Source organism: Haliotis asinina, chromosome 1 (genome assembly GCF_037392515.1).
Source record: "Haliotis asinina isolate JCU_RB_2024 chromosome 1, JCU_Hal_asi_v2, whole genome shotgun sequence".
NCBI lineage: Eukaryota > Metazoa > Mollusca > Gastropoda > Lepetellida > Haliotidae > Haliotis > Haliotis asinina.
Window position 1 is genome coordinate 31,355,246 of NC_090280.1, and position 59,966 is coordinate 31,415,211.

General features: G+C 39.7%; 3 protein-coding genes across 3 annotated transcripts; all 3 read left to right on the forward strand.

The window, feature by feature from the left end:
- The first annotated feature begins 7,732 nt into the window (after positions 1–7,732).
- LOC137278483 (scavenger receptor cysteine-rich type 1 protein M130-like) lies at positions 7,733–42,018 on the forward strand. The gene is made up of 15 exons (XM_067810841.1): positions 7,733–7,854; positions 18,540–18,687; positions 23,158–23,333; positions 23,707–23,845; positions 24,137–24,303; positions 25,938–26,088; positions 26,303–26,472; positions 26,553–26,697; positions 26,932–27,101; positions 33,475–33,717; positions 36,133–36,288; positions 36,497–37,341; positions 37,903–37,921; positions 38,685–38,758; positions 40,035–42,018. Exons 1-12 carry the CDS (start codon positions 7,800–7,802, stop codon positions 36,517–36,519), a joined length of 1,743 nt encoding a protein of 580 aa, XP_067666942.1. The 5' UTR covers positions 7,733–7,799; the 3' UTR covers positions 36,520–37,341; positions 37,903–37,921; positions 38,685–38,758; positions 40,035–42,018.
- A 1,902-nt stretch (positions 42,019–43,920) lies between these two features.
- Positions 43,921–55,222, forward strand: LOC137278494 (beta-porphyranase A-like). The gene is made up of 2 exons (XM_067810852.1): positions 43,921–44,200; positions 53,671–55,222. The coding sequence occupies exon 2, from the start codon at positions 53,691–53,693 to the stop codon at positions 55,125–55,127; it is 1,437 nt and encodes a 478-aa protein (XP_067666953.1). The 5' UTR covers positions 43,921–44,200; positions 53,671–53,690; the 3' UTR covers positions 55,128–55,222.
- Positions 44,806–46,863, forward strand: LOC137271862 (E3 ubiquitin-protein ligase TRIM56-like). Its single transcript, XM_067804257.1, has one exon. It carries the CDS (start codon positions 44,806–44,808, stop codon positions 46,861–46,863), a length of 2,058 nt encoding a protein of 685 aa, XP_067660358.1.
- Positions 55,223–59,966: the final 4,744 nt, after the last annotated feature.

Genomic DNA, 59,966 nt, shown 5'->3' on the forward strand with positions numbered 1-59,966 from the left:
TTGCTTTTGCAGGCTCCAAAATTTAAAGTCGTTTTCAAGACACCATTTGTTTATTTTGTTTAAACATAATTGAAGTTGCCGTTCAATAGTGTGCATATTTTTACCACGACAGGAAATATTAAAATCATCCACAAAAAGTGATCCATCAATTGAATCATTTAAAGCCTTTGATAAACTGTTGATTTTAATACTAAATAAAGTGACAGACAAATTACATGTACTGCCTTGAGGGACACCCTGATCCTGATTGTCAGACAGGGTTGAACCCACTCGGACTTGAAATTGCCTGTCGTTTAAAATCTGTGATATAAGAAGAGGCAAACGGCCTCTCAACTCCAAATCATGTAAATCCTTCAAAATGCCATGCTTCCAGGTCGTATCATAAGCTTTCTCGAGATCAAAGAAAATCAATACAGCATGTTGTTTATTTACTATAGCATTTTTAATGAAGGATTCTAAACGTACCAAATGATCAATGGTACTACGATTTTTCCTGAAACAACACTGAATATTTGTGATCGGGTTATTTTTCAAGGTACCAAGTTAATTTGTTGTTCACCATACGTTCCATGGTTTTACAGACACAGTTAGTGAGAGATATCGACCTGTAATTGACGGATCTGTATGATCCCGGCCAGGTTTTGGTATTGGGAAATTAACAGATATCAGGGTGTCTTCCTACCAAATGCGTGGTGCACACAATATAGCCATCAATAACATGTATCTCGTTGTTTTCCCACCATCACTGTACATACCTTCATGTGTTTTCCTAACATTGTTTACATAAGAGGCTTTTATCCCATCATGTGATTTCTTATCATTGTTTTCAAAACTGGTTTCCCATCATCCTATCATGTTAATCCTATCCTTCTAGTTGTATAAACATTCGGTACATACATTGCCCACTCTGTGTATCAACACTTCAGTTACTCCTCTTGATCTCTGTACATCTCATTCGTAAATACTATTTCACTGGCTTCTTGTACATACTATATATTTTTGCTCATCGCCATACTATGTCATTCACCTGCTGAAGGGGCAAGAAGTAGCCCAGAAACGTCGTGTTGTAAGCATTAAAGAAGTTGTAAATCCAAACCATTTGTTGTCATGTCACCCACCAACTTCTAAATGCCAGTCAAGCAAGTACTTTCTGGAGCCTTTGTAATAATGATTTATTAATTCCAAAGAGAAGGCCATTGGCATAGTCTAGTCTGAAATAACAAGGGATTGGACCAATATTTTTGTGACTTCAGTGGTGAGAAATTGCCGGATCTGGCCTATGCATCTTAAGCGAACGTAGCATGACCAGCAGAGACTGTCTACCTGCTTCTCCATGGTAAACTGTGAGTCTGGAGAGACGACGAGACTCTTAACTTCGTCAGAGAAATGGATTTCAGCTTGTCCAATAATAACATAAGCGTCATCCTGTGACTGAAGTTGACGCTTAGACCCAATCAGCATAGCCTCCGTCTTGTCGTCATTGTGTTTGAGTTTCCTGCCGGTCATCCAACCCTTTATATCCGATGTACATGCTGTTGTACGATCCAGAGTTTGACTTATGTTGATTGGGCGAAAACTATCAATAAGCTGGGCATGGTGATCCGTGATATGAGCAAAATTGTTTGTATAAATGAGAAACAACACAGTAAGACCAACGGGATCCGATTGTCTTAAATCGATTTTGATAACATGTTGCCTTCCATTGAGGTACAACTGAAAGAACTGATTGGTAACAAAATGTCCAAATGTTCAAACAAGTGTTCTAAAATGCCTCTTAAAGACGGCTGATGACTATAGATGTGTAACCTAGGAGCGTTTTTTGTATATAGTATTCATCACTCGTACCCATACGAAATGAACATTGCCACTGTGGGTCTGTCCAACATATTTATCTCTTCCAAGAAAGTCAGTTGGCGATTATGGTTTTACGCAGCTATTAGCAACATTGCTGCAATATCACGGCTGGGGACCACCAGGAATAGGTGCCTATGCGGTGTTCTGCGATGTGGAATACTCTGTGTTCATATGCTTCACAAGACGATCATCAGACAAACTGATGTACACAAAAGTTTTCGAAAACAATCTCACATAAAGAGATTCACCTTTCATCAAACAAAGTCATCCCATTAAAATTTATGAATATAATAACGTCGAAAAAAGTAACTGGACATAGAAAAACGTCGAAAAAAACATTTGGGAGTTATTTGGAAAATAAACAGACATATGTAGCTTAGGACTCATGAAATTTGATGTCACGTATCGCACGTGGCAAGGGTACTCTGTGCACAACGCACTTACTCGCGTTTTGTTTTGCATATTTTTGACACTTGCTATTGTAAATTTAAGAACGGTAAATTGTTCACATGGGGACCGTGTACAGATGGAGAGGTGAATGGTATGTTGACGCGTGCGTTGTTCAACGTCGATAGTTTGGTTGAGGAAGCGTTATGGTATGGGGGGAGGGGGGGGGGGGGCATCACATGCCGTGGTCGGACCAGCATGTTGTTGTCAAGCTTGCATCAGCACCAATGCTGGACACTCGCAATGATGAATTTGTGAACTGACTTAACACCACACGTCATCGGGGAGTGCCACGATAACAAGTCATGCTATTATTAGCTTTTTTTCATTCAAAACTGAACTAAGATCAGCTTATACATATTATCACACCCAAACCAAATTATCGAGTAAGAGTATCTGATTCCATTAGTCTCACCAGCATGAGTTGCTGAAAATCATTTCAAAACCTGGTCATCATGGGGACAATGGTAAATGAAGAGAAACTATTGATTCTTTAGTATGAAAAGGTTAAACGAATTTTGATATATATTTGTTAATATAACAGTCGAATTGTCTTTTTGTTTATACAAGTTAATTGCAGACAATATATAATTTACGATTCGCTTGTAGGTGAAAGTTTAGTATCACAAAAAGGAAAGCAAGAAATGGTGTTCTTATAAAATGTTTCATATCCATCCTACATGAAACAGAATCATAGTGTGAACTGTTTGCCTTTATCCACAACAAGCATACCATAGCCCTGAGTATTTCTTGTGTGATTCCATAATGTTCGGTTCACCGTCATAGACCTACCAAGTTTTGTAGAGAAATTCGATTCAGTTTTCACGATTTACCGGGAATCAAACGTGACGTCGTTGTGAAGGGACACAAAATAACACCTATGACAAGTTTGTTTGTTTTTCTGTCCCGTCTAGGAATTGAGACTTCTCACGATCTGTCGAACTCGGTTTTCTATTTCAGGTATTTTCATGGATGTATATTTTATTCGTCTTCTAGCATATGTGAGTTAATGGTTTGTTTTCACAGAGCAGAATTTCTTCATTTCATCAGAATTGCGTGTATATGGAATAAAACATACTGCCTTATAAGTAATTGCCACAGTATTCAATCCATTCACAAACAGAAATCTCCAGAATAAACAGACTATCCAACACAGAAATGCCTAGACCAGAAATCTGTTGCGAAAATGTTGTGTTTTCAAACATGTATAACTCGGCCACAAATAGACTTTACGCATGAGTTACATATGTTGACGACTGTTTGAACACAATAGGTAATTAATACATTTTTTTTAAAAATACAAATCTCTATGCGTATCTTTTGTTGGATAGTATATATGCGCTCTCAAAACACTGCTTTTGGGACTACTTGTCCAAACTGTAGAGCTAAAAAGGGACGACAGACCACAATACACAATACGTCCATTTGGCTCGAAAATATGCGAGGATTTTTTGTCGTCCTGTCGCTGAATGCAAGATCTAACCATTGTCTTCTTACCTGACCTGCGAACTTGGATCTAACAACGACGTGATGACTGATGGAAAACAGATGTTCCATCTCACGGTGTCTATAAAATATCTAAGAGAGTGATTGTAAATTATGCGAGCACTCTCGACTTCAAAACAGCATGTCAAAAATGCAATGTCAAGGGGAAATTAAGTTATTTCAGTCTTTGTTCAACGTGGCCTCCATCTTCCTCCACATCTAAACGAATCCGCACGTTTCTTTCAAGCAGAAATGCTTTTACGTATTTTTCCCCGATATCTCCTCCCATGACATAATTATCCTGCCCTTTAACGCCCGCGAGGTCAATTTGTCTTTCCTTTAGAGAGTCCCATATGGCATTGCATTTTTGGACATGTTGTTTTGAATTTGACAATACTCGCATGATATGCAAGCAATCGCTTAGATATTTTGTATACTTGTATACTCACTCTCTATACTTCGGGGGATATGGTCAGTGGCTTGTTCTTGCGGAGCACATTTCAAAAACCACGAGACAAATTTCATCCAATCCTGGAACATGTATTACCCACGGGCTGGACTTGAGGTATTTGCTATTTTGAAATTTTACAAATATGATTTTATTTCCTGTTGCCATGCAACAGATGCTAGGTCTCTGACTGAGAGTGTGGGTCGAATCCCGGGTGGGACTCCCTAAAAGTACTACAATCCGTACTTTTTTAGGAAGTGTAGTCCCAAATGTAACGTTTATTACATCTGACCACGTTTTAAATGACACCATGTAAAAATATCTCATCTTTACTAGATAACGCTGACTGATATTTTTATGTTATCGAATCAACAACAAAAATATTTTAAAAATGCCAGATCAGATTTTCTTCCATTTGGCAGATCTGTCATAGGCATATGTTACCTAACATTAAATACACCCAAAAGACGGTATGGTTTATATAAATTCTGATCTTACAATGACAGCCACATAGTCGCATGCTCTCGTCAACTTGTGAATGCATACTTTGGAGCCAGGAACAAAGGTAGTGCAGCCATTAACTATGTTTTGCAAAGACCAGGATTGTTCACATTTTCCAAGAAGCATTGGGATGTCAGTAGGTCATGTGTGATTTTCGTAAGAATACCATGCACGCTGGCGGTGTGGTAGCCTAATGGTTAACGGTTTGATTCCCCACATTGGTTCACTGTGTGAAGTCTTCAGCCTGATATTGATGGAATATTGTTAAAATAACATAAAACTAACACATGTTATTCCGTGACATAATCTAATCATATAATATACGAAACTGTGATCGGACCAAACAATATGACACATGAACCCTTAAAGCAAAGGGGAAAACATGGCCTTTCTACTGAGAAAATGTGATGGGTCTTTTAAGGCGCTATGATCTACACGGTGATACATTTCGTACCTCGTAACTTTGACCGGCATATATACGTTAGTTCAGGAAATTGACAATAGCAGCAATGAGGATCGCGATTAAGAACAGTTACTAGAAAAAGACTTTCTATTTCATAAAGTAGATAAAGGATGCTGTTAAGTCTCTTAACACAAAAAATCCCCATCTCCCGACAAAATCACGAGCATATTATATATGCAGGTGATGCATTCATTTATTATGTATGTAAACTTTTGAATCATATAATTGAATTTCAATATGTTCCAAACGAAAATAGAATTTGGATGGTAATACAAAGGTGAAAAATGATAAAAACGACCCTAGAAAATAACATCTTGCCTTGGTAAACGATTTGAATAGCTTTTGCTCAAACAAATTGAAAGGCTACTGCGTAGATCGAATCCGGACTCTCCTGATAAGCTATAATTAGGATTTCGAAAAGAGTGTAAAGCCATTATGTCAGTGCTTACTCATATGGATAATATACACTACTTCAAACACAGAGATTGTCCACTCTTTACAGCTTTTCTCGAAAGAGACCTAGCATTTAGCACGATGGTATTACCTTCATGAACGTGGTATCAGAGGAAATACATGGAAACTGTTAAATCATTATTATACAAATAGCCAATCATCTGTTGCATACCATGACGAGAAATCAGAAATGTACATGGTCAAACAAGGTGTTGGACAAGGGAGGTTATATCCTTTCCTTTGTGTTTTGTTCGTTTGTTTTTCAGTTTGTGTGTTTTACTACACTCTCTTATTATACTCTCTAGCAACTGGCATATATACGACCTAACTGTGTCTAAATATCATCCAGAAGAAACATATCAAGAGAGTGTGCCCTTTGTAATAACATTTAACTATGATTTCCATGTGGTGCTCCAGTGTGAAAACGTAATACAACAAGGAAATGATTTCATTGCATACTTAATTGAAGATACATTTGATGTTGAAACTTACGAAATATTTGAAAAGCAAGATGAACAAGACGTGCCGTTATGTCTCTCTTGGAGCAGAAAACGACGTTTATAACGTTAAAGATTCATCACTATGGGAAACATTCCGTTGTGCATTTCTTTGTATGTTTAAGACCTGAAACCTCATCTTGTGAACTGTCATACTAAGTGCTTCTCCTCATGTCATTAACTTCTATACATATGTCTGTAAAATCCCCATTGTTAGTATTCATGTTCATGTTGTGATCATATGGTGTTTTTGTTTGTAATTTTCGGTAAGTACTCTCTCTCTCACTCCTTTATGCTCCAGTGTTTGTTTACAAACAATGGATACAAGGGAGAGAACCGTTGACTGAAAGTTCTAGGGGACGCCCGTGGTTCAGTTTGAAAAAGAAATACAAATTATACGGGCGGCTCATACATATTCGTGTGTATTCGTGTGTATATCATAGAGACGATGAGGAAATTGAAGATAAAACACACAACACGAAAGGCAACCAACAAGGCAGCAATATCCCAACTATATGGCCGTGGTCTGTAAAGACCAAACAATCCAGTGATCGACGGCATGAGCATTGATCTGACTGGATACAATGACATCTGTCAACAAAGTCAGTGAGCCTGACCACCGGATCCCGTTAGCCTCCTCTTACAACAAGCCTGGGTTACCGAAGATTAATTCTAAACCGGATCTTGAGCAAAAGCAAGGCCAACACTATGGATGTTATAGTAGGGAAGGCATGAAAACCGCGATGTTAACAGTTTTAGTGGCAGAAACAGGACCTTGTTAAATGTACTCTACACATTTACAGCTCATAACGTTGCACAAAACTATATATAACTTTCGGAAAGCTTCCTCTTCGGGAATAACAGATTTCTCTTTCAAGCCTGATGTATGCGGCTGACCAGGATACTAATACAATGGTCATGTATACGCTTGACCGACTACGCCCAACTGTCATACACGTTTACGCAAGTGGTAGTGGTGTCTGTTATTTAAGGGAATTTACCTTACCTAATAGCTAGCACACAAAGTCAGCCGCCTAACCCGCTCGGCCATAACGACTTCCACCACAGGTTATATTTGGGATTCTTCTTTGTTAGTAAAGTACGGATACTAGTACGTTTGTTGGCTTGAGTCCCATGAAAGAACTGAAAAAAGAGAACATTACTTTAACATCATGAAGTAAGTAGTAGTCAAGTTCCTGAAACATGCCCCAATATTTGGCACTCGGAAATACAACTTCATAATTAAACCAAAACATAGCACACAAAGCAAAATAAAAACAATCAAACAGAATAAGAAAACGATAAGAAATATTTAATACATGTGAAACTAGTTCAACTCCTTGAAACATCCTAGAAAGTATCAAAGTGAAAGATGAATCTAGAATTAAAATATAAAAACAAAAAGTACGTTACATGTAAATCATTTTACATTTTTATCGTGTAGCAAAGCATCCGTCCGGGTGTACACATATAGATTCATGAGGAGGAAATATCTTCTAGTCAAGTCAGCGTCCTCTGTACGGAAGTTTAACTACTATTCTCATAGTATATTGTCACCGGGAAGTTAAATACTTAAACATCGTCATCCAAGGAACATGTCGGGGTGATATAAACAAGTTGGAATTCTTATGTGTCCTGGTGTCACGCCATCATGGACGAGAGGGCGAAGATTCGTTTGATGTTCCTAGCCACGGTGACTGTCAGTGGTAGGTGTCTATTTTATTCATATGTTGTGACTTCCACTGTGTCTATAGCTCATTCCACTCACTGTCAGTGGTAGATGTCTATTTTATTCACATGTTGTGAGTTCCACTGTGTCTATAGTTCCTCCTGCTGACTGTCAGTGGTAGGTGTCTATTTCATTCAAGGGACATATGTTGTGAAGCCCACTGTGCCTGTAGTTTATTCCTCCCGTCATTGTAGACCGTTGTGTCTGAACATCGAGTATTTTCACTTGTAAATGATAGTTTTGTTTCCTTTATTGCTGACTTTCCTTGCCAAACACACACACTTTCGATTTCCCCAGTATTACTTGAAGTTTTCAGTTTTAATATACTTCAGCGTGGTAGGGTACCCTTGTGTTTAGAGCCTTCGCTGGTCACGCCGAAGTCCATTTCTCGTGTTCCCCGTCGTGATACTGATACTGAATGTGCCAAAATCGGGGTGAAATTAAACTCACTCACTCACTCGCATAATATAATTCTAGTAAGAAATCAAGGTGTTGGTCATATCTCCCATTTTAGGAGGCATATAATACTATGTTAGAATCGTTTGCACTGAATATTATGGAGTCCGAAAATTGCTATGGAGTGGTGTAAAGACCCCAAACACGACGTCTTGCTCGGCGTCGCTTTGTAAAATATTTTTTCGCTACAAAGAAAACGGTCGACGTCGTGAGCGACATCGCGGGTGACGTCTAAAAGGAAGAATCGTTAAACGAAACGGGATTTAAAACTTATCACTACTTCAGTCACTTCCGATAAACATTTCTGTCGACCCGAAAATGTTTTTTACATCTGTATGCAATCAAACAGCACCCAAGAAGGTCACTGTTCGTTGTATGTAAAACATGCCCATCTGCAAATGACACAATCTCTTCTCAACACTCTCAACATAATCACCGCCACTATTGATCGTTCCGTTAAAGCTCGGGCCGTCAACAGCAGATTAAAACTTGCACATGTATTATGTTTAACACACATATTAGTATTATTTATCTTACCTCACACATAGATGTCGCTGTCTGATTGGCAGCTGAGCACTCTTGTATTATTTTCAATGTACGCCGTGTACAAGCGAGGTAAATTGCAATACATCCCGTTACCAAATCAACTCATTGTTTACTTCGTGGTAATTACTTTTTTATCTCGAATAACATTAAATGACGCATGATGCACGGAAATTACCGATGTTTTGCGAATAGAAATCAAGATAACTCTAAATTTGTTCTTCTTGTGTTGTCGACCATATCTAGCGATGGCTACATAAACAAATTTCTCGCATTCCAATGAAAAGTTTGAGAAAACTTTTAAATGTAGTCCCTGTGAATGTTAAGAAGGGGAATTACATCTCGCTTTGTTAACTAAGACAATACCTGAGCGAAAAACAGCAAGATGCAAGATTTCAATCGATTGATCCACACAGGTTGGCTGAAGTGTACGATCCGACACCATGCTTCAAACAGTTCAATATCTATGGGTTGAGGCACGCTCGATATTTGTTTCTGTTCCAGTGAACAGCTCATAATCTACCTATATACAATGTATCACTTTTCTAACCCTTTTCTCTCTCCATGTTCAACATAGCCTCAATCAAAAGTGTTAAGTCTCTGTTGGCCCTACTTGGTCCGGGATGTAAAACGCAAGTTAAAACTCACATATGTATCATGAAATGTGTCCATATTTATAGATTAGCATTATATCTACCTACATGAATTTTGATTAAACCCATATATGAGTATCATATCTTTCTGAACGCCGCATTGTGATGCAACAAAATGACACATGTAAAGATAACGGGTCACAACTGAGACAACACAACACAGCTGTTGCCATTTATTGAAAGAAGGACAGGAAACAATTTTAATGCAAAGCAAACCGTAAATGAACGTTCTGCATTAAACCGGAGGCCAAACAATATGTTACACCATTAATATGCGAATTAAATGGACGCAAACCTCTTCACTAATAACTCATGTCTGAGTAAAATGCCACAAAACAGCACAGAAAATATATATCATAACAACCCTGTGGAAACGTAGTATATAGCATATTATGTGCACTCATCAGTCCTTTTGTCCAAATGAAATCTGAAAGTAAAATCAGCTCAAAAATAATATATCGTCTGACAGTGCTTTGGACTACACGTGACCTTAATTTGCAGCCGTTTGTTTACAATCAAATGTCAAATTTTGCTTCACAATTTATAATAGTGTGCACACAACTTGATACAAAATCGGTAATATTCAGAACTGGCCGGCTAGGGCAATTAAATCATAAAATACGTTTTACAACATGCCACATCCACTATAGGTATATTACCACCACGTGCGTGAAACAATCCTCACTCAATCTTTCCTCAACACTTACATAGTATGAAGATGTTTCCTACCTCAAACCACCCCATGTCCAAGGGGAGATTAGAAATGTCCAGCTTAGCTCCTGATAGGGTCCTTGTCACTATACCTTATAAGTTCTTTTTTGTGTGACATCAGACATGCTTGATTTAAACATATTTTATTCATGAAAACAGGCGTTATGAACGGATTCACCAACAGGCTCCGAGGCCTCTCCCGTTATAGTAATGAACATCGATTGTTTGTTTGTCAGTCAATATAAAAGTATTTCTTATCGGTCAGATTATGTAATCAGGAATAGATTTCAACAATTTGTCTAGATCACTGCCAGTGTGCGATGCACAGGCTTGTAATTTTGTGTTGATATTAAATCCCTTTAAATAGAATGAGGATTTTTGTCATAATTCCATGATTTATTGCATGTGAAGAAATAATGCACAGCGTTTTCCACTGGATGACAACATAAACACGAGGGACTGCCTATCATGTTTGTCAAACCTGTCGGCATCCAAACCAGGCCAACGGAGCTTGAAGCGAGAATGGATAATTTGGCATATACTTGATCAATAATTTAGGTTAAAAAAATGTTTTGTTATTAATTCTGCAAAAGGGAGCTTTTGGATAAAGTATCAGTATTTTGAATTTCTGGACTTTGGGAATTCCATAGTTTTACTGTATAAGGTAAAAGTGATCTCACATATGTCTACATTTAACTGTACGCGCTGACAGATGTCCAATGAGGTTATCATGAGTAGTATTAGGTATTGTAGATAAGAGATACTGAGGCGAAAGATTATTCTTCCTTTTAATTTTTTTATATATCATGATCTAGAGTGTTCCTCGAACTGCACCACTTTTGAGCACAATGCGTCTAGATTCATGTTTGCTAGTAAAATGGAGTGTTCCTGGGTACAGTAGTCCCCCAAGTGGATGTAATAATCAAAACTAAGTAACATGAAAGATTTATAGATAATTCCTCCACTTTAAAGGGACTGTCAGTATTTCAAATTTCTGAAGTAGCGTACAAATAATTGACGGCATTAATATATATATGTGTGTGTGTGTGTGTGTGTGTGTGTGTGTGTGTGTGTGTGTGTGTGTGTGTGTGTGTGTGTGTGTGTGTGTGTGTGTGTGTGTGTGTGTGTGTGTGTAGTTTGTGGAGGCCTGCCTGTCGAGGCTGGCCGTTGACTTGGCATAGAGAAAGGATTTTCGACATGCAATATGTGCATTTATTTTAGATACATATGCATTTGGATTCAGGAAAAGTTTCATATATAAACAGGAAGTGGAAATTCACTGGTTATAGCTGGCGACATACGCAGTTTGCATGTCGAAAATCCTTTCTCTATGCCATGTCAACGGCCAACCTCGACAGGCAGATCATGGTTATTTGTTCTACATTTCAGGAGACGATAATATATTTGTTTAGGCAGAAGGAGGTATTTATCAAATGTAGATTAGAAATATCTTTTAAGCATTTATTATAAAGCCTTTTGTGCTTCTCTCGACGTCAGATCTACAGTTTTGACAGAACTGATCATTTAGAGTCTGTTGGCTTGAAACACTTATTCAGGTATACATCAAATTTCCAGGTAATGCAATAGTTTTTAACGGAATCTGTGTTTTTGTCAGTTCAGTAGCAGAATCGGACAGTAGGACAAAGTCGTCCGCATAGAGATACGGATATATACCTGCACATTGTTTGTATCGCCACTTTTAACAACCGTGCATCCTTTCATTAGGAATGGTTGAAGATCATTGATGAAGAGACCAAAAACACAGGTGGATAAATTTCTCCTTTGCCGCATGCCTGAATAAAATACTGTGATACTGTGATAAAATACTGGTTTATATTCTGTCCTGAATACAGAAGTAAGTGCAGCTAAATCTTTGACTGCAAAACCGTAACAGTTCAATTTCTCCATGTAGAAACCTTCACTGACAAGTGCGCATGGTGTACATAATACAGTCTGAAGATCAAACGTTGCCACAAAAAATGGATTTGTCCATGAGAGCAAGGGCGTTGTCCTTTATTTTTTCTTCCCTGAACACCCTCTTGTAAAGTGACGATGATTCTCCTTTGGTAGTACCACTGGTGCATGTGTCATTGTACAGTTCGTATCTCGACGGGTGCAGTGAGCATCTGCTGTTGGGAATGATTGTGCTCTCGAACCATTTTTAGTGTACTAGTGGCAGTGTTGTTATGTGACTGGTGGTTCCCCCTCTTTTCAGTCCCAGCAAATATCCCTTGATTCATGTTTAGCAGAGCATGATTGATATATGATTCAGCAAACTCCAAAAACTTTTATGAAAAATGTTTACAGACACTGTGTGGTTTCCCTTTATGTTGAAAAGTGTAGGGTCGGCGAACTTGACGATTTTTTCTGTAATTTCCTTAACAACATTTACCTCTTGTCTAAGTATGTGCGAGTCCTCTTTTCTGTTGTGTTTGAGCAAACGAAGTCTTTCTGTCGTGTGCATGAGGCTATGTTCCAAATGGGTTTTTTTAAATGCTTTGGCGTGGTTCTTCAGAGTTCTAGTTCACATAATATTCTCTTCCTGGTTCATATATTCTTGCTCAGAGAGTCCCTTTATTTGTAATCCAGGTCTTAGGAGTTGCTTCACGTTTCCTGAATACGAGGAGTGTTGTTGACTTTCTTGGTGTTGCTGGTTTGGGAATGTTAAGAGTGGGCATTGGAATATTAGCATCGTTTGTGAAAGTACATTGTGATACAGCAAAAACATCGCTCTCAGAATTTCATGTAACGCGAATTGCAATGAAATCGTCAGGTATGACGAATGAATTGCCTTGGGACGTTCCTGAAGCAGACGTCAATGCAGCACTGTCGGGACTAATGTGTGGTGATGATGTAGGTGACACTGCCTGAGTATGGAATACTGGAGTCCTACATGGATGATTGATGTCGGGAAGTCCTCAACTCCGTGTTTGTGCCAAGGAAATTCTTTTGTTTTAGTCCCAATTCCTGGGGTTGTTTGTCTCTGAGAGGGATAGATGCATTGTTGCAAAATATTCGAACACACTGACCTGACCAGTTTGCCAGTGACAGCGGTAGGAGGTCTGCAACTCTGTTGGAGAAGTAGCCATCCACTCGCAGCTTTCTCTACTTCCAGGAAATAATATTTGCCATTTTTCTAGATTACTGTCCTCCTTCACGGGAAAAAAGTCAATGTATTCATTCATCCTTTCTTCTAAATGATCACAAAGTTTTATGAATTGAGTGGCAGTTCAACTTCCTGATAGATGGAGTGCTGACGGAGTAAAGAACCATATCGAGACACCTGTTTTATAGTGTATCCGTTAAACTGAGCAAGCTGAAACAATCTCCTTTCATGAATCTGGTGAATTTAAGCTGGGTTGCTTTTGGGTCTGTCAACTATTTGATGCAGCTGACAAAATTTGGGCATAGGCTTGTTTTGTCATGTGGTTTCCTTGTCTTCAATTTTAACCAGCTTCGCTCTTTGGTAAAATGGTGTAAAACTCTGAGCTTGAGTGTCGAGTGTAGTTGTATCTGGATCATATTCTTCACCTGATGATGATGGTGGGTCGTTGTCAGGGAGCAGACCTTGTCTACCCCTCAGGCACTGCCTCTTTGCTTCAGAGATGATGTTCCTCCCTGTCTATAACACTTTGCTAATGAGTCTGTAGCAACATTCGTCAGGACTGGTATATCTACAGGCGTATCATTCAGTTTTCGTATGTCCATTGGCGTATCAGTCTGTACTGTTATGCCTATAGGCGCATCATTCAGTGCCGGTATGTTTATGGCATCTGCGGAAGCGTATTAGGGCCATGGTGAGAAATATTTTTTGGTGTCACTATCTCCTACGTAGGACTTAATATCTCCTACGTAGGAGATAATGAGACTAATACGCCGCTTCAGTACCTCCGTACGTATCCGCCTGTTCGGAGTCAGACTGAAATAATTCATCTTCATCTGCGTCGGACTAAAATCCAGCCCTCGTGCAAACACCAAAAACTAGAGTACTCAACAAAGGCTCTGGGTAATATCACACACCCACACCCACACCCACACCCACACCCACACCCACACCCACACCCACACCCACAACCGGAACCAGAACCACTCCCAGATTCAGACCCAGACCCAGATCCAAACCCAGATTCACACCCACACCCACACCCACACCCAGACTCAGACTCACACCCACACCCACACCCACACCCACACCCACACCCACACCCAGACTCAGACCCACACCCACACCCACACCCACACCCACACCCACACCCACACCCACACCCAGACTCAGATTCACACCCACACCCACACCCACACCCACACCCACACCCACACCCACACCCACACCCACACCCAGACTCAGACCCACACCCACACCCACACCCACACCCACACCCACACCCACACCCACACCCACACCCACACCCACACCTAGACACTTTAGTTTGTAGATGATGGCCTGGGATGCCTGTAGTACAATTTACATAGGCAAATTGAACATAATAGGTTGTTATACAAGCACAAGGTTTGTAATGCGGATATGGAACATTTTAGTCACATACATTGCTAAATTATTTGAAATAAAGGCATCCTGACTGGCCAGTAATTGAATGAATGCTCTATTTGGATGGATACTTATGGTGGTGCATACGCATCTCTCAGCTGTATGTATACAGGGCATATTATTAAGGTATAGTTTTCATCTTCCAGGCCAACTCCACAAAACGGGCACACTGCATCAATTTTCGTCTGCGAAACGGACCGTCTATATGATGCAATTTGTAACTCGGAGGCTGAATGGCGAAATTTTGTAACATTAGGTGAAGTGATGTGATTTTAATATGGCTCCATTTGAAAGGTGGCGTTGAAGGTACAATATGATGTTAACATCGAAGCTTAGTGCACACAAGCAGACCAGTCCTGGATCCACACATCTTTAGTTCTTAGTGTAAATATGCTAATGAATTACTTGTTTGAGTGGCATTTTAGAAGTTGAGGTGTGCAAATAGGACAAATTGTATGGATAACAACTTCTTTATTGCGTGATAGCGACGTTTCGGTGCATGAATGACAACGGTACAAGAATCTGCACCGAAACGTCGCTATCACGCAATAAAGAAGTTGTTATCCATACAATTTGTCCTATATGCTAATGAATTGTTTCATGAACTGAATCACCGACATTCTGTGCTTGCTAAACGTATGATGCCCTATGTTTGCAGCCCTCACAATCAAACTTTTTAACATATAATAATAATGTTTGACCAAACGATTTTCTGGCAGTCTGACAATTCTTAGCCTGAATGTTAAAACACGTAGATAAATATTAACAAGAAATGTGGCGTTCGCCCGCTTTCGTCCAGTACTGCGACATTAGGAGATCTATAACATATTTTCATAACAAATCTACAAAACATGGTGTGAACTTTCTGTATTGGTTTGTTAGCAAAACCACCCCACAACTCTTACCCATAGAGGAGAATAGGCTGAATTTTACAATAAAAAATCCGGAAATAAGTATTAAGGCTAAGGCTTTATCAGCTTGGTTTACCATAGTGTAGCACGCTTTTGAAATATTGCTTCAGGGAAAGACAATTCCCAAGTATATACGTAATGAGAAACCGCTTCAATGGGTTCGCCATCTGATGATCACTTTTCATGTTTTGAAAACTTCCCTCCATTTCTGAAAACAGCTATTTCACTTTTTTTTCTGCATTTACAGTTAATCCCCATTTAACATTTTAATGAGATATCTGTGATCCTGTGTGTTATATTTAAGAGTTCTTGAACAAGTACTTATTTAATATTTACAGATATGGCTTACCTATGAATTTCCGTGCTGTAAACCACGCGCATACAAACTCGCACTTCGAAAATTAGCTCTTCACTCAAGGGTCTAAATACACTAACCAAACCCTGAAAACAGCTGGGACAGGCAGGCTTATATATGTCCACAACAGAACAAGAGAAGTTAAGACCATCTGACCCCGGTGAGAGGTCCATATCAGCTGTAAGTGTAAAGGGTTTTGCAATGTAAGTGTGACCTATGGGTGGGTGTAAAACAACTGTTAGGCTTGCAGGGGTATAACTCTGAGGTCGACTGCTTCCACACACACACACACACACAGAGAGAGAGAGAGAGAGAGAGAGAGAGAGAGACAGAGACAGAGAGACAGAGAGAGAGACAGAGAGAGACAGAAAGAGATAGCAATAAAAAAAACACAAGCAGTACAACTTCACACAATATTAGACATTGTCCAGGTACCCCATCGATGTCAGGTGGTCATCTGAGCCAGCCATAACTTCAAGGTGCCTAGTCTTTTCTCCAGGTCTCTGTCCTTGTTGGGGCAGTCTTCGATGGCATTGTACTGATGCACCTCTGCCTATTTCAGTCTTTGCTCATCTTCCAAGAACTTGGACATGTCGAGAAGGTGTTTTCCCACAGCCTTCTTGAGACAGCCATGACAACCCCCGATGTTGTGCGGGGACCGTCAGTGTTTTGGTAGAGTGGAAAAGATTCACCTTAACTTCGTTGTGTACTGGTCTGTGGTTGCGGTATCCGCGTATCCTCACTGTTGAGACTGATATACAGTCTTGCTGAACTCATCTTTACGAGATCCATTATCCCATTTTCTTTTTGTTTACAATAAACATATAACCATTCACATGCATGTATGTTCCACACGAAACGTAGGAGGGAACCCACTGTGCATTTGCAGATAGTGGAAATAATAATGAAAACTGTGAATTCTAACATCCTTATAATATGCAAATTAATTTATGCAAGAAAATGATACACTCACTCTAATGAATTGACTGAACTAATTCACTAAACCCGCTGGTTCAAACGTCAACCCCGTGGTACAAATGCCATATTTCGTCTCCTGCGGGGACAGATTAGGCGACGTCGATTTTGCATTGTTGCTGTAGACCATTCTTGTGTATTTCTGCACGACGTCGTTGTCGACGTAGTCTTTTCCATGGCAACGTCGTTTATGTTTTACGTGCCATGCGGTGGGAAGTATAGGACACCATAGCATATTCTAGAGTGCTTACAAATCAAACAGCTGAATGTTAACATCAAAGGGAGACCACTGACAATTTTATGAAAGCTTCATTTACTCTTTGTTATGGGAAAACTGATTATATTATAATTGTTAATGATATACATTGTGACTTATGAATTTGTGTGTATCTACAGTTGAATAAATAGTTTTAAAACATTTGCAGAGGCAAATCGTGTAATATAGACAAACCTAAGAAAGTTTAATCGTTTAAAAATGCGATGTCAGAATGTGTAGCACTTTCTTACTTCTCTTTCTTACTGCATGTGTACCAAGTTGAGAAACAAGTTTTTCTACCAAGTATTTGCATAAGCTATGACAGATAACAGAATATCAGAAGCTTTAGCATTTTATATCTTACATTGCACACAATTCAGCTTATCTGGGCAGCTAAGGGAGACACATGACAATTTTTAACAGTGCTTCATTTCATTCTGAGCCATTAGAAATGTTAATGGTATACATTGTGCCTTGACTATGCATACACTATATATATGCTACAGTCTGATTGTGAAATTAGTCATTTCGTGATATGACCAAAAAAATGAGAAATTTCGCGAAATGACTACGAGGGCCAGCCATTTCGCGCTATTTTGTATAACAACAATCAATATACTTCAGTCCTTTCATGAAATTTCAGTTAATACCTTAATCTACAAAAGTGTCACAATCTGACTGTAGCCTATATACAGGTACACTTGGTTGGAAGTCTTTGATACTGAATAAATAGTCTGGAATCAGAAATCTTGAAATCAAATCTTGCACACATTTAATGCTACCCGATTGCGATATACTGGAATGTACGACACAATCGCAGAATGATACGCTTGTATTTCAGGAGTGTTTGACGTTCTCTTTTATTAAAATGTGTTGTCAGTACGCAAGGTCTGTACTGTCAGTATGTGACATTAATTCGCTTAAAAAAGCGTTGTCTGACGCCTCAAAGCAGTACTCCAGCTGTTACAAATCTGTCAGTAACGTACATAGGTCTGTCATGGAACACGTGAGTCCAACACATTTCTTTTCGACGTTGATGTATGCCACTGAATTTATCCGCATTTCTGAAATATAGTTTTGAACAATGAACATGTTGTTCACACTCAGACAAGATCAAGTTGGAAATCTTCCATACCCAGCTTGGATATTTCACATGATAAGTATAACTGGAAAGTACTAAATATTCTCCTGTAGATGGATAAACGTGTTCAGAAACTGTTGTTTAATACTGACACACTATTATGTATTTTCAGCGTTTGGGCAGAATATCCGACTGGTTTCCCCAATTAACAACGGAGTTGGGAGACTTGAGGTTTACTATAACGGCAGATGGGGCACCGTGTGTGACGACAGCTTTGGTGCCAATGAAGCTAAAGTGGCCTGCAGGCAACTAGGGCGATAGTAAGACGCAGTGTTTCAAATATTACTAATGTTCAAACAGTATATAGGGTCAGAACAAGCAAGTGTAACGTAAATATGCTAGCCACAAAAAGAAACCGTGCACACAGGAAATACATATTTGACTTACACGTGTACACAGAGAAAAATGAGAACGCAGGGCAGGAAATAGTAAATTGGATGGAACATACTAGGTTGGGGGGGAGGGGGGAGGTTCATTTCTATTTTTCTTTAAGGCTTTCGATACCACTTTCGTAGAGGTCTTCAGGTTGCCCCATTAAACACGCTTCTGTGACAGCTTTGACACCGTCGTCATCCCAGTGGTGACTTCCACGTAGTGCAGATTTCAGGTTCCTGAACAGGAAGTAGTCGCTGGGGCTAGGTCTGGACTGTAGGCTGAGTCACGTAACGGTTCGAATCCACATTCATGTATTGCAGCCTGTGCAACTCGAGACTTGTGATCTGGGGCACAGATCTGGGTGATCTGATTGTCGTGCAAAAGCAGAACACCACGTAACAACATTCCACGACGTTTCTGTCGAATGGATTTTCGCAGTTCTTGCATTAAGTTTGCATAACATTGACCATTCATTGTAGTTTTGTGTGGCATGTAATCAATTAATAATGTGTCTTTGGCATCCCAGAATATAGTGGCCATAACCTTGCCCGCAGATGATTGAGTGCGAAACTTCTGTTAAGGTGGGGAACTGGGGTGCTTCCATGCTGGATTCCAGTTTAGTTTCAGGGTCCCAGTGGTGGATCCATATTTCGTCACCTGTCACCAGGCGCGAAAGAAATCTGGCTTCATCTGCATTATAGAGATCCAGGAGCTCCTTACAACCTGAAGTTCTTTGATGGCGATCTTGAGCGCTGAGGTTTCTGGGTACCCATCTTGCAGACACTTTGGACATTCCAAGATGATCATGAATTATCTTTTCAACACTCCCAGCCGATATCTGGAATTCCAAAGACAGTTCTGACACTTTCACACGCCGGACTGTCAACAGTCTTTTTCTGTAGCGGCGATAACTTCCGGTTGGGTGACCTCTGAGGGCCTACCTGACCGTGGTTCATCGTTTATGGACCTCCTGTCCCGCTTAAACTGAAGAGACCAGCGACAAACTGTGGAAAAGCTAGGAGCATCCTCACCCATCACATTACACATGTGATTATGTATTTCTGTAGCTGTGCATCCTTCCTTTGTAAGGAACTTTACTACAGCGCGTTGCTCATGTTTGGGGGAATTGATTATGGAGACCCCTCGGTCAGTGGAGCATTTATATCTGAATTATTGTTTTGACATGTGTCAACATTATGTTTTGACTAAGGTAACACCTGCTAAGAGCTGACACTGTAAATGTAAACAAAAATGCCCAGCTTGCAAAAATTATTGAACCCCCCTCGTATATGCATGTGCTATGATTAACTCCATCAGTATTATGGAAAGTGGAAGCGTCATACCAAACGACGTTAAGATATGGTACATGTTGGTTCCTGTCTGGCGCTCGGCATCAATCGGTACAACAAGGATTAGTCGACTCGGAGTCAGTATAGTGTATCTGACTGGTATAGTCATGCTTTACTGGGTTTGGTATCTCAGTGGGCTAACAGTATGAAACCAGTATAAATCTGGGTAAGTACAATCAGACACATGCATGCTCGTCGTCATGTGAGCGAAATATCTTTAAGTGCGACGTTAAACCCGATTTCGCCTCACCTCCGCGTGATTTTCGGATGTGAAAGTCTGGTTCTGTTAAAACAAGAGGAGGTGATGTTATGTACAGAGCTGATGTTTTTATTCTAGAAATACAATCTTGTTAGGTAGGGCGAACAGTTTACACACAGTCTACAGAGTCCGACAGGTGCTACCAGGGGAAGGCGACAAAGTCATGCTGACGCTTGAGCAGCAGATGGCTGGATGTACTGGTCGGTGCCATTGCTTGCCTTGCTGCTGGTCTGCCTTCGTTCTTCCACTGTCTGCCCGCTAAAATGCTGCCTCACCTATCCAGTCTGTACACTGATGAGCGAACAACAATCTATTTACGTCTCTCACTGCCCATATTTTTACGAGCTTGACATATCTCAGACAAGTGTACAAGACATATTGTGTGACAGAAAGCATTAGAGTTTGAGAGCTGAAAACAATTTAAGTAGTACATACCCGCATATTAAGCCACGGCTCAAAAGTGTCCAACGCCATGTGACTATAGGAATGGCTCCTGGGGGAACGAGTCAACGCAAAGAGGCTGAGCAGTTTCGTTGTTTCCGAGAAAATTTCAACAATGCCAACAGTTTATTTTGGTGGCAACTACAGCCCAGAGGGGGTTAGAAAACAGCTTACTCTATAATTATGGTGTACTAAAGTGGTTGAAGATTGTAGGAAAACAATTGGACACCTTGCAGTGATGGTAGTTGTGTGATGTACCGAGGTAGACGAGCTATGGATAAAATAGCTGGACACCTTGCAGTGATGGTAGTTGTGTGATGTACCGAGGTGGACGAGCTATGGTTAAAATAGCTGGACACTTTGCAGTGATGGTAGTTGTGTGATGTACCGAGGTAGCCGAGCTGTGGATAAAATAGCTGGACACCTTGCAGTGATGGTAGTTGTGTGATATACTGAGGTGGACGAGCTATGGATAAAATAGCTGGACACCTTGTAGTAATGGTAGTTGTGTGATGTACTGAGGTAGCCGAGCTGTGGATAAAATAGCTGGACACCTTGCAGTGATGGCAGTTGTGTGATATACTGAGGTGGACGAGCTATGGATAAAATAGCTGGACATCTTGCAGTGATGGTAGTTGTGTGATGTACCGTGGTAGCCGAGCTGTGGATAAAATAGCTGGACACCTTGCAGTGATGATAGATGTGTGATGTACAGAGGTAGCCGAGTTATGGATAAAATAGCTGGACACCTTGCAGTGATGGTAGTTGTGTGATGTACCGAGGTGGACGAGCTGTGGATAAAATAGCTGGACACCTTGCAGTGACGGTAGTTGTGTGATGTACCGAGGTGGACGAGCTGTGGATAAAATAGCTGGACACTTTGCAGTGATCGTAGTTGTGTGATGTACCGAGGTAGCCGAGTTATGGATAAAATAGCTGGACACCTTGCAGTGATGGTAGATGTGTGATATACTGAGCTGGACGAGCTATGGATAAAATAGCTGGACACCTTGCAGTGATGGTAGTTGTGTGATGTACTGAGGTGGACGAGCTATGGATAAAATAGCTGGACACCTTGCAGTGATGGTAGGTGTGTGATGTACCGAGGTAGCCGAGCTGTGGATAAAATAGCTGGACATCTTGTAGTGATGGTAGTTGTGTGATGTACTGAGGTGGACGAGCTGTGGATAAAATAGCTGGACACCTTGTAGTGATGGTAGTTGTGTGATGTACCGTGGTAGCCGAGCTATGGATAAAATAGCTGGACACGTTGCAGTGATGGTAGTTGTGTGATGTACTGAGGTAGCCGTGCTGTGGATAAAATAGCTGGACACCTTGCAGTGATGGTAGTTGTGTGATATACTGAGGTGGACGAGCTATGGATAAAATAGCTGGACACCTTGCAGTGATGGTAGATGTGTGATGTACCGAGGTAGCCGAGCTGTAGATAAAATATCTGGACACCTTGTAGTGATGGTAGTTGTGTGATGTACTGAGGTAGCCGAGCTGTGGATAAAATAGCTGGACACCTTGCAGTGATGGTAGTTGTGTGATATACTGAGGTGGACGAGCTATGGATAAAATAGCTGGACACCTTGTAGTGATGGTAGATGTGTGATGTACTGAGGTGGACGAGCTATGGATAAAATAGCTGGACACCTTGCAGTGATGGTAGTTTTGTGATGTACTGAGGTGGACGAGCTGTGGATAAAATAGCTGGACACCTTGCAGTGATGGTAGGTGTGTGAAATACTGAGGTAGTCGAGGTATACATGAGTATAACTGGACTCCTTGCAGTGATGGTAGGTGTGTGAAATACTGAGGTAGTCGAGGTATACATGAATATAACTGGACATCTTGATATCGCTTAGTCGTATGGACCTGTGAAGGTCCCGAGGTAGAATAGGCCTTCAGCAATCCATGTATGCCATAAAAGACGACTATGCTTGTCGTAAGAGGCGACTAACGGGATCGGGTGGTCAGGCTTGCTGACTTGGTTGACACATGTCATCGGTTCCCAATTGCGCAGATCGATACTCAGATCGATTGGTCACTGGACTGTCTGGTCCAGGCTTGAATATTTACAGACCGCCGCCATATAGGTGGAATATTGTTGAGTGTGGCGTAAACTTACTCACTCACTTAGTCTTATTAGATGTGTGGGTGAAGTGTTTGTGACAAAATGAAGGCATCACCCAACAATAGTATTTATTTAATGTAATTTGGCAGGTAAAGTAAATGAACCATGATCTAAAGGTTTAAGGTTGCTGCAGCCCTGGCATTCAACAGTTTATTTGTGCGTTTAGTAAAAGCGGACTTACACCAAGGGCGATACAAAATTTCGGTTTTGGAAGAGGGAGGATTTGGTTGGATGAGATGAAGTGCACAGGAGCCGAATCGTCTTTGGCCAATTGTTCACACAGGCCATGGGGAGATGAAGACTGTGCCCACAATGAAGATGTCGGCATCATCTGTGATCCAAGTTAGTAATCAACTAGACACGTATTTGCTTGAAAGTAAGAGACATCATTTTTATCTAGCTGTAGTTATTGTGCAACTCGTTCATTGTTAGAACACGGCGATGATCCCTAGGAGGAAAAGAAACAAAGGAAACCAAAAGGAAATAAGAAAGAAAGAAATCTTAATTTTTGCAAAATTTATCATTTCACAAAAAGTGAGGGTACTACAGTTTGGGATACAGAGGAAATATAACGGGTTCGATTGGTCCAGTTGATGTAACACGTGGGGTGTTAGATGTCTATTCCGAAAAACCCATCTCCAATAATCAGTAATCAATGTGTATCAGTTTGAATTCATAATGGGGCTTCATGTGTGTTGTTTTTCTTCTTCACCAGGTGACATAAAGATGAAGCTGACACCAAGCTACAAAAGGGGACTATTGCAGGTATTCCACTCTGGTAGCTGGGGAACAGTGTGTGACGATGGCTTTGGACAAGTAGAAGCTTCAGTTGTGTGCAGGGCTCTGGGGTATCAGTAAGTAATACTACTGTCAAACAAGCCTATTACAAGCAGCTAAACGTTAAACCAAACCTAGCTTCATTATCTACAACAAACTTACACTAGTTCAGGTGTGCAGATGTGTCTTTCTCCCTATCTTTATGGGGCACCGAGATAGCCTTGTAATTAAAGGCTTTTGATCGTCAAGCCGAGGACCTGAGTTCGATTCCCTGCATGGGTACGATGTGCGATTCCCATTTCTGGTTTCCCCCTTCGTGATTATGCTAGACTATTCCTAAGAAAACTCACGCTTTCTATTTATTACAGGGGAGGAAAGGCAATCGACGGAGAGAGTTCAATGAAAATGTGGTTAGATGATGTCCAGTGCACGCTGCTAGACACAGATCTAGAGGACTGCAAGCACAGACCATGGGGGACGCATGATTGTAACTCTTCTGAGGCTGTTGGTGTCGAGTGTTTCTCATTTCCTGAAGGTGTGGTTCGGATCATTTCTCTTTAAACTAATCACTGAATTGCTTGGGCAAGGGTGTTTACAGATCGCTGCTGTGTGGCAGAAGTATAATGTATTGGGATGTTTAAGGTGACACACACACTCTTTCTGAAAATAGTGTCAGGTATTAACGTCTTCCGAATATGACAAATGTGATGTATTTGCGAACACCTGCCATCATCACCGTTGTGAAAAACGTACTTATCATGTTGTTTCAATAGAACAATTCTGTGGCTTGTTTTTATATCCAAATCAGTCTTTGCATTCACAATGAAATTCAGCATCTACGAATGGCTATTCAATAGTATATATATCAAATCCACCCACCGCAAAATCTGCTTTAAATGCACCACATACTTCAGGAAACAAAATAAGCGAGAAATGTTATTGTGTGTCTGGGAAAGGTAGAAAACTGCTACAATAAAATTGACATATTAAAGTCCATACAAACGCTACTTGACACTACATTGGCTTTTTAAAATGACCCGCCCTAACCACCCTCTCCCTTTCATGTTTACTGAGAACATCTTGTTTAAGAGCGGCTGCCCACCTCCTTTCAGATGACGCAAACATGAGGATACGGTTTATTCTAGTGTTGTCACGTTTAACTCACTCACTTATATTTTCAGTTATTTATATTTGATGCAAAGGGATTGAACTAAATACTGAATAACCACACAAGTGTCAGCTCTCAATATGTTGTACTCAGTGCCAGCCTAAATATACACAATGTCTTTCAAAGACTACAATAGGGTGTCCTTAAAAGACAGCCACCGTCTAATTCGAGCAATCCATTTTTCTTTCTGATTACGACAGGAAGTCATACAATACTATACTGAACATATGTACTATGATATTATCTGAGGACATAACATTGTCCAAGAGGTACAAAATGACAGATCGTTTTTCATGTTCTGCAGTTTTTAGAAATATTATACCCGAGTGTGTAGAGATGAATTATTTCTCGTATACCGCAGTACCCTTATATGTGAAATGTTAGATAGCTTTGCTAATGAGTCAATCAAAATATAGCAGAAGCTTTTATAACTTTGGACATCGAGAATATAGTTAGTGTCACTACTTTATCATAGCCCTCGTAGTGAAACTTTTGATTACCCTACTGTAAACTTTACCTTTGTAAACTTCAGGACAAGACTTATGAATGTTAGTGACACAATAAAGTTTAATACCCTGTTCACAGTTTATTCAATTTCCATGCAGGAAGCGAATACGCTGTAAGTCACCGTGGTCTCTAGTATAGTGATCTACCTTCAGTTGTTGGTAATCTTATAGCCTGTTTTCCTATTGTATTGTCATCTAAAGTTAAACTGTTTTAGAGTGGATTACGTTTTTGTAAATTGAAATCTGTGATAAGTTAGTTGCTTCACTGTCTTCCGTTGTCATGATATATAATTTACTTGCTTTAGGTCACACAATAGCTGAAATGTGATCTAAGCGCACTCATTTACTCCAGTTCAGAATGCCAAAGTCTGTTAAACCAAGTTATCTTCAAGAGGAGTTTTATGCAGAAATCTTTCGAATGGTCGTGTATATTAGAGTCAAACCAACACCATGGTCCTCACATCAACACATTTACCCATTATGTGTGCTCCTCAGAGGCTACAGCGGCAAGAATATTCTCCACCACCAGCACGACAGGGGAAGGAATACTGGAGCTGTACTATAGAGGACGGTGGGGGAGAGTTCACTATTCTGGGTTCGGGCGTGAAGAGGCGACAGTTGCCTGCAGAATGTTGGGACATAACACGTAAGACATCTAATGATCTTCTTGTCTGAAACGTCAGTCAATACATCATTTTACTTTATGTGAAGAAAATGAAGCATGGTGTTTTGTTGTTTTTTTTTTCAGCAGCAGTCTATCAAAATACGGCAAAATAGATTTGACCCACATTTGACCATTTCTTTTCAATGAACCCGTCAAATGTTTCGAAACAGTTTGATGCACTCTACTTTATATTTAGCATTGCAGCCAAAGCCAGCTCATCTCCAAACACCGGCAGCGAATCACAACGCGATATATTAGAAAAGGTCCATTGTCTTGGCAATGAATTCACTCTGAACGAATGTCTTCATTACCCTTGGGCTGCTGGTAACTCGTCATCAATAGTAGTTCGAATACAGTGTCATTACGGTAAGTAAACTTCTTTCTTGAATTTCTAAAAAGACGGTGCAATATTATGGGCTTCTGTAACGGTTCATTGTTTGTTCCAGCTAATCAAATACGCTTGAACTCGACAACTCCTGGACAGGGACGGGTAGAAGTACTACACAACAATGTCTGGGGAACCGTCTGTAGATGGGCGTCGTTTTTCTCACAAGAGGCACAAGTTGTGTGCAAAATGGCAAATCTGCCCTGGTAACTACACCTGTGTGCCACTAAACAGTTTTAGAACAAGATTACGGTAACCTTGAAAATTCCCAGCGAGGCTTAAGAACGAAAGTTTAATGTTTTCAATTGGCTGAACAGTCTCGTTAGTTTAATTGTTTGTCTATTTTCAGTTTAAATTTATTTTTGCTGTCGTAGCTCCACGAAAGTGAGAAACAGTTAATTATTAAGGTTTGTTATCATCTTTGTGATTGTCTGTTTGAGGACAAATGCCACTGTGACAACGTCTTATGGACCAGGTGAAGGACTTATTTGGCTGAGTAACGTCAACTGTACGGGGTCAGAGGCCTCCCTATATGAGTGTTCCCACTCTGTATGGGGAACAACACCAGGCTGCTCTCACAGTAGTGATGTTGGCGTGATATGTCGTGGAGGTAGGTTTAGCAAAGTTTTGAGTGAGCTTTATACGGTAGTTCTGCTAGTTGTGAAAAAGTAGTTAAAGTGGGTAACGATGTTTCAGAGGTGGGTTTCACAAAGTGTGGGTGGATAATGATGGTGGTGCGGGGTGGCGTGACGTGGAGGTAGGTTTGACAATGTAGTTTCGTAGGGTGGTGTTATGTGGAGGTGGATTTGACAATGTACTTATGTGGGATGGTGTGATGTGATGTGGAGGTAGGTTTAACAATGTACTGATGTGGTGTGATTTGGAAGTTGGTTTGACAATGTTGTGATTTAGGGTGTTGTGTGATGTGGAGGCAGGTATGACAATGCAGTGATGCGGGGTGGGGTGATGTGGAGGTAGTTTGACAATCTAGTGATGTGGGGTGATGTTATGTGGAGGTAGGCTTGACAATGTAGTTATGTAGGATGATGTGATGTGCAGGTGGGTTAGACAATGTAGTGATGTTGGGTGATTTGGAGGTAGGTATGACAATGTAGTGATGTGGTGTGAGGTGACGTGGAGGTAGGTATGTCAATGTGTTCATGTGGAGTGGTGTGACGTAAAGGTAGATTTGGCAATGTAGTGATGTGGGGTGATGCGACGTGGAGGTAGGTTGGACAATGTAGTGATGTAGGGTGATGTGATGTAGAGGTTGGTTTGACAATTTAGCGATGAGGGTAGAGTAACGTGAGGGTAGGTAAAACAATGTAGCGGTGTGGTGTGATGTGTCGTGGAGATAGGTATAAAAATTTAGTGATGTGACGTGATGTGACGTGGAGGTATGTTTGACAATAGGGTGATGTGGCGTGATGTTATGTTTAGTTAGGTATGACAATGCAGTGATATGGGGTAGTATGATGTGGAGGTATGTTTGACAATGTAGTCATGTGGGGTGATGTTATGTGGAGGTAGGTTTGACCATGTAGTGATATGGGGTGGTGTGATGTGGAGGTTGGTTTGACAATGAGTCATGTGGGGTGATTTGCAAGTTAGTTTGACAATGTGTTGATGTGGAGTGGTGTGACGTAGAGGTAGGTTTGACAATTTAGTGATGTGAGGTGATGTGACGTGGAGGTATGTTTGACAATAGGGTGATGTGGCGTGATGTTATGTTTAGTTAGGTATGACAATGTAGTGATATGGGGTAGTATGATGTGGAGGTATGTTTGACAATGTAGTCATGTGGGGTGATGTTATGTGGAGGTAGGTTTGACCATGTAGTGATATGGGGTGGTGTGATGTGGAGGTTGGTTTGACAATGAGTCATGTGGGGTGATTTGCAAGTTAGTTTGACAATGTGTTGATGTGGAGTGGTGTGACGTAGAGGTAGGTTTGACAATTTAGTGATGTGAGGTGATGTGACGTGGAGGTATGTTTGACAATAGGGTGATGTGGCGTGATGTTATGTTTAGTTAGGTATGACAATGTAGTGATATGGGGTAGTATGATGTGGAGGTATGTTTGACAATGTAGTCATGTGGGGTGATGTTATGTGGAGGTAGGTTTGACCATGTAGTGATATGGGGTGGTGTGATGTGGAGGTTGGTTTAACAATTTAGCGATGAGGGTGTTGTGATGTGAGGGTAGGTATAGCAATGTGGTGATGTGGTGTGATGTGACGTGGAGGTAGGTATGACAATGTGTTGATGTGGAGTGGTGTTACGTGGAGGTAGGTTTGACCATGTGGTGAAGTGTTGTGGTGCAATGTGGAGATAGGTTTAACAATGTAGTGATTTGGGTGGTGTGATGTGGAGGTAGGTTTGACAGTGTAGTGATATGGGTGGTGCGACGTGGAGGTGAGTTAGACAATGTGGTGATATGGTGTGATGTGACGTGGAGGTAGGTATGACAATATAGTTATGTGGGGTGATGTGACTTGGAGCTAGATATGACAATATAGTGATGTGGGTTTGGTGTGATGTGGAAGTAGGTTTGGCAATGTAGTGATGTGGGATGATGTGATATGGAGGTGGGTTAGACAATGTGGCGATGTGGTGTGATTTCAAAGTTGGTTTGACAATTTTGTGATGTGAGTGTCTGACGTGAGGGTAGGTATAACAATGTAGTGATGTGGTGTGATGTGACGTGGAGGTAGGTGTGACAATGTAGTGATGTTGCGTGATGTGATGTTGAGATAGGTTTGACAATGTAGTGATGTGGGGTGGTGTGATTTGGAAACTGGTTTGACAATGTTGTGATGTGGTATGATGTGATATGGAGTTTGGCTAGACAGTGTTTTGATATGGTGTGATTTTGAAGTTGGTTTGACAATGTAGTGATGTGGGGTGGTGTGACGTAGAGGTAGTTATAGCAATGTAGTGATGTGGGGTGATGTGACGTGGAGGTAGGTTAGACACTGTAGTGATGTGAGTTTGGCGTGACGTGTAGGTAGGTTTGGGAATGTAGTGATGTGGGGTGGTGTTATGTGGAGGTAGATTTGACAATGTAGTGATGTGGGGTGATGTGACGTGGAGGTAGGTATGACAATGTGTTGATGTGGAGTGGTGTTACGTGGAGGTAGGTTTTGTAATGTAGAGATGTGGGGTGGTGTGATTTGGAAGCTGGTCAGACAATGTTGTGATATGGTGTGATTTTGAAGTTGGTTTGACAATGTAGTGATGTGGGTCTGGTGTGACGTGGAGGTAGTTTTGGGAATGTAGTGATGTGGGGTGATGTTATGTGGAGGTAGGTTTGATAATGGTACTGGGGTGATTTGGTGTGGAGATTTTCAAATATGTTTTTTTGTCAATTTAGTGATGTGGCGTGGTGTGATGTTGAGGTAGGTTTGACAATGTAGCGATGTGCAGTGGTGCGACGTGAGGGTAGGTTTGACAATGCCGTGATGTGCAGTGGTGCGACGTGGAGGTAAGTTTCACAATGTCGTGATTTGCGGTGGTGTGATGGTGAGGTAGTTTGAACAATATAGTGCCCGCATCTATACTACGTACTATTTTGTACTGTATGTCGAATGGCCTTATATGCATGTAACCTATCTATCTATCTACCTATCATTGTAGTGATGTGGGGTGGTGTGAGCTGGAAGTTGGTATGACATTGTAGCGATGTGGGTTGGAATGATGTGGAGGTAGGTTTGACAATTTAATGATGTGGGGTGGTGTCATGTGAAGGTAGGTTTGAGACAGCTGTTGTACGGGGTGGTGTGACGTTGATGCAGGTTTGGTTTGGGGGCGTGACTGTTGAGTTAGTCCTGCAGTGATTAGGTATTCATGCGTTTGTTGTAGATTGTTTTGTTTTAAACATTTTATTCATGAGAAAAGGATTGGGTACAAGTTACACAACTTAAAACACCCTCTCCGTAGTAGTTACAGAACGTTATTAACATTCATTATACCATATGGAAACACACGGAACAGTTCCAGTAATAAGGAAAATCGTTTTGATTGACAAAAATATGTTTGAATAGTTGTAAATATGTTTTCGTTTATATGAACAGTCAGAACTGTATTGCCATGAAATAGTAACGCAGAGTTTTTATTCATATTGGTAACACTGCGTAAATTAGTCACCATGGTAGTTCTCTGTTGAGTATATAATTGACAGTCAAATAGGTAATAATCAGAATCTTCACAAACATTTCCTCAAGCACAACTTGGGTTATCTCGTATACCAGGACGGAACTGATCATACTTCGATTGACTACACATGTAACATAGTTTGTAAGGACGACATTAGTGTGACATTAGGACGACATTCTCGGTCCAAAGTCAATATACTGAAGGGCAGTTGTGACATCAATATTAGATTCAAAAGAATTCAGTGACATGCTTTTTTCCACTTCAACTGGAAGTTCATTCCTCATTCTAACTATGGATGGAAAATACGAATTTATTATTACACACGGATAAGCGTGAGGAAAGAAGTGAGACGTCATCAGAATTACGAAGATTATAGTTAATGTTTAAATGCTACTCTCCCAGGAACAAGATCTTTAAGAGAGGATGGTGCCATATTACTCTGCTTTTTGTAAAGATTCCCAACCAGTTTCATAATACAGATGTTCATGATGAGTATATTTGGGTAACCCTGTTACAATTCTTGCTGCTTCTGATAGCAGTTGTTCAAATTTATTTTCTTGATACTGAGCGCATCCATCCCAAACTTGACACGCATATTCGAAATGGGATCTTATGAACATTACATAAATTCTATTCAATACAGAGCACGGTAATAAAAAAATGAGTTTACCTAGAGAAGATGTCATTTTTGAAGTTGCTTTTACAATATTATCAATGTGATCAGACCGTGTAAATTTTTTTGAAAATGTCAATCCCAAATGTTTATGATTATTAACTGTTTTGACACGAACCCCGTTGAAGTATAGCTTAAGTGCATCAACATTCTTACGTAAGGAAAAACTACTAGTAATTAACTCAATTTTATCATGATTATATATTATAAGCCACCGCTTTGTCCAAACCCGTAGTCTTTTCCAGTCTGAATTCAATTCTCTTTCAGCAAATAGACGATCATGAGAAGTTAAGCCTAGAGAAGACTCATTAGCAAATAATTGTGACAAGCAATCTACATCATCAGCAATATTGTTGACATAATCAAGGTATAAGAAAGGACCGAGGAATGACCCTTGAGGGACACCACCTTATAAATACCTCGGCGTGAATAGGACTCCTTTTACAAAGACGCTTTCTGAACGTTTACTTATGTGATCAGCAAGTCAGTCTAACAGTGACCCATGAATTCCGTATTTTTCTAGTCTCAACAATAAACCCTCATGCCACACACGATCAAACGCATTATAGACATCACAGAAAACCCGTAGAATAGTGTTTTTATCGTCCAAAGCCTCACAGGTTTGGTAATATATTAAATTTAAATTAATGGACAGTTGAATGACCAGACTGAAATCCTGATTGGTACTTATACAATAACTGGTGTGAATTAAAGTAGTTGTACGGACGTTCAAGCACCACTCACTTAAATACCTTGATCAAACCTGTAAGTCTATAATTACAAGACATTGAGCGGTACCCATTTGGAATACTGGCATTACATTTGCTGCTTTCCAGATACTTGGATATATGTCCTACTGTTCAATGACTGATCAAATACGATGCATGATGGGACACTTTATGAATGTCCTACAATTTAAAGAAATTTACGACTAATTCTGTTAGGTCCAGAATCCTTTTTTAAGATGTAAACATTTGATTGTATCATACACTTCATTTTCATCAATTGTTACACGATCCAAAACAGAATCAGTGTGTTTGTTAAAGAGTGGCATGTCTGTGTTTTCTTTATCAATACTGGATATAGACTGGAAATACTTATTAAGTGTCTCTGCTTCCTGCAAACCAGTGTGTAACGTTGGATTTTCATCTGTTTCATTTTGTCTCAAGGACGGAATACAAGTGACCGATCCTGAATCTTCCAGAACCGAAGTAATTTCCAATTAGAATTGTTATTACTGGAATACAAATCAAGTAAAGGTTGAGACTAGCGTAAAAAGATTATTTTGCGTAACATTTCATATTATTTACCTCATTTCTTTGTTTCTTATAAGCCAAAATATCTACTAAATGAATATACTATGGGCCTACGAAGTTCCGAATTGAACCAAGGTTTATCAGTTGGTCGTTTTACAAGGAATACACACCGATATAAAACGGTTGAGATGCTTATAAAATTGTGCACCGGCTTCATTAAGATTCCTGCAACTAGTAAAATATGTTATACCGATTTTTCTCATTAATCATAGCATTTAGTTTCTTATAGTCACCTGTCTGTCACGTTTCTCTTATAGGTTAACTTTGTATTTTCATGGGCACCAACAGCGATATAAGTACCTTTGTGATCACTGATACTATGACATAAATGTATAATACCACTGTCTAAAACATCAACATCTTCAAACATATTGATGGGATCAAGTAGTGTGCTCGGTGTTTTCGTCTCTCGTTGGCACATTAAAAATATTTTTGTGGGATAAATAATTTGACCCATATAGATTCATCACAGTTGTTTTCAAGAAGGCGTAATCTCGTAAGACAGAGATCGTGATTAATATAATGCATTATACCGGAAAGGTTAAGGCTATGTACAGTGATATATACACACATAGAAAACAAAACAGCAGGATGTGTAACGACTAGAATGTGGATTTCAAAGTTAATTACATTTTACATATTAACAATCCATGAAAATCTTTGAATATCACAAATCACAAAACTATCTCAGTTTTCTCCTTATACTGATCGAGTTCTGACTTGTCATAAATCACACGAGTACGTGTGTGAGTGTTTTACCTTTAGCTACACCTACGAAATGTATGTGTATGTATTTGGATTCTGTGCGAGTATTTTATCTTGTTATATCCCGTTTTCCAGATACTCTGCGTATCAAGCTGGAGCCGCCAGGTAGTGTCCATAATGTCTTTCTTGGTCAGCCCATAAGTATCAAGTGTGTGGTCGACTACTCCAACTCCCCAGTCTCGTCGTTCAGGTGGACACACAGTGGACGTTCCTACAGTGGACAAACATTCAGTAAAACAAAAGTATCCAAGTCTGACTCGGGCACATTGACATGCAATGTCCATAATGTGACGGTCTCTACTCGAATCAACGTGTTGTGTAAGTGCCCCATGGTATAAAGCATAAAGATTATAATACATTGTTTTCATAAAATGCATTACACATGTATAAAATATGGATACAGGTATTTCGAAGAGGACACTTGGCTGTTTGGATAGTCATAAGGGATTATTTGTGTGGCACGCATCCAACTATATTCTATGAAAGAAGTAGGGTAACTTCCTTCTTAAGGAGAATAAAAGTGATGAAAATAATGGATGTTTTGAGAGTGCATCACCACTGGCATTTGCACCTCCTCATGGTCGTTTTTTTCAAAGGAATCGCTCTATAGAGGTGATTGGTGCATGACGAGAAATTCTCATGGGTACGAGTTTCATTATCAAGCAAAAACCAAAAGCACAACGAGAAACAAACACTAACAACTGAGTGATGTTAGATGATTAGCAAAATTAATGGCCTACAGTGATTTCTCGACCTTCATGAAAACCACCCAAATCAAGAAATTAAAGACACCCCATGCCCGTCAATGCGACTACTGGAGGTGCGTTCATAAGATGTCTGTGTTTGGGTGGTTTGTAAACACTCATAACACTCTATCCAAATCAGGTTCCCCTACGTTTTAAAGAGTAAATTTGTGTTTAATGTGAGATGAATGCCAAAGGTATGCTGCTCACAGATCAGTCATCAGAGTTATATTAAAGTCAAACCACGAATATAGGCGTTTTGGAGGTCATGTAGCAGTAGGTTTACAGCTCCAATATCCAATTTAAAAACCTGTGCTCAAAATGTCAACAAAAATGTCATATGTTTCATTTTACTACATTTAATTTTGTAAATCACGATGCTATTTTCAATAATTAGCAACTAAGCTAACTAGGAACCACTACATCAGACATTTGTAAATGTACACCGAGGGAACACAACGTTTTGGAGTATGGACATATTCCTTCAAGGATGCTTTCGACTGATGATGGTGTAAGTATATACTCCAAAACGTTGTGTTACTCATAATAAAGATGTTGACAAGCGATCCATGACATTCTCTTCATATCTCTCACATCTTTATGTCCAAACAATGGTACCATTGATGCTGGTGTCGGTGACGACCTTCGTGTGCAGTGTGTTGTGGTCACACAACTGACAAACAAGTACAGGGCCGACATTCCTCAAACGTAACGTAGAAAAGTCCGACTAAGGGCAACTGACCTGTATCGCTGACCATGGACAAATAATGTCTCCTGAACGGGCAGAAGTAACTGTTAATGTGAAATGTAAGGGCGACAGCTTACATTATGTTATTGCTCACTTGGATGATATTAGGGAATTGGTTTTTGTGTGGCGATTTAGCAATACTCCATTTTACACAAAGATTATAGGTGCATTCAGAACAATATGCTCTTTTAACCTGACCGGTGATCATCAAATGTGGATGGTTTGCAAATCAAAATATAATTCATTTGGCATAAGTAGCCTGTTTAAACTCCAAGGTAATTAGCTATTCTTGCTATAGATTTCCATGAGGATGTATGATTTCCACTTTGCGATAGGCAACATTCCCTCCAGGTTGAGCTACCTTAACTGTTTACAAATCACAACCTTGAGGAACAGTCGAGCATGTTCTACATGAAGAGTGTCATATGACGTTGACCTTGGATTTGTTCAATGAAGGTTGAAACAGTTAAAGCCGCAGTACAGTCTTCAAAGGATTAATATACATGTCGAGGATATTTGCTATTCTTGAACACACTTCACTTTTGATTCGTAGATATGAAATTGTACATTTGTACAGACGACTCTTCCTTTGGTAGGAATTTCTTAATTTTCCCATTATTATTTGTATGACATTCACAGGGTGTACTTGTCTTATGATATTGCTCATTGTGTACTGTGAATGTTTGATGCTGCGGTTATATTTCAAACCTTGCAAAACATTAGCATGGATCTCGCATCTGACATAAGATCCACCGGAGATCCACCTGTCGAATGTTTCTGAATAAGTCTCATTTTCTGATTCGGGGAACCTATCGTGCCCCGCTACCAATAGTCAAGGGACATAAACTGAAACAGGCATCACTGTCTGTGCCTAGCCCAAATATCATGTGCTCTGTCTAGACATTGAGCAAAACGGACTTTATGGATAATGTTTTATTTGATGGTTTGAAAAACACATCAACCTATGTTTAAACAGAGTACGGTTCCTCAGAAGACATGTCAAATATATTTTCGTAAATGACAATGAACAATATAATCATATGACATAAATCATGAATGTCCCCAGACAGGCCAGAGATACACCTGGAAGCAAGCAATGATACTCTGGCTGTCAGAGTGCATGCACAATGTGTAGAACATGCGACTATTGTAAAACATCTGAGACAAATCTTCCCATACATCTCCAAATAGATTACATTCATTTCTTCATTTTGATGATCTATTCTTTCTGTTCTGCCACAGTGCAAGCCTCCTCTTCAATCGGGAACGATGGCTCTACCAACTACTATAAACTAATTGCCATAGCAACAGGAACTGGTGGCCTTAGCATCCTCATTATACTGATCATCTTCCTTATCATCCTTACCTACCAGATGAGGAGAATGAACACTGCAAACCGTAACTGTATTTGTAGTGTAACTTGATAACATCGGATAACATTAAATATCCACATAGCCGCACACTACACAACATTGCCTTATATGACAACCTCGCAACCTTACATTAATATCAGCTACACTATGTACAAAATAGGAGAACACCTCAAATTCTATTACTAAGCAGTATTGCTCTGAATATGACCGGGACAACTATGTTTTCGTTCCAGCTACTGGGAATCCACAGAGGTAAGTGCATTTTTATTGATAGAGTTGTTTCCTCAATAGTTAACCTGTGTAACTGTAAAGATACTTACAGTTATATTGACTTTATGCCTAAATGGAACATAAAGTTCAGCCATATTGCCCTTTTCCCTTTTCAGTCCACACAAAAACAAAGTTACAGCACATTTGTTTATTTCACCGATGTATTTTCGAGCAATTTTAAAAGTCTTTCTAAAATGTATAACGATGTATTACATATCAACAACAATAGCTTACTTGTAAATTAGTAGAAACATTTGTCTGCTTACAGTTATAAAACTGACTGAACTTTTGTTAGTGACATTTAGAATGAAGAGGAACACATTGTATGGATTGATCTCTTCTTGATTACAATGGATATAGCTTTTCGGTGTAGATGCATCATAACGGTATTAATATCTGCACTTCGCATCAATGGCAAAGAAATTTTCAGTCCATGTAACCTGTTCCTATTTACACCGGCAAAGGATTCATGCATAGCCACGAAGCATATATTTGACTTATTATCTCACAATGTGATAGGGGCGGTGGAGTAGCTCGACACGCCGAGTGTACGATATGCAAAGCCCATTTCTGGTGTCCTCGGCCGTGATATTGCTGCAGTATTGCTAAAAGCGGTGTCAAACAGAACTCACTCACTCATTCACTCACTAATGTCTGCTAAACGAGAATCTAAATACACGGTTCAATGAAAACAAATTGTAAAATATATCCATTTGATTTTGCATGTGCACAAGAGCTGCACAGACGCCCAGCGCAGATGAAGGAGGAAGTCAACAGAATTACGAGGCTCTGGAACTACCATGTAGAGGTATAGCATATACATACATACATACATACATACATACATACATACATACATACATACATACATACATACATACATACATACATACATACATACATACATACATACATACATACATACATACATACATACATACATACATACATACATACATACATACATACATACATACATACATACATACATACATACATACATACATACATACATACGTAACGCACGCATAGATACATTCCACTGGAGCAGGTCATGCCTAGCCTTACCGACAACACCTGGTGTTATCAATGATTATCAGTGATACAGTCATATATTCTTCACCGCTGTTTTGTCAAATACACAATGCAGTTTCTTTCGGGAAATGATCGTGCTGATAAGTCAAATTTAAAGAAGGCTATTCTGGTCAGATCAATATGTCAGTTTTCGAAAGTCTATGACAACCTCGCAACCTTATATTAATATCAACAATACTATGTATAAAATCAGAGAATTCCCCAAACTGTATTGAAAATATTATTAAAACGTTTTGCTCTGAATATGACCGGGACAACTATGTTTTCGTTCCAGCTACTAGGAATCCACAGAGGTAAGTGCATTTTTATTGATAGAGTTGTTTCCTCAATAGTTAACCTGTGTAACTGGTAAAGACACTTACAGTTATATTGACTTTATGCCTAAATGGAACATAAAGTTCAGCCATATTGCCCTTTTCCCTTTTCAGTCCACTCACAAATTAAGTTACAGCACATTTGTTTATTTCACCGATGTATTTTCGAGCAATTTTAAAAGTCTTTCTAAAATGTATAACGATGTATTATATATCAACAACAATAGCTTACTTGTAAATAAGTAGAAGCCTTTGTTCTGTTTACAGTTATAAGACTGACTGAACTTTTGTTAGTGACATTTAGAATGAAGAGGAACACATTGCATGGATTGATCTCTGCTTGATTACAATGGATATAGCTTTTCGGTGTAGATGCATCATAACGGTATTAATATCTGCACTTCGCAAAGAAATTTTCAGTCCATGTAACCTGTTCCTATTTACACCGACAAAGGGTTAATGCATAGTTACGAAGCATATATTTGACATTTTATTTCACAATGTCTGATAGGGGCTATCGGGTAGCCCAGAGGTTAAACGTTCGCCGAGTTCGTTCGATTTCCATCATGCGTACAATATACAAAGCCCATTTCTGTTGTCGCCCGCCGCGATATTGCTGCAGTATTACTAAAAGCTGTGTCAAACAGAACTCACTCACTCATTCACTCACTAACGTCTGCTAAACGAGAATCTAAATACATGGTTCCATCAATATACCCATTTGTTTTTGCATGTGTACAAGAGCTGCACAGACGCCCTGGACAGATGATGGAGGAAGTCAACAGAATTACGAGACTCTGGGGCTGCCATGTAGAGGTATAATAGCATCTACATACACACACACACACACACACACACACACACATACGCACGCACGCAAACACGCATACATTCCATTGGAGCAGGTTATGCCTAGCGTTAACGAGAACACCTGGTGTTCATATTCTCCACACTCGTTTTCTCAAATATTCAGTGCATTTTTTTCCAGGAAATGATCGTGCTAATAAGTCAAACTTAAAGAAGACTATATTAATCTGACTAGTATGTCAGCTTTAGGGAGTATTTTGTCTGTTAGTTTTCTAAATGTGTTTGTTTTATGTTCGGGGTTCTAAGAATACGCACTGCATTTGGATTTATCCCAAGCAATGGTAATGAACATATCGTTTTGTAAATGTATATTATAATAGACTGATGGGATAAGGTGGCCACAATGGTGGTTTGGTTGTCTGGTTGATTATAACAATGCTAACCAACGTAAACTCCGGCGTAAACTATACGCACTTACTCAACTCCTCCAGACATTGTCATCATAGCAACCTGAAGACTTTTCATAATACCACACTACGACTTCTGTAAATATTCAGGTACCAGGTGTCTCTGACATTTACCAGGTATCTGTGTGTCTGACAAGTAAGAAGTACAACTGTGTCTGACAAGTACCAGGTGATTGTGTGTCTTGCGCGAGAAGGGTACACAAGATACTAAATGACCGAGGTCTTCACGTTTGTCATTTTCATTTTGGGGGTTGGTCTGTACAACTGAAGTTTGCTAGTGCTTTTTGAACTTTTTGTCTGTATCATTACCTTCAAGCCGCACAGAGGCCATTCTCTGTTTGCACAAGCACATGGTGGATAGGAAAAATTATAAAGGAATAGATTTATCTTTACTTGTTTGAAATTGTTTTGATGTTCTTGCGCCAATAGGAAATCCTACAGAGGGACACGGGTCGTATCCCAGTTGTGATGGTCGATGCGCAACGTTGTTGCTCACTGAATGCATCCATCCCGCCACAGTATTATCGATCACTCCAGATACATTTCTAAAACATACAGATAATCATTTTAGATCAAATTATTGTTTTCAAAACATTGCATAAAATTACAACGATTAATTAGATTAAAACTGACCTGAAAAGTATCTCTTACATAGCTGGAAGTTGGAAGGGAGGTCAGTTCTGGACAATGGCGGTTTGTTACTCAGATCACACGTTTTGGCTGATGTCTCATGTTCTTTGGCTGACAGGTTCTTTCCGACAAAAAGAAATATTGTCAGCAATTTACTATCATAACTGAGACACCGTTTTTCTTCGCAGAGGATATCTATGAAAACACCGTCGTCGTGAACTAGTCGTTTTGGTAACTATGGATACCGACATCATCACGTGACCTGGACACATCTCAGCATCAGCGATTAGCATTCACCACAGATTATGTTAGCGTGTAAATGCCTTCCTCATATGTTTGCGATATTTGGTTCCAGGCCGATCACTGCATCCGGGTTGTACCTAATTGACTTCTCTCCCGTTAATTTCATCTTATTGTTGTCATCTTATTGTTATCATTGATAATTAAATCTGACATTACGTTGATTTGTTGTAAGTACTCCATGTGATGACTCATTACTCACCTGACCATGGCGAAGAAGTACCTAAAGACAATGTCACGTGTTCATGTTCTTTCAAGTAAATGTCCAACAATGACCATGCATACATAGCAATTCCTGTCTAAGTAAAATTTAGTCTCAGAATTATTGAGATGCTCTCTCCTACAAGGGTTTGTTAGATTCAGTATAGGAATGTAACGAATAACACTGAGTCTAAGTTTACTTAGAATGAAGTTCCTGTTTGTTTTCATTATTTTCATTTAACCACACAGCAGTGACCACATTTGTACAGTTGCATACCTTGTAGTCACGGCCGTTACTTGGTTTTCTTAATACATCCCTTTTTGACGACAGTTGTCACCTACAAACCTTGTTGCCATGTTCGTTACTTGGTTTTCTTAATACATCGTTTTTTGACAACAGTTGTCAGTTACATACCTTGTTGCCATGTTCTTTACTTAGTTTCCTTAATACATCGTTTTTTGACAACAGTTGTCACCTACATACCTAGTTGCCATGTTCGTTACTTGGCTTTCTTAATGCATCGCATTTTGACAACAGTTGTTACTTACATGCCTTCTAGCCATATTCGTTACTTAGTTTCTTAGTACATCCCTTTTTGACAACAGTTGTCACCGACATACCTTGTAGCCATTTTCATTACTTAGTTTTCTTAATACATCGCTTTTTGACGACAGTTTTCTGTTACAAACCTGACACATAAATGTCGCTTCTGATTGACTGAGCGCACTTCTATTATTATCAGTGAGTGAATGAGTGAGTGGGTTTAGTTTTACGCCGCACACAGCAAAATTTCAGCTATGTAGCGGCGGTCTGTAAATAATCAAGTCTGGACCAGCCACTCCAGTGATCAACATCACGGGCATCGATCTGCGCAAATGGGAACCGATGGCATGTGTCAACCTGTTATTTTCAGTGGCTTTCAAGAAGCATTTCTATGTACCCTGCATGGAATGCCGAAATCATTTGGTACCTCGTGGAAGTAATTCTTTATCACGCATACTATTGAATCACGGGATTTACATCATACGGAATGACCGATATTTTTGCAAATGCAAAGCGATAGGAGGGCGATAACTCTTAATCTGTTTTTCTTGTCTGCAAAATGTAGCGATGACTACGTACTTCAAACAATTGAAAATTAACATTGAGGTGTTCGGTAGGATAAATACGCTGTACACTGGTCCCTCGGGTACATCGATCCATGCCCCACTCGTGACCTTTGAAACAACCTAACTATAATGGTCTTCCACTTAAATATGAGTTAGCAACCTCAGCCCACAGCAATACTTTCCAATGGCATTTATATCATGATCCACAGCAGTATTTAATGTAATGATGTACATGACAGAGTTAACTTTACGGCATCCTTCTATCATGAAAAGGTGTGGCCTCTTTAGTGTTTCGAGTGTTACATGAGATTGTATCGCATTGAAACGTGATGTTACTAATTTCTGTTACTGGCAAAAAAAATGAATTAAAAAAATAAGAACAAACAAAATCACAATGAACACGAGGACTTATACAGGTTGACTGACGTTAAAACAGTCACCATTATGATGTCTTACGGTTTATCATATGTCGAATGAAGTGTCTACTCCTTTGCCTCAAATACTATTTTTATTCTTCAAACATCATTATTGGATCAATAAATACATAGTTATTTCTCTTAACGTCGCATTGTTTTGATTTTTGTTTGTTATTTAAAAGGTAACAAAGACATTCTAGTTACATGGAGGCGGTCTGTAAATAACTGAATCTGGACCAGAGTGTTCAGAGATTTGCAGCAGGTGCTTAAATCCTGAACAACTGGAAAATGATGACATAATTATATCAATCAGGTCAGCGAACCTGACCGCTGAAGACCCTAACCCGCTGAAGACCCTAACATATACTGTTAATATATACGATCTCCCACCCATTTTTGACACATACTGTCAATGTATACGATGTCCCATCCGTTTTCCACACATACTGTCAATACATACGATGTGAGGCGTCGACTTTGATATATTCTGTCAATGTATTCGATGCCCCACCCATCTTTGACATGTACTGTCAATATGCATAAAGTCACACCATCCTTCACGCACATAGTCAATATAAACTATGTCCCATCTGTTTTCCACACATACTGTCAATATATACTATGTCCCATCTGTTTTCCACACATACTGTCAATATATACTATGTCCCATCTGTTTTCCACACATACTGTCAATATATGTGACGTCTCACCCATCTTAAACACGGTCAGTATATTAGAAGTACCACCCATCTTTCACACTCACAGCCAATATATACGATATACCGAACATATTACGCACATATCCCATGGGTGCATATCATCACGGTAAGGAGTTACTCTAGAACTACCCTTTTCGTCTTCCTTTAATGACTGCGCTGTTCCAGCTGTGGCCATTTATAAGCTGGATCAAACAACACACTATTCCTTCCACAAACTGTTCACTCACACATGTAGGTCGTTGTTTGTGTAGTTAGGGAGGTAAGGATTGGCGTGACAAAGACGGTGTCAGTGATACAGCTCATGTTCACATCTATCACAGTGTTATCTTAACACTTCTATACAGTAGCAATCACGCGGGAGTCAACAAGCAGATAGGGCACAACAAGGAAATATGTGTTGTTGGAACAAACTTTCATGGCAAATATTGTCTTGAGATTTAAAAACAAAATCAGCGGAATACCAGAAACGAACTACCTAATCAAAGCGCATCATAATAATGCTGAAACCAATTCATAGATATTTGTTATGAGCGTGATTTTTTTTACGCCGCATTGTATTCGTTATGACATATGGTAAATACTTTACTGGGTTAACAGAAGAAATGGTATTTTGTTATCGTCGAATATGTTCGATTTTCAAACGTAATGATCGACGGTTATAACGAACTAATGTTTTGGACCCTTTGTTCATAGTCAATGTTTGACATTGTCCTCAAGAGCAGTTGATAAAACTATTGTCCCCTCACCGACAAAAACAGATCATCCTGTATTAGGAAAGCATATCAGGTGTGTAGAGTCAGGACGACTGTAATCCAAATTGAATACGTGTGTTACAACACATTAAAATACATGCTGGAGATGTTGTGAAACGCGTTTCTATGGGCTTATATTATTATTAGCATTATCATTATGAAAATATTAACAGCCGATTCTGTCACTGCCGTGGTTTGATTTGATCTGGCGTTTGTCCTAGATGGAATTAGAAACATAGCACGTGATTTCCTGCGGTATGTCTTTCTTGTGCAGAGCTGACACTGACGCTAAGCACCTTGAGATAGTGTTCGAATCCCCGTTGGCCCTCTATGTGGTTAGTGTCTAGCGTCACTCTCTCCTCTGCTCTCCCCTTCATACACACACACTCACTCACTCACTCACTCACACTCACGCACTCATACACACTACTCATCCCATTGGTATGTAACAACCCTCACTAGTCAAACAATTTCGCTATAGCGAGAGAAAAAAGGCCTCCCCTTTATACCACTCAGTCTGGTTTATGAAACGGTTTAATTAGTTGTAACTGCCTAAACGTAGTGAGAGGTGTGAACATTGAAACTCGAATGTGTTCTTGTAGCTAATGGACATGGCAAGGATGGTAAGGATCCAATGGATGCCACCCTGTTGGTGGTCAGAATATAATGTGTGTCCTTCCTTGGAGAAAGATGTATGGAGTGGGTCAAGTGATCCTGCAAGTGTTTGATGAAACGATTATTTAGAGTGGCCGCTTATGTCGACTATTTCCTGTATGCACGGGACGCTGTGACACTGTGAGGATATGTGAATTGTGACTATGGATATGTGAGGATATCAGGATATGTGACTGTCTATGTGAGTACAATTCACATGTTGTCAGGATATTCTGTTTTCTCTGCCTCTTTTTATGCCAGCCACTACAAACAAACATACGCTGTCGCTCACTGTCTTCAACTTTGACTTTGCATTTGCCTTGTTCGTGTATTCCCTGCTAAACGTTTTGTCCTATATCCTTGATTGCGTCATGCCCTTTCAGAATTCTCATGCTTGCCTGGCAAATGTCCTTGATACGTTGCCCTGAACCGGCAACTGTCACAGTCTCTTTGGTCAAAGTCTCGATCTGTTTATTTCTACATCCTAGATATTAGCCCAATTTATCTCTTGTTTGAAGTCTTTCCCAGGCTTCTTGATGAACTTTCTGTCTGCCAACTTGATCTCTCTTGCTCCAACTTCTTGATCAGCTCCCTGGTGCTTACTCTTTGCTCCGTTGCCTTGCTCCACCGTCTTGCTAGGCTTTCTTGTTCAGCTTCGTTATTTAGGGGTTTTTTGTTCGGTCATCTTCCTTAGCTTCTTTGCTCCATCTCCTGCTCCATGATCGTGTTCAACCTCCTTATTCAGACAGCCTCCCCGTCCCCTTGCTTAGCCCCCTTGCTTATACACCTTGCCAAGTGGCACTCAACATGGCTAGCATGAGCCAGCTAGCTGACGACATTTTCACATGTACATTATGTGTGGAGAAATTCCGGGAACCGAGAACACTCCCCTGTCTACACACATTCTGCCGATCCTGCCTTGGTCTCTACATCCGCCAAACAATGGTCAAAGGGACTTTCAATTGTCCACTCTGTGGTCAAGACACAAAATCAGAGGTCAGTGGGTTATCTGTCGAACAGTGGATGGAGACTTTCGTGGCCAACCATTTCATCGTTAGTCTGTTAAGGATCTCTGAGACGAGACAGAGTGAGAAAGCCTGTGACATATGCAAGCAAGAACATGTTCTTGTGGAGGCAGTAAGCTGGTGTAAGGAATGCCTGGAAGCATTGTGTGAAGAGTGTGAACGCGTCCATGGCCGGAGCAAGGCTTCACGGGATCATCATACTGTCAGCATTGAATATCTTGAAAACGAAGGTCTTGATAAACTTTTGAGGCCGAAACGAGGACCACTTGATTGTGGTGACCACAAGGGAAAACCTTTGTCAATGGTTTGTTTGAAGTGTAAGAAATTTGTCTGCGAAACTTGCACAGCTGTGAAACATGCTGGTTGTAAACAGATACAAAAAGCCGATAAGATTTTCACTGACCTCAAGAAAGACATCACTGTTGCAAAGGATAGTATTACATCTTTTCGTCAGTCAGCCCAGAACCTTTCTAAAACCTCCCAGGAACATCTTGAAAGTCTGACCAAATCTCGAGATGAGGTTTTGGAAGATATATCTGACCATGTAAAGGCCATGATGGACCTCGTTCTGGAGAAACGAAACAAACTCGTTGCAGAGGTTGAGGCAATGTACGAGAAACAACGAGAAAACATTTCCGAGCGTGTTCTGAATGGTGACGTCCGGGTCAATTCTCTCTATAAGTCTGAAAAATTCCTAGACCAACTTCTGATGTATGGCTCGGAGGTGGACGTCCTAAACAATTTCGACAACATCGCCAAACAGATCCACATCCTCAACAAACAGGTACCAGTGGTCAATCAGGCTAGAGACGCAATGCAGATGAAGTTCATTCATGATAGAAGGAGCGTTGATTCACTTCGTTCTTTGCCCTCACTGGGTGAAGTTAGAGTTGTAAAGTCAGGAAAACCATCACTTAAGACAAAACCTGAGGCTGCTTTGGCTCTTCCTCCGACAAAAGCATCCGTACCCTCTAAAGGGCTATCCTCCCCGAGGAAGACTCCAGTTTCAACAAGGAGAACACCCCGGACACGACTTGTGTCTTCCTTCTCAGGACGATCTAGGAACGACACAATGAAGACAGACATAAGAGGCATCCTCCTTCTGAGATCTGGAGACGTAGTCATCATGGATGTCCACTTCAGGAACAAACGCCTTAAGAAGTTCACACCTCGTGGAAAGCTAGTGTCTGAAGTAGATCTTGGTGATTGTCCTCACTCTATAGCACTTGTGTCGCAGACAGAGGCGGTCCTTACGCTTCCGAAGTCAAGGGAGTTTGCGTTTGTCACCGTCGGAGGAACTTTACACCTCACTGGTAAAATAAAGACTCGGAAGAGTTACTTCAGTCTGGCTTCATCCTCTGAGCAGGTTCTGGCCACAGTTGGATTATCTGCCCCTGATGTACTTTCTATCGACGTCATTTCTTGCAATGGGGACATCCTCAATAGAGTATCATTGGACAGAGATAAGTTTCATCGAATACCACTTGACCTCACATTGTCCCCAAGCGGCGATCTTATACTTCTGTGTCCAGGACGAAATGTACTGACCTGCATCAACATGACAGGAGATATCCTTTACACATACCAGCCTTCCAAAGCTCAGGAAGTGAAGGGGGGTGTCAGTGTCACCACTGACACACAAGGTCGTACACTACTCGTCGACAAGACATCTTCTAAGATACACGTCATTTCCGGTGACGGTATTCACCAAGGGGAGCTTTTTAGTCGACGAGACGGCCTTCATGAACCCCAGGCAGCAGTTGTTGGAGACTCCGGCATAACTGTCGTCGCCCAGGCAAATGGTGAAATCAAATTCTTTGCTACTGCCAAAACTATGTGAGAGCTGAGAAGTTTAGAGCTGTAGCTCGTTAGACAATCATTGAAGAAACCAACCTTTCACATTTATATTGAAAAGACTTTCCCAGAAATATTCGGTAGAGAGAGAACATTGTACAAAAATTATTTTTGCAGGAAACCCTTAGGGACCCATCAGTCAGTCAACAATTAGTTTTACACGAGTGACAGTTTGTGTGAGTGAAACTACTTATTTGAAAATTCAGTAGTGATCAAAACATCAACATTACAGCTTACATTTTGTCTTCCAAATAAGACAGGTAAATACTACCTGATAAGAAGTATAGTGAAAGTATGTGTTTTAAAGTCTTACAGTCACAATCATTTTCCCTGCATAGTGATTCCAGGTTGTATTAAATAGTACCTTAGATCTCGGATTTTAAAACACACAACACTAATCTGTTTCCATGCGTGTAAGGTTGAATGTTATCATAACGTATGTGATATTATTCCCAACTGATAGCTCGTGACGACAAAGGTTTGGTTCGATTCTCCCACATGGGTGTGAAGGCTGTTCACTGTATCTCCCGGGATAACGCAGAAGGAATATTGCTAAAAGCGGCGCAAAACCATACTCACTCACTCTAATTGTGAACAGACAACTTCATTCCGTTTGGTCCTCTTAGAAATGACTGTTTCTTTTTCATGACGAGGCACCATTACATAGCAGTGATCAAGATGTGTACATACCCAGTTAGGCATTGTTCCATCCCTGGGAATCTACGACATATATATCCTGCAGAAGATGTTTGCTGACATTTGTAGACGTGTGTTACAAGTAACAATCTATAAAGGAGTTCTGTGTAAACAGGTATATTACTATGGCTTCCAATCCCATGTAAAATGCATTAAATTATATTACAAAGACCAAGATTTGATTTTCTCTACTTCATCTTCATTTGGAATCACTTCTTCCCAGACAGTACCTACATGCCATGATTATAAAATTATATTATCTGGCCAAACAGTTGACTTTCTTCTCTGAATATATGGCAAAAATAAGCAATGACAATGACAATGACAGTGACAATGACAAAATCGGATTAAATCTAAGTACATGATATTTTTTACAGCTGCCTAATATTTTCTACGATGGTATAGTTACAATTGTACAATCGACTTTTGTCAGAGATTTCCTACGAATGTGGAAAGGGTTTTGTCACTTCGGTCATCTTGTCAAATGTTTCTCTGCAAGAAACAATAATACATATGTACTCATCTTGTGTCTGCCGTTCGATCCCAAATCACGAAAAGCAATATAGTGCTACCCTAAGGTCGTTACATTTGTCCCCAAAACCTTGTGGTGCCATACCTGCTAAAAGTATGGTGACGGTTTAACGTCTTGCCAGTCAGGCTGCATGTCCCAAATGTGCTGCAAAGTTTGAAGCCAGTTATTTTTGTAACAAACCTCATACCTGTGTCGGTAGTTCTGGTAACTACTATCTTCTTCCAATGATTGTCCCTCTTGGAAACTTCATTCCAAATTTTCACATTTTAGGCATCAGCTTAAAATACCATTTCCGAGGTTTTTCTGTCACGAGAAAAACCAGTACCAACACAGTTTCTGCATTTCTACAGGCCCCCCAAACCAAAACAATTTTCTTGTAATTCTTTGGGTTGCTATACGGATTACAAGTGGACTAAGACTTCTGATCCTACATTACTGTCTGCTGAAGTCCAGTCCAAGCCTCCGCAAAGTGATCTGTAGTTCACAAACCACAGACTCGTCCAAAATTGTCCTCCTGTCGAAGACATAGATACATGTGCATATCAGAAACGGTCAACCAACTCAGAACTACATGTTAAGCCAACTGCAAAAACTATACAAATGACTATAAGCTTAGACCTTCAGTTCATATTTATTTACAGAATAATATGTATAAAGAAAGAACTATTGGGGATGAAGCTAGTTGATAATGATACATGTATTTTGTTTTTAAAAAAATACCTCAGAAGAAACATCATATATTATATTTCAACTGTCATTTAGTTAAAAACGTTTAGCATTATGTTCAACATTTATTAAATACCCTCCTCCAATGTAATGTTTCAAATACCCTCCTCCAATGTAATGTTTCAAATACCCTCCTCCAATGTAATGTTTCATTTGCAAAATTATGATGTTTGGCGTGTGCTCAAACAATAAAATACTTAATCTTATCATGTTTGTAGCAAAAAGATTAGTTTATGTTTCAAGTATTAATGAACATGCCCTTTCTTTAGGGGATATATAAAATGATATATATACGACAGAAAAATACATAGCTACGAAAAGTAATTGATCCCTTTATGAGGAAGTGGAAACATATATCTGCCATAATATGTTTTGAGCATTGAAGCACTCTTAAAATATCAATTGATATTTCTGGTCTCTACTCATTACAAGTAAACAGTACTACTAAATCCTATTCCTTCAATGGTATCTACCTTCAACAGAAACATAAACATTATGTTTATGTATCTATTTCCATTAGAACCCTTCAAAACCTCAACGATGTCATATATATTGCAGCTTATGCCATATATGATATTATCGTCGAAGTGAGCTACCAAGAAACCCCCAAAATCAAAACAAAACAGTGAAACTTTTACAAAGAAACCCGAAATCGGCGAATAACCATAACTAAATCTTCAATAAGTATGGATCCCTTGATGACATAGATGTGTCCTGCCAAAGCCACGGTGTGACCCATTGCTTGGGTCACATCCTCTGAAGACATAACGTCCTCAACTGTGATACAATGAAATTGTGATGGGCTTATGAATGATGTATATAATTTACAGTTATTAATCCAATATTTCAAACTGTCAGCTTTCTTCAAACATGAAACCTATCTCAGACTGATATCTGATCTTCAGAGCCAGAATGACCAGCTACCTAAGCCCTCCTATTACCGTCGGCGATTTGATCGGGCACAACCATCTACGGGGAAATACAAGTACAAACACCAACGCAGAGTTATTGAAGATTTTATCTCCTGTACCAGTTTAACCCATTTATGCATATCGTCCCATTTTTTTCTGATGAGTACTTCAAGAAACGTGTTTCTCTTCTATTGTTGAAGATAGAAACTTTCAGTATAGAGTAAATGAAGCTGAGAGTGAATGAAGCTGAGTACATAGTTGGGTGGTTGAACCATTCACTTGTAAAATTTAATTTTCTTAAGCATGGCCACTTCCAGTGACGGGGTAGTTCACCTGCCTATTCGGTCACGTGTGACGTTTGACGATTTTATTTTATTGGTCCCTATTGTAACTATGTAAGTTCATTAGGATGTGTTTAAAACTTTCGTTGTTCAACATGATGTTTCCATACTCAGTTTTCCACTAAAGTACCGTCCAAAAAATAAGACGATATGCAAATAAGTGACCTGAAATTAGGTAGTGTATTAGGCTTAGGTGCTGGGAGATGAACCTGTTAAATCTTAAAATTGACTCTTTTAATTTTGAAGCTTTCATAAATTCAATCAAACTGGCTTTTATATGTTATTATTTTATATGTTTTCTGATGACCTAAAAATTGCAGTTGATAAATAAGTCCTCTGTAGTTCATCACATATGAAAACCATGGGTACAAGGTTATTTTACCGTGTTAGGTATTTGCATTCATACGCACATCTGGAGGAAGTGAAGGGCCTTGGGCGAATATTTGTTGGTATGTCATACAACATCATGTAAATCTTTACTTCTGTTTTTACGTAAACCACATTGTATGCCAGCAAGTAGATTATTGGTGTCTAAGTGCCCAACTAATCAATTACTGATCATGCGTTTCATGGCTTTGCAAACGCAGCTAATTAGTGAAATTGGTCGATAATATAAAGGGTAGGTATGGTCACGTAAAGGATAAGGAATCGGAACAATTACAGCATCAGCTGCAGCTTGGTTTTAACGCTTCCAAATGAAAAGATTTCAATTTTAAGATTTAAGAGGTTGATTTACCCAGCCTAAGCATAATATATCACCTAATTTAAGTCCACCTATATGCACATTATCCCATTTATATAGGACGCACTTTTCACGTTTAAAACAAGTATGGAGTATTTAAGAAATACAGTTCGTTCTACCACCATGTATTGTGTAATAAAGCACACTTTCGCCCTGAACTATTATAGCTAAAGCACGATCGGGAGGACGCTCGCGTCCGAGTGCTTTAACGTTATAATAGTTCAGGGCGAAAGTGTGCTTTATTACACTATACATGGTGGTAGAACGAACTGTATTTCTTTTCTGAGATGCCATATTCAATAACTTCTAAGCCTAATTTCGATTAATCTGTGGCAGAAAACAAACGACGGTGTCTGTGACCTAAATTAAGAATCCTCGCACAGGGCTAACTGACGCGCTGTTCTTTTAACGTGTCAGCCCCCTACGTTAAGACAAAGATTAACACTTTTCAGGTACCCATGTTAAACAGCTGGGTGGTCTGAATGCAATGTGGACGAGTGAGTGAGTGAGTGAGGGAGTAATATTTAACGTCACTTCGGCAATATTTCAGCCATATCGTCACAAGAATATTTACCACTGAAATGGGATATATGTATGTCATAAAAACTGTCAACAAAGGACAGTAAAACAACTAGAATATCACAAATGGAATTAAAACTAGCGTGAAAAGTTAAAACGAATATCACGATTCGGACAATACAATATAAAAACAGGCTATAGATTGCCGACAACTAAAGGTAGATCACCATACACAGGAACCAGATATCGCGGGATAACGTTCACCCTAGAGGTGTTTTGGTTTGATTTTCGAGTTTGAAGACGTATTAAAGTTAATAAAATGGGTGTTATGTCGTGGAAATCAGGCAGGATGTGTGGGGACGTGTATAATTGAGAGGTACGTGTGCATAGTTTTGAATGTCACCGAATTCTTAGCGTACATTTCAGCTTGAAATCGGAGCGAGTCGATGTCGGCACGAAAATCCAATATGGCAGCTGCTGCTCCTTTACTCTATTAATATATATGACGTGAGTGTATATCTATGGTCTATGTTTAACCTACAGTGCGATATCGGGTTCCTATGTCACCATACTAGGGACCATGGGGACTAAAGTACCTTTCCTTCCTGCATGGACCCTAGCTGGATTTACACCATCCTTTCAGATGTTAGCAATCTATTCACATCTACCCAAGAATTAAATATACACATATACTACGATTAAAAACAGTGGAAAATCTAAAAGTACATGCAATGTTTTGGGACTTACGTACCCTCACAGGAGGACAATAATTTTACAATACTTCAAACCCCTTTGAGGGTACAGCCACTAACAATTCAAGTTACTAATCTAAACTACCAATAATTAAAATGCAACTATCTACAAAACATAATAATCAAAATTCAGTCGTAAAATCAATTTCTTTTAAAATCAAAAACAATAATTAAATGAGAGCTAAATGTGTTAAAAAGGTCCTTCATTGTTATACCTGTAAAATACTTATCCCTTATGATTAGATTCTTCTTCCTTTTTCAATCGTAAAATATGTGTCTTTTTAATGTCTGGGTGTCTGGGTAGATTTTTCAAAACTGCTTACAGCTCAAGGGATGGAGTAAACGAGGGTGGGGTCCTTGCAGGAAGCCAATGTCCCCTAAGTTCTCATGGTCCCTAGTGTGGTGATCTACCTTCAGTTGCTGGCGATCTATAGCCCATTTTCACATTGTATGGTACAAAAATTTTGTGACAGTTTAGTAATTTTGTTAGGCGATAACTTTGCACAATCACCAGTTAGTGAATCTCGTGAAGGGAGTGAGTTTAGTTTTACGCCGCAATCAGCACTATTCAGCTATATGGCGGCGGTCTGTAAATAGTCGAGTCTGGACCAGACAATCCAGTGATCAACAGCATAAACTGCGCACTTGGGAACCAATGACATGTGTCAACCAAGTCATCAATCCTGACCACCCGATCCCGTTAGTCGCCTCTTACGACAACTTTAGTCGCCTTTTCTGGCAAGCATGGGTTGCTGAAGGCCTATTCTATCCGGGACCTTCACGGGTCGAATCTCTGGAATGGTTATTATATAAGTAGTATCAAACTTTTTTTAGATGTTGAAAGATCATTGCGTTGTGATATCCTATGCATTTTAGATTGCTATATCAAGGTTTAGATTCAATGTTTTTAATACTGCCGCTGATATGATACAAAAGTCTCCCACATATATGTAATTTGGGCGTGGGCGTAGCTTTGGCTGTGATACATGGGTCTCAAAACGGACATTTACTATTCCAATATGGGTTTGGCTATGCTTGGAAAAAAACAAGAAATTGGAAATGTTAAATATTTTGTTATCTATTCAAAAACAGGCTAGGTGATAGCTTACAACAATCTTGGTACTCATCAATTAGTGAATCTCTTAAATACATATTATATAACGAGTATGAAACTTTGTTCAATTTTGAAAGATATTTGTGTTGGGATATCCTGTGCATTTAAGAATTGCTATATCAAGGTTCAAATGGAGTGATATCAAATATGCGGTTGATTGTGGCAGGTATGATGGAACTGAATATGACGAAAGACTATGCTGTATATCAGCATTATATAGACCATGAACATCATGTACTAGATATTAGTAATGCCTATCATATGCACACAACTAAATATACAACAAAGTTCACTAAAGAATCACTTTCTCATTTCTCTTTTGTAAACGTTTTGCAAAGCTGTTATATACAATGCTGACCTATACTTTCATCATGTACAGAGCTTGAGGAACTCCAGGAGTGTCTGTCTCTCCGTTTGACTAATGTTTGACTTTCCTTTTCTCTCACGCTCTTCTGTACAGGACTGAACTGGCCCGACTGGATGAATAAATCACGTCATCAAGGTCAGTTCCCAAACAACGTTGATGCTGCATCAGAATTTGTGTCGCTAATGGTTCAGAGTGCTAAGGACTACACAGGAGGACGCCTTCCTTACACATTTGAAGTCATCAATGAACCTGATTGGGTCGAAAAGATTATTGACCAACAAACAAATATAGATTTTCACAACTCTGTTGCCAAGAAGCTGAAATCACGATTTGGAATGAAAGTTCCCGGACCAACATACACCAGTATGGCCTTACGACAAGCAGATGAAAATAACTTCAGCTATTGGAAAAGAACTGCGAAGTTTATGGACATGACGCTTGATCATTTGGACTTTTTCTCTTTCCATTCCTACAATTATCTGCGGGTGTCAGGTGGAAACTATTCACGTTTTGGCATCAACGAAGCTCGTCTGGTCGCCTCTATTGACATGGTGGAGAATTACTCCCATCTCAAGAAAGGCAAAAATGTTCCGTTAGTTGTCAGTGAATTTGGTAGAGGAAATGTTTTCGGACTTCCCGACGGTTTCGAAAATGGAATCATTGACTTTGAGACCATTTATCAACCCAACGGTTTCATGTTTACTTTCCTGAACTTGAGGGAGTTTATCGAAATAGTTCTAGTTTTTCTTCACGGAAAAGTTCAATATCCGGGTCATCCCACCCTAAGGAATTCCTTATTTACCAAAGACGGTCATGCTCTTAACATGACGAAATATTTCACGTTTTGGACAAACTTCGTTTATAACCACAAGTTTCTCCGTGTTTCAAGTCAATACAATGAACAAGAAAGAGTAATTGCACCCCTGGCTCTGGCAAACCCTCTCACCAAAGAGGTGGTAGTTCTTCTTCACAACTATGATAGAAATTGGCAAAATGTACAACTTGACTTCTCCAAAAGCTGGATGAATCCTCCCACAGGCGAACGAACATGCGTTCTTTTCGAAAACAGTAATCCAGCAATTCATCTCAACTACCATTTCAACATATCTAAGGATCATGGCTCCGTGGGTCTGCCTGGATCATCAACATGCTTCTACACATTTAAAACCAACTACAACTTTGGCAGAATGCCCACGTGCAACCAACGCACATACTATGGCAAAGACATGGTCATCCCTATCAGCCATGGTCATGCTCAGACAACCATCCGTCTTCCAAGCTCTGGTTACAGTTCTGCGCATCTTAGGGTGGGAGTTAGCAGAAATTTGAATGCTGACGCAAAACCGAAGGCAGTTGTGTTCAATGGCCACACGCTGTCATCAAGCTACATGCTCTTTGATTCTATGAAGACCGACGGAAAAACAAAATGGAACGTGTGGGTGTTCATGGTCCCCGAATCACAAGTCCGAGCAACAAACAACGTCAACACGACCTTTCAAGGCGACGGTGGTCATGTATCATCTGTTGGCCTCATTGTCGGTAAAATATAGGAGAAAACACTTATCCTCAGAACATGGCTGATCTTAGGACTGAAATTCTCGTAGATGGCTGCCTGTCATTGATGGAATAAAGATTATTAAATCTCCATGTGGGTTGTGATTTGGTATGTTTCTGTCCAGATTTATTGAAGTCAAAGAAGAAAGACACATGTGCTTTCACGTTGAGTGAGATAGTTACAGTCTAACGTGGGCAATATTTCATCTTTGACGTTATATAAAACTAGTAATAGTGTGCTTATAAAGCTACATACATTATATCAACAGATTGGGTCTTCACTTATTGTCGCCGAATGATGAGCGTGGGAGAAGTTTCGGTACAAAGGGTACTATGTGTGAAGCGCAGTTGGGGTGTCCTCTGCAGCGATCATGCGAGAATATAGCAACAAGTATCTAGGATTGATCATGCCTTTGTCAAGAAGCCGTCGACAATCTTTGCATCTTAACGACTGGCCCAGACAACATAGTGGGTGTTATGGGCAAGACAACATTGTGGGTGTTATGGGCTGTGGCACTGGCACAGTGATTGCGATTCTGTTTCAGAACACTCTGCAGATACCTCAGTGAATGAATGAGTAGTCTTTTACGCCGCTTTAAGAATATCCCAGCAATATCATGGCGGATAGTGTTACATAATCTTGACATAATTCTTAAGAATCAATTATTGTGCTAGTTTAAATAATGAGTGAGAGAGAGAACTTATATGTATTGTCACATCGGCAATGTTTCAGCCATACAGTGATGAACACAATCATTTATGATACAATAACTTAATATTTACCAAACAAATGTTGACGAAGAACAGTGAAAATATAGTATCAGAGAGAAGGTAAAAACTTCCAGGTAGTCATAAAACGATATCATTAAATGAGACCAAGACAAAAATATAAATGGGCTATAGATCACCACAACTAATGATAGAACGCGATACTAGGGACCATAGGAACTTCCATTACTTAAGTTATCTACACGGGCCCTAGTTAAGAAATACAGTTCGTTCTACCACCATGTATAGTGTAATAAAGCACTATTTCGCCCTGAACTATTATACTTGCGTCCGAGTGCTTTAACGTTATAATAGTTCAGGGCGAAAGTGAGCTTTATTACACTATACATGGTGGTAGATCGAACTGTATTTCTTTTCTGAGATGCCATATTCAATAACTTCTAAGCCTAATTTCGATTAATCTATGGCAGAAAACAAACGACGGTGTCTGTGACCTAAATTAAGAATCCTCGCACAGGGCTAACTGACGCGCTGTTCTTTTGACGTGTCAGCCCCCTACGTTAAGGCAAACGTTATTAGAAAAACAACTGATGAACACTTTGGTGATGGTTTATGTTCGGGTTAAATATCTTCTCTAGATCATTTTAATTACATCCGTGATTCTCTTAAACCATACAAGGCAATATGACCGCCTCATTTCTACTACCAACGAAAGTTTAGATCAGTACATTCAGAGGAAGCTGACAAGTCAAGCGACATTCCACGATTGCATTATGGGAATGTAAACATTGCCAACATTACCGTGACTCTGTAAGATTTTGAGTCGAACTATGAGACATTTTATCCTTCGGAAAACATAAACGTAATGTTTCCACAGTGATGTTGGCTGTGTGGTGCAACTGCAAACCAAGAAACGGGATGCGACGAAGCAGTTTACTGTGGGAGGCTGCACGAGGCGATGGCAACTGACCTTGTGACGTAATGCAAAAAAGTTCGATTACGAGGGGGCAGACTGGAATGGCGCAGCGACGTCAACACATTGTGACGTAATGCAAAAAGTGCACATTATCGTCTGATAAAGTATTGTCGGCGCCTTTGATCTTTCACAGAAGCATCTTAAAATTACTGGTAAAATGATACTTCATTCCTTTCATTGCTTGCCAAAAGAAACCAGCTCACAAAATCTGATGATAATCTAAGACCCTATGTATACATGTACCGTGATGAAGTAGGATATCTCGCCATTCTGGATATACATAAAGTCTGAAAGAGCAATTATAAGTGCACTAACGGGTCAAAATGTCACAGGCAACAAATGCTTCAGAACACAGGTGAAGAAAAGTAATGGTAGTTTACAATTTCTAAAAGCTTCGGTGATGTACTCTGACTGAAATTTACGAGTTAATCAAGCCGTCTATAATTATCATTATATTTTCACCATATAATATATATAATATATATAATATATGATATGACATGCCAAGAAATTCACAGGGCTCTTCACTTCCGCATACACAGGTGCTGCCATTTTTACTTGCGTGTGAATGCACCTACCCAAAGCTGCAAAACAAACTGTACCCATTTGTGCATATGGTATCATTTTTAAGGACGCACTTTTCCAGTGTGAAAAAGTATGAAAAGTGTTATTGCATGAGCTACATGCATTCTTCCCCAAAGCTACTGTAGCTAGTGATGAAATATTCCCTAAATCATGTCTAGGGACACTTATGGACATATCTGATCTGATATGGACGTTTAGAAATTTTCCTCCTTCATGGTGTAATTCCACTGTAGTACCAGTATCAAACTTGGTCCAACCAGCTGTGTGAGCAAAACCATGGAACGAAGGATAAATAGTAGATCTTGGTATTTTGAAACCAATAACTTCATAACAAATATTCCATGTGTTTTCAGGAAAAATGGAAGTAGCATTGATCATTTGGTACCTTTAGAATCCTTTAATAATTGTGGTATGGTAACTAAACAAATAATGGTATATTAACTAAACAACATGCAGTATCGATATCCATTGATCTCGAGAAAGCATGCGAGACCACCTGGAACATGACATTTTAAAGGATTTACATGACCTTGGTCTGAGCTGTCGCTTATCACATTTTAAATATATATATCACAATTTTCAACAAACAACCTTCTCTGATCGTTACAATCATGATCAGGGCGTGCAACACAGCAGCTTGTGCCTTTCATATTGATTAGCATCAAGATCAAATGTTTTATCAAACTTTATTAATTATTCAATGGATGGATCACTTTTTGTGGGTGATTTTAACGTTTCTTTTCGCTGAAAAAATATGTATGCTATTGAATGGCAACTGTAGTTGTGATTAAACAAAATAAATAAATGGTGTCTTGGAAATTGCTTTATATTTTTTAAAATAAATAACAAAGCGTGTACATTTCTGCCATAAAAATATACCGCATAAATGACCAAATCTATGTTTAAATGAGACTCCCATCAAAGCTGTGAAAGCGCCCAAGTCCTTAGGTCTAATTTTAGACTCCTATTTCACTTTTCTTCCCATATGAATTGCCTGAAAAATATATTCCTTAAATTCTTGAAAGTCGTGTAATAACATTAAAGTGGCAAGGGGATCAAGCTACCCTGCTAAAACTCGTTAGATCAATAGTCCGCTCGAAACTTGATTGTGGAAAAGTATCAAGGTTTAAGACTTCGTCTTGGGTCCTTTGAAACTTCACCTGTTTCTGCGTCGACATCATTGAATTATATAATGATCCTGCTACTGGCCAGTGCGTCATCGTCCTGTGCAGGTTACCCAGCCATTGTGGAATTTGTGGTAACACAATGGCCGATTTCCCTTATGAGGAACTACACAACACGCACCACTTTTGATCCCATACTCTGATTACAAACCTGTCATTAGATCTTATATCAGTGATTTAGTGCAAAGGAGCAAAAAACAGGGGCATGTAGGGGAAAAATACACATGCACATAGGTGATAAATAACTTAACCATAAGGGAACACCATAAAATTCGCATGGGTTTTTATGTAACATACACCTAAAATAGTAACACACCTTGGCCACACGTTTGTACTACGTCTCCTGCGGAATGGTATTGCTGTTCTGTGCTCTGGGTCAATACCTGTGACATTCGGTCAGTGGAGCCGATGGGAAATGCCACAAGCAGACATACTTACACAGCTGTATTTTACACTGAATCAAAAAATGCCGATAAAGTTGTACTTATATTTGTAATCCAAAGCAACATTTCTCAACATCGGGGATCCATATAGATTCAAGTTACAAATCATAAGAGAAAGTAGTGATTCAATGTCATTTCACAAAGACATCAACCTTTGTTTTAGTCACGAAATTTTATTATGAAGAATGTGGTGTTTCCGGTAAACGTCATTTATTGTCAAAGGTTGGAACATATGTCGAGGTGACTGCGACACGAGCCTAACTAACCATATACCATGAGTGAGTGACCAGTATGACAGTCAGGGGAGGTAAGTCGAAATGGGGTTTAACGTCATAGTTAATAGATTTTCACTCATATGAAGCTGTACATGCGTGTGCATGTGTGGCTGCTTGCTGCAGACTTCAGCTGGTTTTATGGTGTTAGTTCACCGATGTACTATGCTGCAGTTACGCATGAATACTCCACTCAGATACATTATACTGACTCCGAGCTGAACACTTGTCGATGTACCAATTAATGTCGAGCTCCAGGCAGGGACCAACAAGTATCATACTTTAACGTCTTTTGGTACGACACGGCCGGGGATCTAACCCGCGACCTTCCGCACTCCGGGCATACGCTCCAGCCACTATACCACGGAGGCGTTTATATCACAGACGGGGGTGCGGTTTAGTATGCCTACGAATCTAGATTACCACCATTTAGAAGAACATCTACAGGCTCCATTTATCAAATTATACTTAAACATAATTTTCTGCTCCTTTGTGACATATGTTTATTTCAATATTAGATGTTAGTCCAACACACTTGAAAACCCATGAGAACAGAGTCGATGACACAGCTAAAACATGGGCTAACCCAACAGGGATGGGAAATCTTAATCAGTGTTCTGATGTGCATGTAGGATCGTCAATAAAG

Bases quoted from the DNA above. Each gene is read 5' to 3' on its own strand.
- LOC137278494 (XM_067810852.1), top strand. From the start codon at position 53,691: ATGAATAAATCACGTCATCAAGGTCAGTTCCCAAACAACGTTGATGCT.
- LOC137278483 (XM_067810841.1), top strand. From the start codon at position 7,800: ATGGACGAGAGGGCGAAGATTCGTTTGATGTTCCTAGCCACGGTGACT. The intron at 23,334-23,706 runs GTTAGTAATCAA...CTTCTTCACCAG, and splicing joins CGGCATCATCTGTGATCCAA to GTGACATAAAGATGAAGCTG. The intron at 26,473-26,552 runs GTAAGTAAACTT...TGTTTGTTCCAG, and splicing joins TCGAATACAGTGTCATTACG to CTAATCAAATACGCTTGAAC.
- LOC137271862 (XM_067804257.1), top strand. From the start codon at position 44,806: ATGGCTAGCATGAGCCAGCTAGCTGACGACATTTTCACATGTACATTA.